This window comes from Leptodactylus fuscus, unplaced genomic scaffold, assembly GCF_031893055.1.
Source record: "Leptodactylus fuscus isolate aLepFus1 unplaced genomic scaffold, aLepFus1.hap2 HAP2_SCAFFOLD_634, whole genome shotgun sequence".
Taxonomy (NCBI): domain Eukaryota; kingdom Metazoa; phylum Chordata; class Amphibia; order Anura; family Leptodactylidae; genus Leptodactylus; species Leptodactylus fuscus.
Genome location: NW_027440667.1, coordinates 4,852 through 72,946, shown reverse-complemented (window position 1 = coordinate 72,946; position 68,095 = coordinate 4,852). Strand labels below are relative to the sequence as shown.

Sequence of the window (68,095 nt, the reverse complement as noted above, 5' to 3'; positions counted from 1 at the left end):
TCCTGTCTTCTCCCCCCATACCCTGAGAAGTCCTCTCCTCACCTTTCCTGTCTTCTCCCCTCATACCCTGAGAAGTCCTCTCCTCACCTTTCATGTCTTCTCCCTCCATACCCTGAGAAGTCCTCTCCTCACCTTTCCTGTCTTCTCCTCCCATACCCTGAGAAGTCCTCTCCTGACCTTTCCTGTCTTCTCCCCCTATACCCTGAGAAGTCCTCTCCTGACCTTTCCTGTCTTCTCCCCTCATACCCTGAGAAGTCCTCTCCTCACCTTTCCTGTCTTCTCCCCCCATACCCTGAGAAGTCCTCTCCTGACCTTTCCTGTCTTCTCCCCCCCCATACCCTGAGAAGTCCTCTCCTCACCTTTCCTGTCTTCTCCCCTCATACCCTGAGAAGTCCTCTCCTGACCTTTCCTGTCTTCTCCCCCATACCCTGAGAAGTCCTCTCCTCACCTTTCCTGTCTTCTCCCCCCATACCCTGAGAAGTCCTCTCCTGACCTTTCCTGTCTTCTCCCCCCATACCCTGAGAAGTCCTCTCCTGACCTTTCCTGTCTTCTCCCCCCATACCCTGAGAAGTCCTCTCCTCACCTTTCCTGTCTTCTCCCCCCATACCCTGAGAAGTCCTCTCCTGACCTTTCCTGTCTTCTCCCCCAATACCCTGAGAAGTCCTCTCCTGACCTTTCCTGTCTTCTCCCCCCATACCCTGAGAAGTCCTCTCCTGACCTTTCCTGTCTTCTCCCCCCATACCCTGAGAAGTCCTCTCCTGACCTTTCCTGTCTTCTCCCCCATACCCTGAGAAGTCCTCTCCTGACCTTTCCTGTCTTCTCCCCCCATACCCTGAGAAGTCCTCTCCTGACCTTTCCTGTCTTCTCCCCCCATACCCTGAGAAGTCCTCTCCGGACCTTTCCTGTCTTCTCCCCCCATACCCTGAGAAGTCCTCTCCTGACCTTTCCTGTCTTCTCCCCCCATACCCTGAGAAGTCCTCTCCTGACCTTTCCTGTCTTCTCCCCTCATACCCTGAGAAGTCCTCTCCTCACCTTTCCTGTCTTCTCCCCTCATACCCTGAGAAGTCCTCTCCTCACCTTTCCTGTCTTCTCCCCCCATACCCTGAGAAGTCCTCTCCTGACCTCTACCCACCTTCCTGTCTTCTCCCCCCCCATACCCTGAGAAGTCCTCTCCTGACCTTTCCTGTCTTCTCCCCCCATACCCTGAGAAGTCCTCTCCTGACCTTTCCTGTTTTCTCCCCCCATACCCTGAGAAGTCCTCTCCTGACCTTTCCTGTCTTCTCCCCCCCATACCCTGAGAAGTCCTCTCCTCACCTTTCCTGTCTTCTCCCCCCATACCCTGAGAAGTCCTCTCCTCACCTTTCCTGTCTTCTCCCCCATACCCTGAGAATTCATCTCCTCACCTTTCCTGTCTTCTCCCCCCATACCCTGAGAAGTCCTCTCCGGACCTTTCCTGTCTTCTCCCCCCATACCCTGAGAAGTCCTCTCCTCACCTTTCCTCTCCCCCCCCCCCATACCCTGAGAAGTCCTCTCCTCACCTTTCCTCTCCCCCCCCATACCCTGAGAAGTCCTCTCCTCACCTTTCCTGTCTTCTCCCCTTCCCCATACCTTGAGAAGTCCTCTCCTGACCTTTCCTGTTTTCTCCCCCCATATCCTGAGAAGTCCTCTCCTGACCTTTCCTGTCTTCTCCCCTCATACCCTGAGAAGTCCTCTCCTGACCTTTCCTGTCTTCTCCCCCCATACCCTGAGAAGTCCTCTCCTGACCTTTCCTGTCTTCTCCCCCCATACCCTGAGAAGTCCTCTCCTGACCTTTCCTGTCTTCTCCCCCCATACCCTGAGAAGTCCTCTCCTCACCTTTCCTGTCTTCTCCCCCCATACCCTGAGAAGTCCTCTCCTCACCTTTCCTGTCTTCTCCCCCCATACCCTGAGAAGTCCTCTCCTGACCTTTCCTGTCTTCTCCCCCATACCCTGAGAAGTCCTCTCCTGACCTTTCCTGTCTTCTCCCCCCATACCCTGAGAAGTCCTCTCCTCACCTTTCCTGTCTTCTCCCCCCATACCCTGAGAAGTCCTCTCCTGACCTTTCCTGTCTTCTCCCCTCATACCCTGAGAAGTCCTCTCCTGACCTTTCCTGTCTTCTCCCCCCATACCCTGAGAAGTCCTCTCCTCACCTTTCCTGTCTTCTCCCCCCATACCCTGAGAAGTCCTCTCCTCACCTTTCCTGTCTTCTCCCCTTCCCCATACCTTGAGAAGTCCTCTCCTGACCTTTCCTGTTTTCTCCCCCCATACCCTGAGAAGTCCTCTCCTCACCTTTCCTGTCTTCTCCCTCCATACCCTGAGAAGTCCTCTCCTCACCTTTCCTGTCTTCTCCCCCCCATACCCTGAGAAGTCCTCTCCTCTCCTTTCCTGTCTTCTCCCCCCATACCCTGAGAAGTCCTCTCCTGACCTTTCCTGTCTTCTCCCCCCATACCCTGAGAAGTCCTCTCCTGACCTTTCCTGTCTTCTCCCCTCATACCCTGAGAAGTCCTCTCCTGACCTTTCCTGTCTTCTCCCCTAATACCCTGAGAAGTCCTCTCCTCACCTTTCCTGTCTTCTCCCCCCATACCCTGAGAAGTCCTCTCCTCACCTTTCCTGTCTTCTCCCCTCATACCCTGAGAAGTCCTCTCCTCACCTTTCCTGTCTTCTCCCCCCATACCCTGAGAAGTCCTCTCCTGACCTTTCCTGTCTTCTCCCCCCATACCCTGAGAAGTCCTCTCCGGACCTTTCCTGTCTTCTCCCCCCATACCCTGAGAAGTCCTCTCTCTCCTGACCTTTCCTGTCTTCTCCCCCCATACCCTGAGAAGTCCTCTCCTGACCTTTCCTGTCTTCTCCCCCCATACCCTGAGAAGTCCTCTCCTGACCTTTCCTGTCTTCTCCCCCCATACCCTGAGAAGTCCTCTCCTCACCTTTCCCTCTTCTCCCCCCATACCCTGAGAAGTCCTCTCCTCACCTTTCCTGTCTTCTCCTCCCATACCCTGAGAAGTCCTCTCCTGACCTTTCCTGTCTTCTCCCCCCATACCCTGAGAAGTCCTCTCCTGACCTTTCCTGTCTTCTCCCCCCATACCCTGAGAAGTCCTCTCCTCACCTTTCCTGTCTTCTCCCCCCATACCCTGAGAAGTCCTCTCCTCACCTTTCCTGTCTTCTCCCCCCATACCCTGAGAAGTCCTCTCCTGACCTTTCCTGTCTTCTCCCCCCATACCCTGAGAAGTCCTCTCCTCACCTTTCCTGTCTTCTCCCCCCATACCCTGAGAAGTCCTCTCCTGACCTTTCCTGTCTTCTCCCCCCATACCCTGAGAATTCCTCTCCTCACCTTTCCTGTCTTCTCCCCCATACCCTGAGAAGTCCTCTCCTCACCTTTCCTGTCTTCTCCCCCCATACCCTGAGAAGTCCTCTCCTGACCTTTCCTGTCTTCTCCCCCCATACCCTGAGAAGTCCTCTCCTCACCTTTCCTGTCTTCTCCCCCCATACCCTGAGAAGTCCTCTCCTCACCTTTCATGTCTTCTCCCTCCATACCCTGAGAAGTCCTCTCCTCACCTTTCCTGTCTTCTCCCCCCATACCCTGAGAAGTCCTCTCCTGACCTTTCCTGTCTTCTCCCCCCATACCCTGAGAAGTCCTCTCCTCACCTTTCCTGTCTTCTCCCCTCATACCCTGAGAAGTCCTCTCCTCACCTTTCCTGTCTTCTCCTCCCATACCCTGAGAAGTCCTCTCCTGACCTTTCCTGTCTTCTCCCCCCATACCCTGAGAAGTCCTCTCCTGACCTTTCCTGTCTTCTCCCCCCATACCCTGAGAAGTCCTCTCCTCACCTTTCCTGTCTTCTCCCCTCATACCCTGAGAAGTCCTCTCCTCACCTTTCCTGTCTTCTCCCCCCATACCCTGAGAAGTCCTCTCCTGACCTTTCCTGTCTTCTCCCCCCATACCCTGAGAAGTCCTCTCCTCACCTTTCCTGTCTTCTCCCCCCATACCCTGAGAAGTCCTCTCCTGACCTTTCCTGTCTTCTCCCCCCATACCCTGAGAATTCATCTCCTCACCTTTCCTGTCTTCTCCCCCATACCCTGAGAAGTCCTCTCCTCACCTTTCCTGTCTTCTCCCCTTCCCCATACCTTGAGAAGTCCTCTCCTGACCTTTCCTGTTTTCTCCCCCCATACCCTGAGAAGTCCTCTCCTCACCTTTCCTGTCTTCTCTCCCCATACCCTGAGAAGTCCTCTCCTCACCTTTCATGTCTTCTCCCTCCATACCCTGAGAAGTCCTCTCCTCACCTTTCCTGTCTTCTCCCCCCATACCCTGAGAAGTCCTCTCCTGACCTTTCCTGTCTTCTCCCCCCATACCCTGAGAAGTCCTCTCCTGACCTTTCCTGTCTTCTCCCCTCATACCCTGAGAAGTCCTCTCCTCACCTTTCCTGTCTTCTCCCCCCATACCCTGAGAAGTCCTCTCCTCACCTTTCCTGTCTTCTCCCCTCATACCCTGAGAAGTCCTCTCCTCACCTTTCATGTCTTCTCCCTCCATACCCTGAGAAGTCCTCTCCTCACCTTTCCTGTCTTCTCCTCCCATACCCTGAGAAGTCCTCTCCTGACCTTTCCTGTCTTCTCCCCCTATACCCTGAGAAGTCCTCTCCTGACCTTTCCTGTCTTCTCCCCTCATACCCTGAGAAGTCCTCTCCTCACCTTTCCTGTCTTCTCCCCCCATACCCTGAGAAGTCCTCTCCTGACCTTTCCTGTCTTCTCCCCCCCCATACCCTGAGAAGTCCTCTCCTCACCTTTCCTGTCTTCTCCCCTCATACCCTGAGAAGTCCTCTCCTGACCTTTCCTGTCTTCTCCCCCATACCCTGAGAAGTCCTCTCCTCACCTTTCCTGTCTTCTCCCCCCATACCCTGAGAAGTCCTCTCCTGACCTTTCCTGTCTTCTCCCCCCATACCCTGAGAAGTCCTCTCCTGACCTTTCCTGTCTTCTCCCCCCATACCCTGAGAAGTCCTCTCCTCACCTTTCCTGTCTTCTCCCCCCATACCCTGAGAAGTCCTCTCCTGACCTTTCCTGTCTTCTCCCCCAATACCCTGAGAAGTCCTCTCCTGACCTTTCCTGTCTTCTCCCCCCATACCCTGAGAAGTCCTCTCCTGACCTTTCCTGTCTTCTCCCCCCATACCCTGAGAAGTCCTCTCCTCACCTTTCCTGTCTTCTCCCCCCATACCCTGAGAAGTCCTCTCCTGACCTTTCCTGTCTTCTCCCCCCATAACCTGAGAAGTCCTCTCCTGACCTTTCCTGTCTTCTCCCCCCATACCCTGAGAAGTCCTCTCCGGACCTTTCCTGTCTTCTCCCCCCATACCCTGAGAAGTCCTCTCCTGACCTTTCCTGTCTTCTCCCCCCATACCCTGAGAAGTCCTCTCCTGACCTTTCCTGTCTTCTCCCCTCATACCCTGAGAAGTCCTCTCCTCACCTTTCCTGTCTTCTCCCCTCATACCCTGAGAAGTCCTCTCCTCACCTTTCCTGTCTTCTCCCCCCATACCCTGAGAAGTCCTCTCCTGACCTTTCCTGTCTTCTCCCCCCCCCATACCCTGAGAAGTCCTCTCCTGACCTTTCCTGTCTTCTCCCCCCATACCCTGAGAAGTCCTCTCCTGACCTTTCCTGTTTTCTCCCCCCATACCCTGAGAAGTCCTCTCCTGACCTTTCCTGTCTTCTCCCCCCCATACCCTGAGAAGTCCTCTCCTCACCTTTCCTGTCTTCTCCCCCCATACCCTGAGAAGTCCTCTCCTCACCTTTCCTGTCTTCTCCCCCATACCCTGAGAATTCATCTCCTCACCTTTCCTGTCTTCTCCCCCCATACCCTGAGAAGTCCTCTCCGGACCTTTCCTGTCTTCTCCCCCCATACCCTGAGAAGTCCTCTCCTCACCTTTCCTCTCCCCCCCCCCCATACCCTGAGAAGTCCTCTCCTCACCTTTCCTCTCCCCCCCCATACCCTGAGAAGTCCTCTCCTCACCTTTCCTGTCTTCTCCCCCTTCCCCATACCTTGAGAAGTCCTCTCCTGACCTTTCCTGTTTTCTCCCCCCATATCCTGAGAAGTCCTCTCCTGACCTTTCCTGTCTTCTCCCCTCATACCCTGAGAAGTCCTCTCCTGACCTTTCCTGTCTTCTCCCCCCATACCCTGAGAAGTCCTCTCCTGACCTTTCCTGTCTTCTCCCCCCATACCCTGAGAAGTCCTCTCCTGACCTTTCCTGTCTTCTCCCCCCATACCCTGAGAAGTCCTCTCCTCACCTTTCCTGTCTTCTCCCCCCATACCCTGAGAAGTCCTCTCCTCACCTTTCCTGTCTTCTCCCCCCATACCCTGAGAAGTCCTCTCCTGACCTTTCCTGTCTTCTCCCCCATACCCTGAGAAGTCCTCTCCTGACCTTTCCTGTCTTCTCCCCCCATACCCTGAGAAGTCCTCTCCTCACCTTTCCTGTCTTCTCCCCCCATACCCTGAGAAGTCCTCTCCTGACCTTTCCTGTCTTCTCCCCTCATACCCTGAGAAGTCCTCTCCTGACCTTTCCTGTCTTCTCCCCCCATACCCTGAGAAGTCCTCTCCTCACCTTTCCTGTCTTCTCCCCCCATACCCTGAGAAGTCCTCTCCTCACCTTTCCTGTCTTCTCCCCTTCCCCATACCTTGAGAAGTCCTCTCCTGACCTTTCCTGTTTTCTCCCCCCATACCCTGAGAAGTCCTCTCCTCACCTTTCCTGTCTTCTCCCTCCATACCCTGAGAAGTCCTCTCCTCACCTTTCCTGTCTTCTCCCCCCCATACCCTGAGAAGTCCTCTCCTCTCCTTTCCTGTCTTCTCCCCCCATACCCTGAGAAGTCCTCTCCTGACCTTTCCTGTCTTCTCCCCCCATACCCTGAGAAGTCCTCTCCTGACCTTTCCTGTCTTCTCCCCTCATACCCTGAGAAGTCCTCTCCTGACCTTTCCTGTCTTCTCCCCTAATACCCTGAGAAGTCCTCTCCTCACCTTTCCTGTCTTCTCCCCCCATACCCTGAGAAGTCCTCTCCTCACCTTTCCTGTCTTCTCCCCTCATACCCTGAGAAGTCCTCTCCTCACCTTTCCTGTCTTCTCCCCCCATACCCTGAGAAGTCCTCTCCTGACCTTTCCTGTCTTCTCCCCCCATACCCTGAGAAGTCCTCTCCGGACCTTTCCTGTCTTCTCCCCCCATACCCTGAGAAGTCCTCTCCTGACCTTTCCTGTCTTCTCCCCCCATACCCTGAGAAGTCCTCTCCTGACCTTTCCTGCCTTCTCCCCCCATACCCTGAGAAGTCCTCTCCGGACCTTTCCTGTCTTCTCCCCCCATACCCTGAGAAGTCCTCTCCTCACCTTTCCTCTCCCCCCCCCCATACCCTGAGAAGTCCTCTCCTCACCTTTCCTGTCTTCTCCTCCCATACCCTGAGAAGTCCTCTCCTGACCTTTCCTGTCTTCTCCCCCCATACCCTGAGAAGTCCTCTCCTGACCTTTCCTGTCTTCTCCCCCCATACCCTGAGAAGTCCTCTCCTCACCTTTCCTGTCTTCTCCCCTCATACCCTGAGAAGTCCTCTCCTCACCTTTCCTGTCTTCTCCCCCCATACCCTGAGAAGTCCTCTCCTGACCTTTCCTGTCTTCTCCCCCCATACCCTGAGAAGTCCTCTCCTCACCTTTCCTGTCTTCTCCCCCCATACCCTGAGAAGTCCTCTCCTGACCTTTCCTGTCTTCTCCCCCCATACCCTGAGAATTCATCTCCTCACCTTTCCTGTCTTCTCCCCCATACCCTGAGAAGTCCTCTCCTCACCTTTCCTGTCTTCTCCCCTTCCCCATACCTTGAGAAGTCCTCTCCTGACCTTTCCTGTTTTCTCCCCCCATACCCTGAGAAGTCCTCTCCTCACCTTTCCTGTCTTCTCTCCCCATACCCTGAGAAGTCCTCTCCTCACCTTTCATGTCTTCTCCCTCCATACCCTGAGAAGTCCTCTCCTCACCTTTCCTGTCTTCTCCCCCCATACCCTGAGAAGTCCTCTCCTGACCTTTCCTGTCTTCTCCCCCCATACCCTGAGAAGTCCTCTCCTGACCTTTCCTGTCTTCTCCCCTCATACCCTGAGAAGTCCTCTCCTGACCTTTCCTGTCTTCTCCCCCATACCCTGAGAAGTCCTCTCCTCACCTTTCCTGTCTTCTCCCCCCATACCCTGAGAAGTCCTCTCCTGACCTTTCCTGTCTTCTCCCCCCATACCCTGAGAAGTCCTCTCCTGACCTTTCCTGTCTTCTCCCCCCATACCCTGAGAAGTCCTCTCCTCACCTTTCCTGTCTTCTCCCCCCATACCCTGAGAAGTCCTCTCCTGACCTTTCCTGTCTTCTCCCCCAATACCCTGAGAAGTCCTCTCCTGACCTTTCCTGTCTTCTCCCCCCATACCCTGAGAAGTCCTCTCCTGACCTTTCCTGTCTTCTCCCCCCATACCCTGAGAAGTCCTCTCCTCACCTTTCCTGTCTTCTCCCCCATACCCTGAGAAGTCCTCTCCTGACCTTTCCTGTCTTCTCCCCCCATAACCTGAGAAGTCCTCTCCTGACCTTTCCTGTCTTCTCCCCCCATACCCTGAGAAGTCCTCTCCGGACCTTTCCTGTCTTCTCCCCCCATACCCTGAGAAGTCCTCTCCTGACCTTTCCTGTCTTCTCCCCCCATACCCTGAGAAGTCCTCTCCTGACCTTTCCTGTCTTCTCCCCTCATACCCTGAGAAGTCCTCTCCTCACCTTTCCTGTCTTCTCCCCTCATACCCTGAGAAGTCCTCTCCTCACCTTTCCTGTCTTCTCCCCCCATACCCTGAGAAGTCCTCTCCTGACCTTTCCTGTCTTCTCCCCCCCCATACCCTGAGAAGTCCTCTCCTGACCTTTCCTGTCTTCTCCCCCCATACCCTGAGAAGTCCTCTCCTGACCTTTCCTGTTTTCTCCCCCCCATACCCTGAGAAGTCCTCTCCTGACCTTTCCTGTCTTCTCCCCCCCATACCCTGAGAAGTCCTCTCCTCACCTTTCCTGTCTTCTCCCCCCATACCCTGAGAAGTCCTCTCCTCACCTTTCCTGTCTTCTCCCCCATACCCTGAGAATTCATCTCCTCACCTTTCCTGTCTTCTCCCCCCATACCCTGAGAAGTCCTCTCCTGACCTTTCCTGTCTTCTCCCCCCATACCCTGAGAAGTCCTCTCCTGACCTTTCCTGTTTTCTCCCCCCATACCCTGAGAAGTCCTCTCCTGACCTTTCCTGTCTTCTCCCCCCCATACCCTGAGAAGTCCTCTCCGGACCTTTCCTGTCTTCTCCCCCCATACCCTGAGAAGTCCTCTCCTCACCTTTCCTCTCCCCCCCCCCCCATACCCTGAGAAGTCCTCTCCTCACCTTTCCTCTCCCCCCCCATACCCTGAGAAGTCCTCTCCTCACCTTTCCTGTCTTCTCCCCTTCCCCATACCTTGAGAAGTCCTCTCCTGACCTTTCCTGTTTTCTCCCCCCATATCCTGAGAAGTCCTCTCCTGACCTTTCCTGTCTTCTCCCCTCATACCCTGAGAAGTCCTCTCCTGACCTTTCCTGTCTTCTCCCCCCATACCCTGAGAAGTCCTCTCCTGACCTTTCCTGTCTTCTCCCCCCATACCCTGAGAAGTCCTCTCCTCACCTTTCCTGTCTTCTCCCCCCATACCCTGAGAAGTCCTCTCCTCACCTTTCCTGTCTTCTCCCCCCCCCCATACCCTGAGAAGTCCTCTCCTCACCTTTCCTGTCTTCTCCCCCCATACCCTGAGAAGTCCTCTCCTCACCTTTCCTGTCTTCTCCCCCCATACCCTGAGAAGTCCTCTCCTGACCTTTCCTGTCTTCTCCCCCATACCCTGAGAAGTCCTCTCCTGACCTTTCCTGTCTTCTCCCCCATACCCTGGAGAAGTCCTCTCCTCACCTTTCCTGTCTTCTCCCCCCATACCCTGAGAAGTCCTCTCCTGACCTTTCCTGTCTTCTCCCCTCATACCCTGAGAAGTCCTCTCCTGACCTTTCCTGTCTTCTCCCCCCATACCCTGAGAAGTCCTCTCCTCACCTTTCCTGTCTTCTCCCCCCCATACCCTGAGAAGTCCTCTCCTCACCTTTCCTGTCTTCTCCCCTTCCCCATACCTTGAGAAGTCCTCTCCTGACCTTTCCTGTTTTCTCCCCCCATACCCTGAGAAGTCCTCTCCTCACCTTTCCTGTCTTCTCCCTCCATACCCTGAGAAGTCCTCTCCTCACCTTTCCTGTCTTCTCCCCCCCATACCCTGAGAAGTCCTCTCCTCTCCTTTCCTGTCTTCTCCCCCCATACCCTGAGAAGTCCTCTCCTGACCTTTCCTGTCTTCTCCCCCCATACCCTGAGAAGTCCTCTCCTGACCTTTCCTGTCTTCTCCCCTCATACCCTGAGAAGTCCTCTCCTGACCTTTCCTGTCTTCTCCCCTAATACCCTGAGAAGTCCTCTCCTCACCTTTCCTGTCTTCTCCCCCCATACCCTGAGAAGTCCTCTCCTCACCTTTCCTGTCTTCTCCCCTCATACCCTGAGAAGTCCTCTCCTCACCTTTCCTGTCTTCTCCCCCCATACCCTGAGAAGTCCTCTCCTGACCTTTCCTGTCTTCTCCCCCCATACCCTGAGAAGTCCTCTCCGGACCTTTCCTGTCTTCTCCCCCCATACCCTGAGAAGTCCTCTCCTCACCTTTCCTGTCTTCTCCCCCCATACCCTGAGAAGTCCTCTCCTGACCTTTCCTGCCTTCTCCCCCCATACCCTGAGAAGTCCTCTCCGGACCTTTCCTGTCTTCTCCCCCCATACCCTGAGAAGTCCTCTCCTCACCTTTCCTCTCCCCCCCCCCCATACCCTGAGAAGTCCTCTCCTCACCTTTCCTCTCCCCCCCCCATACCCTGAGAAGTCCTCTCCTCACCTTTCCTGTCTTCTCCCCTTCCCCATACCTTGAGAAGTCCTCTCCTGACCTTTCCTGTTTTCTCCCCCCATATCCTGAGAAGTCCTCTCCTGACCTTTCCTGTCTTCTCCCCTCATACCCTGAGAAGTCCTCTCCTGACCTTTCCTGTCTTCTCCCCCCATACCCTGAGAAGTCCTCTCCTGACCTTTCCTGTCTTCTCCCCTCATACCCTGAGAAGTCCTCTCCTCACCTTTCCTGTCTTCTCCCCCCATACCCTGAGAAGTCCTCTCCTCACCTTTCCTGTCTTCTCCCCCCCCCATACCCTGAGAAGTCCTCTCCTCACCTTTCCTGTCTTCTCCCCTCATACCCTGAGAAGTCCTCTCCTGACCTTTCCTGTCTTCTCCCCCCATACCCTGAGAAGTCCTCTCCTCACCTTTCCTGTCTTCTCCCCCCATACCCTGAGAAGTCCTCTCCTGACCTTTCCTGTCTTCTCCCCCATACCCTGAGAAGTCCTCTCCTGACCTTTCCTGTCTTCTCCCCCCATACCCTGAGAAGTCCTCTCCTCACCTTTCCTGTCTTCTCCCCCCATACCCTGAGAAGTCCTCTCCTCACCTTTCCTGTCTTCTCCCCCCCATACCCTGAGAAGTCCTCTCCTCTCCTTTCCTGTCTTCTCCCCCCATACCCTGAGTCCTCTCCTGACCTTTCCTGTCTTCTCCCCCCATACCCTGAGAAGTCCTCTCCTGACCTTTCCTGTCTTCTCCCCCCATAACCTGAGAAGTCCTCTCCTGACCTTTCCTGTCTTCTCCCCCAATACCCTGAGAAGTCCTCTCCTGACCTTTCCTGTCTTCTCCCCCCATACCCTGAGAAGTCCTCTCCTGACCTTTCCTGTCTTCTCCCCCCATACCCTGAGAAGTCCTCTCCTCACCTTTCCTGTCTTCTCCCCCCATACCCTGAGAAGTCCTCTCCTGACCTTTCCTGTCTTCTCCCCCCATACCCTGAGAAGTCCTCTCCGGACCTTTCCTGTCTTCTCCCCCCATACCCTGAGAAGTCCTCTCCTGACCTTTCCTGTCTTCTCCCCCCATAACCTGAGAAGTCCTCTCCTGACCTTTCCTGTCTTCTCCCCCCATACCCTGAGAAGTCCTCTCCGGACCTTTCCTGTCTTCTCCCCCCATACCCTGAGAAGTCCTCTCCTCACCTTTCCTTCCCCCCCCCCATACCCTGAGAAGTCCTCTCCTCACCTTTCCTCTCCCCCCCCCATACCCTGAGAAGTCCTCTCCTCACCTTTCCTGTCTTCTCCCCTTCCCCATACCTTGAGAAGTCCTCTCCTGACCTTTCCTGTTTTCTCCCCCCATATCCTGAGAAGTCCTCTCCTGACCTTTCCTGTCTTCTCCCCCCATACCCTGAGAAGTCCTCTCCTCACTTTTCCTGTCTTCTCTCCCCATACCCTGAGAAGTCCTCTCCTCACCTTTCCTCTCCCTCCCCCATACCCTGAGAAGTCCTCTCCTCACCTTTCCTGTCTTCTCCCCTTCCCCATACCTTGAGAAGTCCTCTCCTGACCTTTCCTGTTTTCTCCCCCCATACCCTGAGAAGTCCTCTCCTGACCTTTTCTGTCTTCTCCCCCATACCCTGAGAAGTCCTCTCCTCACCTTTCCTGTCTTCTCCCCCCATACCCTGAGAAGTCCTCTCCTCACTTTTCCTGTCTTCTCTCCCCATACCCTGAGAAGTCCTCTCCTCACCTTTCCTCTCCCTCCCCCATACCCTGAGAAGTCCTCTCCGGACCTTTCCTGTCTTCTCCCCCCATACCCTGAGAAGTCCTCTCCTGACCTTTCCTGTCTTCTCCCCCCATAACCTGAGAAGTCCTCTCCTGACCTTTCCTGTCTTCTCCCCCCATACCCTGAGAAGTCCTCTCCGGACCTTTCCTGTCTTCTCCCCCCATACCCTGAGAAGTCCTCTCCTCACCTTTCCTCCCCCCCCCCCCCCCATACCCTGAGAAGTCCTCTCCTCACCTTTCCTCTCCCCCCCCATACCCTGAGAAGTCCTCTCCTCACCTTTCCTGTCTTCTCCCCTTCCCCATACCTTGAGAAGTCCTCTCCTGACCTTTCCTGTTTTCTCCCCCCATTTCCTGAGAAGTCCTCTCCTGACCTTTCCTGTCTTCTCCCCCCATACCCTGAGAAGTCCTCTCCTCACTTTTCCTGTCTTCTCTCCCCATACCCTGAGAAGTCCTCTCCTCACCTTTCCTCTCCCTCCCCCATACCCTGAGAAGTCCTCTCCTCACCTTTCCTGTCTTCTCCCCTTCCCCATACCTTGAGAAGTCCTCTCCTGACCTTTCCTGTTTTCTCCCCCATACCTGAGAAGTCCTCTCCTGACCTTTTCTGTCTTCTCCCCCATACCCTGAGAAGTCCTCTCCTCACCTTTCCTGTCTTCTCCCCCCAATACCCTGAGAAGTCCTCTCCTCACTTTTCCTGTCTTCTCTCCCCATACCCTGAGAAGTCCTCTCCTCACCTTTCCTCTCCCTCCCCCATACCCTGAGAAGTCCTCTCCTCACCTTTCCTCTCCCTCCCCATACCCTGAGAAGTCCTCTCCTCACCTTTCCTTCCCCCCCCCCCCATTCTCCTCTGTGTCTCTATATTATTAGACCCTTACTCTGTGTGCTCTCTATATTAGGGGACGTGTGCTATGACAGGTTGGGCTGCTTCACAAGCCAAGCCCCATGGTCTGGAACGTTACAAAGGCCAATCAGCCGCTTACCTTGGGCTCCCGAGAAGATTCGCACTCGCTTCCTGCTCTACACCAGGGACAATCTGAACAGTTACCAGGTGCGGTCTTTACATTATTCCCACCCCGGGTCTTGTGTACTGAAGATTTGTATCTGCTTTACTAGGAAATATGGTATTCATGGGGGGTGTAATGCCACCTATCACCTGTAGGGGCGCTGCATGGACAGGACTTGCTGGCAGGGTCTCCCACACATGGGGCAATAGATTACTCTGGGAGGGATCAGATTTACATCTAAATTGTCTAAAAGGTGAATGGCTGTCGATGGCTCCAGTCCTACAGACAGAAGATGATGGAGCTTACCGATATTAGGGGAGGGGGTTGGGGCGACAAAGAATCCTAAGTAACCCATGGTGACATCTTTGTTTCCTGCAGGAGCTCAGCGCTTACAACACCAAGACAATCTCCAGCTCCAATTTCAAAAAACACGAAAAAGTCGCTTTATCATCCATGGATTTATTGACCATGGGGAGAAGAACTGGATGGTGGACATGAGCCAGGTGGGTGCAGAGAGGGGCCACCCACTATTATCAGGGGGAAGGAGGGCGGCACAGTAATATCATCACATGGGGTACAGGGAAACTAGATGAAGGTAACACAGGAGTCACCACTAACAATAGGTAAAAGATATTGGTCCTTGCTCCTCCCTGGACAGATTACAGAGCATGCCCATTACACCCTAACATAGAAGACAATAGATAATGGCCATTGCTCCCCCCCCCTCCCTGCACAGATTACAGAGCATGCCCATTACACTCTAACATAGAAGACAATAGATAATGGTCATTGCTCCTCTCCATACTTGCATAGGTCACAGAGCATTCCCACTACACTCCCCATACAAGACAATAGATATGGGGTCTCAAACTCAATTTGCCCGGGGGCCGCTGGAGGTAGAGTCTGGGTGAGGCTGGGCCGCATCAGGTTTTCCACAAGCTATGTGCGCTGCAGCAAATTTAGCTCCGCCCACTGTTATGTTGACTCCGCCCATTCTCATTCATTTTTCATGTGCCCCCACACAGTATAATCCTCCTACAGTCACCCGTACATTATATGTCCCCACATTATAATGTTCCCTTCCAACCACGCCACAGTATTAAGTCCCTCTCTTGGTGCCCCAGTTTAAAATGGGAGAAACTAGAGGGGACATGAAACTGGAGCAGCTGGAGGGGGACATTAAACAGTGGGGGTAGCTGGACGGTAACAATAAACTGGGGGCAACTAGAGGCGGACAGGTCCTCCTACAGCGACTCCCACGGTTTAATGCCCTCTCCAGTTGTTCCCATTCATCTCCCCCCAGTTTCATCTCCCCCCACTATTTCTCCCCCAGTTTCATATCTCCCTTCATCTGCCCCCATTTTCATGCTCCCCCTCATCTCTGCCCCCATTTTCATGCTCCCCCTCATCTCTGCCCCCAATTTCATGTTCCCTTTCCATATGCGGCCCCAGTTTCATGTCCCCCCTCCATCTCTGCCCCCTTTATAACATTCCCCTTCCATCTCTGCCCTTAGATTACTGAGAGACACACAAACACACACACAAACACACACACACACCACACACACACTCTCCACCCTGCATCTCACATTCCCCTCCCCTCTCAGTACGACATCTCTTCATCTTCCGGCCGGCACACTAAGACATGCCTCTGATGTCACACACAGGTCCTTCAGTTTTAAACTTCAGTAGTACAAGCTTTCCACCGATCACCCATCGCTTTTATTGCTGTTATAAGAGCCGGGGGTTGACCGGAGGAAACACTAAAGGGACATAGTGGGACATGCAGGGAGCTGTGCGGGGGCCGCAGTGGGCCGCGAGTTTGAGACCCGTGCAATAGATGATGTTCCTTAGAAGACAGTAGATGATGGTCCTTAGAAGACACTAGATGATGGTCCTTAGAAGACAGTAGATGATGTTCCTTAGAAGACAGTAGATGATGGTCCTTAGAAGACAGTAGATGATGGTCCTTAGACGACAGTAGATGATGGTCCTTAGAAGACACTAGATGATGGTCCTTAGAAGACAGTAGATGATGTTCCTTAGAAGACAGTAGATGATGGTCCTTAGAAGACAGTAGATGATGGTCCTTAGACGACAGTAGATGATGGTCCTTAGAAGACAGTAGATGATGGTCCTTAGAAGACAGTAGATGATGGTCCTTAGAAGACAGTAGATGATGGTCCTTAGAAGACACTAGATGATGGTCCTTAGAAGACAGTAGATGATGGTCCTTAGAAGACAGTAGATGATGGTCCTTAGAAGACAGTAGATGATGGTCCTTAGAAGACAGTAGATGATGGTCCTTAGAAGACAGTAGATGATGGTCCTTGCTCCTCCTCCTTCCTGCACAATGATTTCGACACATTCACATGTTGAGGAGAAATGAAATGTACAAACATAATTTATAAATCTGAGCTATCATAAGAATGGCTGAGACAAATGCCAAGTGTCAGCGATATTGTTCTGTACAAAGTCGCGTCCTCCCAGTGCCAAGAGTCTGATATCATCCTGACCAGGCCAAGTCCTTGCGATAAGCACTTATATAGTGTCAGTAGTGCCATATATAATATCCGTTACTATGTCAACAGCTAGGAAGCCTATACAGGGGTCACAAGAATCATATATAGGTGAGCAAAACACCCCAGTCAGAGGATCCAAATCACACAAATAGAAATCAAGGAGCCACACATAGGGGAAACCAGAGCCACATATTGGGGAAACAAGAGCCACATATAGAGGTAACAAGAGCCACATAAAGGGGAAACAAGAGCCACATATAGGGAAACAAGAGCCACATATAGAGGAAACAAGAGCCACATATAGGGAAACAAGAGCCACATATAGGGAAACAAGAGCCACATATAGCGGAAACAAGAGCCACATATAGAGGAAACAAGAGCCACATAGAGAGGAAACAAGAGCCACATAGAGAGGAAACAAGAGCCACATATAAGGGAAACAAGAGCCACATATAGAGGAAACAAGAGCCACATAGAGAGGAAACAAGAGCCACATATAGAGGAAACAAGAGCCACATATAGAGGAAACAAGAGCCACATATAGAGGAAACAAGAGCCACATAGAGAGGAAACAAGAGCCACATATAGAGGAAACAAGAGCCACATATAGGGAAACAAGAGCCACATATAGGGAAACAAGAGCCACATATAGGGAAACAAGAGCCACATATAGGGAAACAAGAGCCACATATAGGGAAACAAGAGCCACATATAGCGGAAACAAGAGCCACATATAGAGGAAACAAGAGCCACATAGAGAGGAAACAAGAGCCACATAGAGAGGAAACAAGAGCCACATATAGAGGAAACAAGAGCCACATATAGAGGAAACAAGAGCCACATATAGAGGTAACAAGAGCCACATAAAGGGGAAACAAGAGCCACATATAGGGAAACAAGAGCCACATATAGAGGAAACAAGAGCCACATAGAGAGGAAACAAGAGCCACATAGAGAGGAAACAAGAGCCACATATAGAGGAAACAAGAGCCACATATAGAGGAAACAAGAGCCACATATAGAGGTAACAAGAGCCACATAAAGGGGAAACAAGAGCCACATATAGGGAAACAAGAGCCACATATAGAGGAAACAAGAGCCACATATAGGGAAATAAGAGCCACATATAGGGAAACAAGAGCCACATATAGCGGAAACAAGAGCCACATATAGAGGAAACAAGAGCCACATAGAGAGGAAACAAGAGCCACATAGAGAGGAAACAAGAGCCACATATAAGGGAAACAAGAGCCACATATAGAGGAAACAAGAGCCACATAGAGAGGAAACAAGAGCCACATATAGAGGAAACAAGAGCCACATATAGAGGAAACAAGAGCCACATATAGAGGAAACAAGAGCCACATAGAGAGGAAACAAGAGCCACATATAGAGGAAACAAGAGCCACATATAGGGAAACAAGAGCCACATATAGGGAAACAAGAGCCACATATAGAGGAAACAAGAGCCACATATAGAGGAAACAAGAGCCACATAGAAAGGAAACAAGAGCCACATATAGAGGAAACAAGAGCCACATAGAAAGGAAACAAGAGCCACATAGAGAGGAAACAAGAGCCACATATAAGGGAAACAAGAGCCACATATAGAGGAAACAAGAGCCACATAGAGAGGAAACAAGAGCCACATAGAGAGGAAACAAGAGCCACATATAGAGGAAACAAGAGCCACATATAGAGGAAACAAGAGCCACATATAGAGGAAACAAGAGCCACATATAGAGGAAACAAGAGCCACATATAGAGGAAACAAGAGCCACATATAGAGGAAACAAGAGCCACATATAAGGGAAACAAGAGCCATATATAGGGGAAACAAGAGCCATATATAGAGGAAAAAGAGCCACATATAGGGGAAACAAGAGCCACATATAGAGGAAACAAGAGCCACATATAGAGGAAAAAAGAGCCACATATAGGGGAAACAAGAGCCACATATAGAGGAAACAAGAGCCACATATAGAGGAAAAAAGAGCCACATCTAGGGGAAACAAGAGCCACATATAGAGGAAACAAGAGCCACATATAAGGGAAACAAGAGCCACATATAGAGGAAACAAGAGCCACATATAGAGGAAACAAGAGCCACATATAGAGGTAACAAGAGCCACATAAAGGGGAAACAAGAGCCACATATAGGGAAACAAGAGCCACATATAGAGGAAACAAGAGCCACATATAGGGAATCAAGAGCCACATATAGGGAAACAAGAGCCACATATAGAGGAAACAAGAGCCACATATAGAGGAAACAAGAGCCACATAGAGAGGAAACAAGAGCCACATAGAGAGGAAACAAGAGCCACATATAAGGGAAACAAGAGCCACATATAGAGGAAACAAGAGCCACATATAGAGGAAACAAGAGCCACATATAGAGGAAACAAGAGCCACATAGAGAGGAAACAAGAGCCACATAGAGAGGAAACAAGAGCCACATATAAGGGAAACAAGAGCCACATATAAGGGAAACAAGAGCCACATATAGAGGAAACAAGAGCCACATATAGAGGAAACAAGAGCCACATATAGAGGAAACAAGAGCCACATATAGAGGAAAAAAGAGCCACATATAGGGGAAACAAGAGCCACATATAGAGGAAACAAGAGCCACATATAGAGGAAACAAGAGCCACATATAGAGGAAACAAGAGCCACATATAGGGGAAACAAGAGCCACATATAGAGGAAACAAGAGCCACATATAGAGGAAACAAGAGCCACATATAGAGGAAACAAGAGCCACATATAGAGGAAAAAAGAGCCACATCTAGGGGAAACAAGAGCCACATATAGAGGAAACAAGAGCCATATATAGGGGAAACTAGAGCCAGTATGAGATGTGTAGGCCCCTGAGCTTGGTTAGACATCCCCTATGTGACTGTACGCTCTGCTATTTCCAGACTATGTTACGGGTGGAGGACGTCAACTGTTTCTGCATTGACTGGAGCGGCGGCTCGCGGACTCTGTACACTCAGGCGGCCAATAACATCCGAGTGGTGGGGGCAGAAGTGGCTTATTTCATTAACAAACTCTCGGTGAGGCCACGTCTTATAGGACTATTGTATCTGACCATAAAGACCTTCCTCTCACTAGCGTCTCACCTTCATTCCTCTGACTTACAGGAAGAATTTTACTACCACCCTTCTAACATCCACATCATTGGGCACAGTCTGGGGGCGCATGCCGCAGGTGAAGCTGGAAAGAGACAGCCAGGAATCGGAAGGATAACTGGTCAGTGTGACTGAGTGGTGAGGTCATGGCATGGTGCTCTGGATATCTACAGATAGTGACATCAGAAGACACTGCTTTCTATGTATCTGACACCTCATCAGGTTTTCTTGGACATGCACATGATCTAAGGCTGCTCGTCTGTGTAGTCCTGATAGTCTTCAGGTCCTCTGTGTAGTACTGATAGTCTTCAGGTCCTCTGTGTAGTAGTGATAGTCTTCAGGTCCTCTGTGTAATACTGATAGTCTTCAGGTCCTCTGTGTAGTACTGATAGTCTTCAGGTCCTCTGTGTAGTACTGATAGTCTTCAGGTCCTCTGTGTAGTACTGATAGTCTTCAGGTCCTCTGTGTAGTCCTGATAGTCTTCAGGTCCTCTGTGTAGTCCTGATAGTCTTCAGGTCCTCTGTGTAGTACTGATAGTCTTCAGGTCCTCTGTGTAGTACAGATAGTCTTCAGGTCCTCTGTGTAGTACTGATAGTCTTCAGGTCCTCTGTGTAGTACTGATAGTCTTCAGGTCCTCTGTGTAGTACTGATAGTCTTCAGGTCCTCTGTGTAGTACTGATAGTCTTCAGGTCCTCTGTGTAGTACTGATAGTCTTCAGGTCCTCTGTGTAGTACTGATAGTCTTCAGGTCCTCTGTGTAGTCCTGATAGTCTTCAGGTCCTCTGTGTAGTCCTGATAGTCTTCAGGTCCTCTGTGTAGTACTGATAGTCTTCAGGTCCTCTGTGTAGTCCTGATAGTCTTCAGGTCCTCTGTGTAGTCCTGATAGTCTTCAGGTCCTCTGTGTAGTACTGATAGTCTTCAGGTCCTCTGTGTAATACTGATAGTCTTCAGGTCCTCTGTGTAGTACTGATAGTCTTCAGGTCCTCTGTGTAGTACTGATAGTCTTCAGGTCCTCTGTGTAGTACTGATAGTCTTCAGGTCCTCTGTGTAGTACAGATAGTCTTCAGGTCCTCTGTGTAGTACAGATAGTCTTCAGGTCCTCTGTGTAGTACTGATAGTCTTCAGGTCCTCTGTGTAGTACTGATAGTCTTCAGGTCCTCTGTGTAGTACTGATAGTCTTCAGGTCCTCTGTGTAGTACAGATAGTCTTCAGGTCCTCTGTGTAGTACAGATAGTCTTCAGGTCCTCTGTGTAGTACTGATAGTCTTCAGGTCCTCTGTGTAGTACTGATAGTCTTCAGGTCCTCTGTGTAGTACTGATAGTCTTCAGGTCCTCTGTGTAGTACTGATAGTCTTCAGGTCCTCTGTGTAGTACTGATAGTCTTCAGGTCCTCTGTGTAGTACAGATAGTCTTCAGGTCCTCTGTGTAGTACTGATAGTCTTCAGGTCCTCTGTGTAGTACTGATAGTCTTCAGGTCCTCTGTGTAGTACTGATAGTCTTCAGGTCCTCTGTGTAGTCCTGATAGTCTTCAGGTCCTCTGTGTAGTACTGATAGTCTTCAGGTCCTCTGTGTAGTACTGATAGTCTTCAGGTCCTCTGTGTAGTACAGATAGTCTTCAGGTCCTCTGTGTAGTACTGATAGTCTTCAGGTCCTCTGTGTAGTACTGATAGTCTTCAGGTCCTCTGTGTAGTACAGATAGTCTTCAGGTCCTCTGTGTAGTACTGATAGTCTTCAGGTCCTCTGTGTAGTACTGATAGTCTTCAGGTCCTCTGTGTAGTACTGATAGTCTTCAGGTCCTCTGTGTAGTACTGATAGTCTTCAGGTCCTCTGTGTAGTACTGATAGTCTTCAGGTCCTCTGTGTAGTCCTGATAGTCTTCAGGTCCTCTGTGTAGTCCTGATAGTCTTCAGGTCCTCTGTGTAGTACTGATAGTCTTCAGGTCCTCTGTGTAGTCCTGATAGTCTTCAGGTCCTCTGTGTAGTCCTGATAGTCTTCAGGTCCTCTGTGTAGTACTGATAGTCTTCAGGTCCTCTGTGTAATACTGATAGTCTTCAGGTCCTCTGTGTAGTACTGATAGTCTTCAGGTCCTCTGTGTAGTACTGATAGTCTTCAGGTCCTCTGTGTAGTACTGATAGTCTTCAGGTCCTCTGTGTAGTACAGATAGTCTTCAGGTCCTCTGTGTAGTACAGATAGTCTTCAGGTCCTCTGTGTAATACTGATAGTCTTCAGGTCCTCTGTGTAGTACTGATAGTCTTCAGGTCCTCTGTGTAGTACTGATAGTCTTCAGGTCCTCTGTGTAGTACTGATAGTCTTCAGGTCCTCTGTGTAGTACAGATAGTCTTCAGGTCCTCTGTGTAGTACAGATAGTCTTCAGGTCCTCTGTGTAGTACTGATAGTCTTCAGGTCCTCTGTGTAGTACTGATAGTCTTCAGGTCCTCTGTGTAGTCCTGATAGTCTTCAGGTCCTCTGTGTAGTACTGATAGTCTTCAGGTCCTCTGTGTAGTACTGATAGTCTTCAGGTCCTCTGTGTAGTACAGATAGTCTTCAGGTCCTCTGTGTAGTACTGATAGTCTTCAGGTCCTCTGTGTAGTACTGATAGTCTTCAGGTCCTCTGTGTAGTACTGATAGTCTTCAGGTCCTCTGTGTAGTACTGATAGTCTTCAGGTCCTCTGTGTAGTACTGATAGTCTTCAGGTCCTCTGTGTAGTCCTGATAGTCTTCAGGTCCTCTGTGTAGTCCTGATAGTCTTCAGGTCCTCTGTGTAGTACTGATAGTCTTCAGGTCCTCTGTGTAGTACAGATAGTCTTCAGGTCCTCTGTGTAGTACTGATAGTCTTCAGGTCCTCTGTGTAGTACTGATAGTCTTCAGGTCCTCTGTGTAGTACTGATAGTCTTCAGGTCCTCTGTGTAGTACTGATAGTCTTCAGGTCCTCTGTGTAGTACTGATAGTCTTCAGGTCCTCTGTGTAGTACTGATAGTCTTCAGGTCCTCTGTGTAGTACTGATAGTCTTCAGGTCCTCTGTGTAGTACTGATAGTCTTCAGGTCCTCTGTGTAGTACTGATAGTCTTCAGGTCCTCTGTGTAGTACTGATAGTCTTCAGGTCCTCTGTGTAGTCCTGATAGTCTTCAGGTCCTCTGTGTAGTCCTGATAGTCTTCAGGTCCTCTGTGTAGTCCTGATAGTCTTCAGGTGCTCTCACCTCTGTCCTCCTCATCTTGTGCACAGGACTGGATCCCGCTCAGCCGTACTTTCAGGACACCCCCCCTGAGGTCAGACTGGATCCCTCTGATGCTGTTCTTGTTGACGTCATTCACACCGATACAACGCCAACTATAGCCACCCTAGGTACGGACACTGATGGACATTTGGGGCTTATCGGACATTTTACTTACTGACGGGAGACCGTGTACTGTCCTTTACTTACTGACGGGAGACCGTGTACTGTCCTTTACTTACTGACGGGAGACCGTGTACTGTCCTTTACTTACTGACGGGAGACCGTGTACTGTCCTTTACTTACTGACTGGAGACCGTGTACTGTCCTTTACTTACTGACTGGAGACCGTGTACTGTCCTTTACTTACTGACGGGAGACCGTGTACTGTCCTTTACTTACTGACTGGAGACCGTGTACTGTCCTTTACTTACTGACGGGAGACCGTGTACTGTCCTTTACTTACTGACGGGAGACCGTGTACTGTCCTTTACTTACTGACGGGAGACCGTGTACTGTCCTTTACTTACTGACTGGAGACCGTGTACTGTCCTTTACTTACTGACTGGAGACCGTGTACTGTCCTTTACTTACTGACTGGAGACCGTGTACTGTCCTTTACTTACTGACTGGAGACCGTGTACTGTCCTTTACTTACTGACTGGAGACCGTGTACTGTCCTTTACTTACTGACTGGAGACCGTGTACTGTCCTTTACTTACTGACGGGAGACCGTGTACTGTCCTTTACTTACTGACGGGAGACCGTGTACTGTCCTTTACTTACTGACGGGAGACCGTGTACTGTCCTTTACTTACTGACGGGAGACCGTGTACTGTCCTTTACTTACTGACGGGAGACCGTGTACTGTCCTTTACTTACTGACTGGAGACCGTGTACTGTCCTTTACTTACTGACTGGAGACCGTGTACTGTCCTTTACTTACTGACTGGAGACCGTGTACTGTCCTTTACTTACTGACTGGAGACCGTGTACTGTCCTTTACTTACTGACGGGAGACCGTGTACTGTCCTTTACTTACTGACGGGAGACCGTGTACTGTCCTTTACTTACTGACGGGAGACCGTGTACTGTCCTTTACTTACTGACTGGAGACCGTGTACTGTCCTTTACTTACTGACTGGAGACCGTGTACTGTCCTTTACTTACTGACTGGAGACCGTGTACTGTCCTTTACTTACTGACTGGAGACCGTGTACTGTCCTTTACTTACTGACTGGAGACCGTGTACTGTCCTTTACTTACTGACTGGAGACCGTGTACTGTCCTTTACTTACTGACTGGAGACCGTGTACTGTCCTTTACTTACTGACTGGAGACCGTGTACTGTCCTTTACTTACTGACTGGAGACCGTGTACTGTCCTTTACTTACTGACTGGAGACCGTGTACTGTCCTTTACTTACTGACTGGAGACCGTGTACTGTCCTTTACTTACTGACTGGAGACCGTGTACTGTCCTTTACTTACTGACGGGAGACCGTGTACTGTCCTTTACTTACTGACTGGAGACCGTGTACTGTCCTTTACTTACTGACTGGAGACCGTGTACTGTCCTTTACTTACTGACGGGAGACCGTGTACTGTCCTTTACTTACTGACTGGAGACCGTGTACTGTCCTTTACTTACTGACGGGAGACCGTGTACTGTCCTTTACTTACTGACTGGAGACCGTGTACTGTCCTTTACTTACTGACTGGAGACCGTGTACTGTCCTTTACTTACTGACGGGAGACCGTGTACTGTCCTTTACTTACTGACGGGAGACCGTGTACTGTCCTTTACTTACTGACTGGAGACCGTGTACTGTCCTTTACTTACTGACTGGAGACCGTGTACTGTCCTTTACTTACTGACGGGAGACCGTGTACTGTCCTTTACTTACTGACTGGAGACCGTGTACTGTCCTTTACTTACTGACTGGAGACCGTGTACTGTCCTTTACTTACTGACGGGAGACCGTGTACTGTCCTTTACTTACTGACTGGAGACCGTGTACTGTCCTTTACTTACTGACGGGAGACCGTGTACTGTCCTTTACTTACTGACTGGAGACCGTGTACTGTCCTTTACTTACTGACGGGAGACCGTGTACTGTCCTTTACTTACTGACGGGAGACCGTGTACTGTCCTTTACTTACTGACTGGAGACCGTGTACTGTCCTTTACTTACTGACGGGAGACCGTGTACTGTCCTTTACTTACTGACGGGAGACCGTGTACTGTCCTTTACTTACTGACTGGAGACCGTGTACTGTCCTTTACTTACTGACTGGAGACCGTGTACTGTCCTTTACTTACTGACTGGAGACCGTGTACTGTCCTTTACTTACTGACTGGAGACCGTGTACTGTCCTTTACTTACTGACGGGAGACCGTGTACTGTCCTTTACTTACTGACTGGAGACCGTGTACTGTCCTTTACTTACTGACTGGAGACCGTGTACTGTCCTTTACTTACTGACTGGAGACCGTGTACTGTCCTTTACTTACTGACGGGAGACCGTTGTACTGTCCTTTACTTACTGACTGGAGACCGTGTACTGTCCTTTACTTACTGACGGGAGACCGTGTACTGTCCTTTACTTACTGACTGGAGACCGTGTACTGTCCTTTACTTACTGACGGGAGACCGTGTACTGTCCTTTACTTACTGACTGGAGACCGTGTACTGTCCTTTACTTACTGACTGGAGACCGTGTACTGTCCTTTACTTACTGACGGGAGACCGTGTACTGTCCTTTACTTACTGACGGGAGACCGTTGTACTGTCCTTTACTTACTGACTGGAGACCGTGTACTGTCCTTTACTTACTGACTGGAGACCGTGTACTGTCCTTTACTTACTGACTGGAGACCGTGTACTGTCCTTTACTTACTGACTGGAGACCGTGTACTGTCCTTTACTTACTGACTGGAGACCGTGTACTGTCCTTTACTTACTGACTGGAGACCGTGTACTGTCCTTTACTTACTGACTGGAGACCGTGTACTGTCCTTTACTTACTGACGGGAGACCGTGTACTGTCCTTTACTTACTGACTGGAGACCGTGTACTGTCCTTTACTTACTGACTGGAGACCGTGTACTGTCCTTTACTTACTGACGGGAGACCGTGTACTGTCCTTTACTTACTGACGGGAGACCGTGTACTGTCCTTTACTTACTGACGGGAGACCGTGTACTGTCCTTTACTTACTGACGGGAGACCGTGTACTGTCCTTTACTTACTGACGGGAGACCGTGTACTGTCCTTTACTTACTGACGGGAGACCGTGTACTGTCCTTTACTTACTGACTGGAGACCGTGTACTGTCCTTTACTTACTGACGGGAGACCGTGTACTGTCCTTTACTTACTGACTGGAGACCGTGTACTGTCCTTTACTTACTGACTGGAGACCGTGTACTGTCCTTTACTTACTGACTGGAGACCGTGTACTGTCCTTTACTTACTGACTGGAGACCGTGTACTGTCCTTTACTTACTGACGGGAGACCGTGTACTGTCCTTTACTTACTGACTGGAGACCGTGTACTGTCCTTTACTTACTGACTGGAGACCGTGTACTGTCCTTTACTTACTGACTGGAGACCGTGTACTGTCCTTTACTTACTGACTGGAGACCGTGTACTGTCCTTTACTTACTGACGGGAGACCGTGTACTGTCCTTTACTTACTGACTGGAGACCGTGTACTGTCCTTTACTTACTGACGGGAGACCGTGTACTGTCCTTTACTTACTGACTGGAGACCGTGTACTGTCCTTTACTTACTGACGGGAGACCGTGTACTGTCCTTTACTTACTGACTGGAGACCGTGTACTGTCCTTTACTTACTGACTGGAGACCGTGTACTGTCCTTTACTTACTGACGGGAGACCGTGTACTGTCCTTTACTTACTGACTGGAGACCGTGTACTGTCCTTTACTTACTGACGGGAGACCGTGTACTGTCCTTTACTTACTGACGGGAGACCGTGTACTGTCCTTTACTTACTGACGGGAGACCGTGTACTGTCCTTTACTTACTGACTGGAGACCGTGTACTGTCCTTTACTTACTGACGGGAGACCGTGTACTGTCCTTTACTTACTGACTGGAGACCGTGTACTGTCCTTTACTTACTGACGGGAGACCGTGTACTGTCCTTTACTTACTGACTGGAGACCGTGTACTGTCCTTTACTTACTGACGGGAGACCGTGTACTGTCCTTTACTTACTGACTGGAGACCGTGTACTGTCCTTTACTTACTGACGGGAGACCGTGTACTGTCCTTTACTTACTGACTGGAGACCGTGTACTGTCCTTTACTTACTGACTGGAGACCGTGTACTGTCCTTTACTTACTGACTGGAGACCGTGTACTGTCCTTTACTTACTGACGGGAGACCGTGTACTGTCCTTTACTTACTGACGGGAGACCGTGTACTGTCCTTTACTTACTGACGGGAGACCGTGTACTGTCCTTTACTTACTGACTGGAGACCGTGTACTGTCCTTTACTTACTGACGGGAGACCGTGTACTGTCCTTTACTTACTGACTGGAGACCGTGTACTGTCCTTTACTTACTGACGGGAGACCGTGTACTGTCCTTTACTTACTGACGGGAGACCGTGTACTGTCCTTTACTTACTGACGGGAGACCGTGTACTGTCCTTTACTTACTGACTGGAGACCGTGTACTGTCCTTTACTTACTGACTGGAGACCGTGTACTGTCCTTTACTTACTGACGGGAGACCGTGTACTGTCCTTTACTTACTGACGGGAGACCGTGTACTGTCCTTTACTTACCAGGTACTGGAGGATTTGGGATAAGTCAAACAGTCGGCCATCTGGATTTTTTTCCAAATGGAGGGAAGCAAATGCCGGGATGTAAGAAGAACGAAGTCGTTGGTCATGTGACTGCTGATGACATCACAGCTGGTAATTATAGAGGTCACTATTACTTCATTGTCCCCACTATTACTTCATTGGCAGGATTATTGATAGCACATGTTAAGTGGGGGCCCCTTTATAGACTTTGCACCGGGGCCCAATGAGTTGTAGGATAAATTGTTGAATGTGACAAACGTTGATGACCTAGGATGATATTAATGGTGATTGTAGACAAGAAGAACCTACAATGACATGGAAGACATCAAAAATGTATGTGAGAGGACATGGAGGACATGAGATTGCATGCAGGTACTGGGATGAGATGGAGGATCTGGGATGAGATGGAGGATCTGGGATGAGATGGAGGTTGTTGGGATGAGATGGAGGTTGTTGGGATGACATGTTGAATCTGCTATGACATGGAGGATCTGGGATGACATGGAGGATCTGCTATGACATGGAGGATCTGGAATGACATGTAGGATGTGGATGAGATGGAGGATCTGGGATGACATGGAGGATCTGGGATGACATGGAGAATCTGGGATGACATGGAGGATCTGGGATGACATGGAGAATCTGGGATGACATGGAGGATCTGGGATGAGATGAGGATCTGGGATGAGATGGAGGATCTGGATGAGATGGAGGATCTGGGATGACATGGAGGATCTGGGATGACATGTAGAATCTGGGATGATATGAAGGTTGTTGTGATGAGATGGAGGATCTGGGATGACATGAAAGTTGTTGGGATGACATGGAGAATCTGCTATGACATGGAGGATCTGGGATGACATGCAGAATCTGCTATGACATGGAGGATCTGGGATGACATGGAGAATCTGGGATGACATGGAGGATCTGGAATGACATGTAGGATGTGGATGACATGGAGGATCTGGGATGACATGGAGAATCTGGGATGACATGGAGGATCTGGGATGAGATGTAGGATGTGGATGACATGGAGAATCTGGGATGACATGGAGAATCTGGGATGACATGGAGGATCTGGGATGAGATGAGGATCTGGGATGAGATGGAGGATCTGGGATGAGATGGAGGATCTGGGATGACATGGAGGATCTGGGATGACATGTAGGATCTGGGATGACATGGAGGATCTGGGATGAGATGAGGATCTGGGATGAGATGGAGGATCTGGGATGACATGGAGGATCTGGGATGACATGTAGGATCTGGGATGACATGTAGGATCTGGGATGACATGTAGGATCTGGGATGACATGTAGGATCTGGGATGACATGGAGAATCTGGGATGACATGGAGGATCTGGGATGAGATGAGGATCTGGGATGAGATGGAGGATCTGGGATGACATGGAGGATCTGGGATGACATGTAGGATCTGGGATGACATGTAGGATCTGGGATGACATGGAGGATCTGGGATGACATGTAGGATCTGGGATGACATGTAGGATCTGGGATGATATGGAGGTTGTTGTGATGAGATGGAGGATCTGGGATGAGATGGAGGATCTGGGATGACATGAAGGTTGTTGGGATGACATGGAGAATCTGGGATGAGATGGAGGATCTGGGATGACATGAAGGTTGTTGGGATGACATGGAGAATCTGCTATGACATGGAGGATCTGGGATGACATGCAGAATCTGCTATGCCATGGAGGATCTGGGATGAGATGGAGGTTGTTGGGATGACATGCAGAATCAGCTCTGACATGGAGGATCTGGGCTGGCGTGGAGTCTTCTACCTGGATACTATCTGCAGATACTTCCTAGAGGTCTTTTCTACCTTTGTATATTAATAAATATTTTCATCTGTTTCTTAGAAGTCAATGATTTGGTGGCCTGCAACCATCTGAGGAGCTACCAGTATTACACGCAGAGTATGCTGACCCCGGATGGCTTCATTGGATTCCCGAGCTCTTCATACGACGACTTCCTTGGAGTAAATTACAGAGAATTCAAAGATGTTACAATTATTATCCAGGGGGGTCCTGGTGTAGTACAGAGTATACAGGGGGGTCCTGGTGTAGTACAGAGTATACAGGGGGGTCCTGGTGTAGTACAGAGTATACAGGGGGGTCCTGGTGTAGTACAGAGTATACAGGGGGGTCCTGGTGTAGTACAGAGTATACAGGGGGGTCCTGGTGTAGTACAGAGTATACAGGGGGGTCCTGGTGTAGTACAGAGTATACAGGGGGGTCCTGGTGTAGTACAGAGTATACAGGGGGGTCCTGGTGTAGTACAGAGTATACAGGGGGGTCCTGGTGTAGTACAGAGTATACAGGGGGGTCCTGGTGTAGTACAGAGTATACAGGGGGGTCCTGGTGTAGTACAGAGTATACAGGGGGGTCCTGGTGTAGTACAGAGTATACAGGGGGGTCTGGTGTAGTACAGAGTATACAGGGGGGTCCTGGTGTAGTACAGAGTATACAGGGGGGTCCTGGTGTAGTACAGAGTATACAGGGGGGTCCTGGTGTAGTACAGAGTATACAGGGGGGTCCTGGTGTAGTACAGAGTATACAGGGGGGTCCTGGTGTAGTACAGAGTATACAGGGGGGTCCTGGTGTAGTACAGAGTATACAGGGGGGTCCTGGTGTAGTACAGAGTATACAGAAGGGTCCTGGTGTAGTACAGAGTATACAGGGGGGTCCTGGTGTGGTACAGAGTATACAGGGGGGTCCTGGTGTAGTACAGAGTATACAGGGGGGTCTGGTGTAGTACAGAGTATACAGGGGGGTCCTGGTGTAGTACAGAGTATACAGGGGGGTCCTGGTGTAGTACAGAGTATACAGGGGGGTCCTGGTGTAGTACAGAGTATACAGGGGGGTCCTGGTGTAGTACAGAGTATACAGGGGGGTCCTGGTGTAGTACAGAGTATACAGGGGGGTCCTGGTGTAGTACAGAGTATACAGGGGGGTCCTGGTGTAGTACAGAGTATACAGGGGGGTCCTGGTGTAGTACAGAGTATACAGGGGGGTCCTGGTGTAGTACAGAGTATACAGGGGGGGTCCTGGTGTAGTACAGAGTATACAGGGGGGTCCTGGTGTAGTACAGAGTATACAGGGGGGTCTGGTGTAGTACAGAGTATACAGGGGGGTCTGGTGTAGTACAGAGTATACAGGGGGGTCCTGGTGTAGTACAGAGTATACAGAAGGGTCCTGGTGTAGTACAGAGTATACAGGGGGGTCTGGTGTAGTACAGAGTATACAGGGGGGTCCTGGTGTAGTACAGAGTATACAGAAGGGTCCTGGTGTAGTACAGAGTATACAGGGGGGTCCTGGTGTAGTACAGAGTATACAGGGGGGTCCTGGTGTAGTACAGAGTATACAGGGGGGCCCTGGTGTAGTACAGAGTATACAGGGGGGTCCTGGTGTAGTACAGAGTATACAGGGGGGTCCTGGTGTAGTACAGAGTATACAGGGGGGTCCTGGTGTAGTACAGAGTATACAGGGGGGTCTGGTGTAGTACAGAGTATACAGGGGGGTCTGGTGTAGTACAGAGTATACAGGGGGCTGGTGTAGTACAGAGTATACAGGGGGGTCCTGGTGTAGTACAGAGTATACAGGGGGGGTCCTGGTGTAGTACAGAGTATACAGGGGGGTCCTGGTGTAGTACAGAGTATACAGGGGGGTCCTGGTGTAGTACAGAGTATACAGGGGGTCCTGGTGTAGTACAGAGTATACAGGGGGGTCCTGGTGTAGTACAGAGTATACAGGGGGGTCCTGGTGTAGTACAGAGTATACAGGGGGGTCCTGGTGTAGTACAGAGTATACAGGGGGGGGGGGTAGTACAGAGTATACAGGGGGGTCCTGGTGTAGTACAGAGTATACAGGGGGGTCCTGGTGTAGTACAGAGTATACAGGGTGGTCCTGGTGTAGTACAGAGTATACAGGGGGGTCCTGGTGTAGTACAGAGTATACAGGGGGGTCCTGGTGTAGTACAGAGTATACAGGGGGGTCCTGGTGTAGTACAGAGTATACAGGGGGGCCCTGGTGTAGTACAGAGTATACAGGGGGGTCCTGGTGTAGTACAGAGTATACAGGGGGGTCCTGGTGTAGTACAGAGTATACAGGGGGGTCCTGGTGTAGTACAGAGTATACAGGGGGGTCTGGTGTAGTACAGAGTATACAGGGGGGTCTGGTGTAGTACAGAGTATACAGGGGGCTGGTGTAGTACAGAGTATACAGGGGGGTCCTGGTGTAGTACAGAGTATACAGGGGGGTCCTGGTGTAGTACAGAGTATACAGGGGGGTCCTGGTGTAGTACAGAGTATACAGGGGGGTCCTGGTGTAGTACAGAGTATACAGGGGGTCCTGGTGTAGTACAGAGTATACAGGGGGGTCCTGGTGTAGTACAGAGTATACAGGGGGGTCCTGGTGTAGTACAGAGTATACAGGGGGGTCCTGGTGTAGTACAGAGTATACAGGGGGGGGGGGTAGTACAGAGTATACAGGGGGGTCCTGGTGTAGTACAGAGTATACAGGGGGGTCCTGGTGTAGTACAGAGTATACAGGGGGGTCCTGGTGTAGTACAGAGTATACAGGGGGGTCCTGGTGTAGTACAGAGTATACAGGGGGGTCCTGGTGTAGTACAGAGTATACAGGGGGGTCCTGGTGTAGTACAGAGTATACAGGGGGGTCCTGGTGTAGTACAGAGTATACAGGGGGGTCCTGGTGTAGTACAGAATATACAGGGGGGTCCTGGTGTAGTACAGAGTATACAGGGGGGTCTGGTGTAGTACAGAGTATACAGGGGGGTCCTGGTGTAGTACAGAGTATACAGGGGGGTCCTGGTGTAGTACAGAGTATACAGAAGGGTCCTGGTGTAGTACAGAGTATACAGGGGGGTCCTGGTGTAGTACGGAGTATACAGGGGGGTCCTGGTGTAGTACAGAGTATACAGGGGGGTCCTGGTGTAGTACAGAGTATACAGGGGGGTCCTGGTGTAGTACAGAGTATACAGGGGGGGGGGTAGTACAGAGTATACAGGGGGGTCCTGGTGTAGTACAGAGTATACAGGGGGGTCCTGGTGTAGTACAGAGTATACAGGGGGGTCCTGGTGTAGTACAGAGTATACAGGGGGGTCCTGGTGTAGTACAGAGTATACAGGGGGGTCCTGGTGTAGTACAGAGTATACAGGGGGGTCCTGGTGTAGTACAGAGTATACAGGGGGGTCCTGGTGTAGTACAGAGTATACAGGGGGGTCTGGTGTAGTACAGAGTATACAGGGGGGTCCTGGTGTAGTACAGAGTATACAGGGGGGTCCTGGTGTAGTACAGAGTATACAGGGGGGGGGTAGTACAGAGAATACAGGGGGGTCTGGTGTAGTACAGAGTATACAGGGGGGTCCTGGTGTAGTACAGAGTATACAGGGGGGTCCTGGTGTAGTACAGAGTATACAGGGGGGTCCTGGTGTAGTACAGAGTATACAGGGGGGTCTGGTGTAGTACAGAGTATACAGGGGGGTCTGGTGTAGTACAGAGTATACAGGGGGGTCCTGGTGTAGTACAGAGTATACAGGGTGGTCCTGGTGTAGTACAGAGTATACAGGGGGGTCCTGGTGTAGTACAGAGTATACAGGGGGGTCCTGGTGTAGTACAGAGTATACAGGGGGGTCCTGGTGTAGTACAGAGTATACAGGGGGGTCCTGGTGTAGTACAGAGTATACAGGGGGGTCCTGGTGTAGTACAGAGTATACAGGGGGGTCCTGGTGTAGTACAGAGTATACAGGGGGGTCCTGGTGTAGTACAGAGTATACAGGGGGGTCCTGGTGTAGTACAGAGTATACAGGGGGGTCCTGGTGTAGTACAGAGTATACAGGGGGGTTTGGTGTAGAACAGAGTATACAGGGGGGTCCTGGTGTAGTACAGAGTATACAGGGGGGGGGTAGTACAGAGTATACAGGGGGGTCCTGGTGTAGTACAGAGTATACAGGGGGGTCCTGGTGTAGTACAGAGTATACAGGGGGGGGGGTAGTACAGAGTATACAGGGGGGTCCTGGTGTAGTACAGAGTATACAGGGGGGTCCTGGTGTAGTACAGAGTATACAGGGGGGTCCTGGTGTAGTACAGAGTATACAGGGGGGTCCTAGTGTAGTACAGAGGATACAGGGGGGTCCTGGTGTAGTACAGAGTATACAGGGGGGTCCTGGTGTAGTACAGAGTATACAGGGGGACCTGATGTAGTACAGAGTATACAGGGGGGTCCTGGTGTAGTACAGAGTATACAGGGGGGTCCTGGTGTAGTACAGAGTATACAGGGGGGGGGTAGTACAGAGTATACAGGGGGGTCCTGGTGTAGTACAGAGTATACAAGGGGGGTCCTGGTGTAGTACAGAGTATACAGGGGGGTCCTGGTGTAGTACAGAGTATACAGGGGGTCCTGGTGTAGTACAGAGTATACAGGGGGACCTGGTGTAGTACAGAGTATACAGGGGGGGGGGGTAGTACAGAGTATACAGGGGGGTCCTGGTGTAGTACAGAGTATACAGGGGGGTCCTGGTGTAGTACAGAGTATACAGGGGGGGTCCTGGTGTAGTACAGAGTATACAGGGGGAGGGGGTAGTACAGAGTATACAGGGGGGTCCTGGTGTAGTACAGAGTATACAGGGGGGTCCTGGTGTAGTACAGAGTATACAGGGGGGGGGTAGTACAGAGTATACAGGGGGGTCCTGGTGTAGTACAGAGTATACAGGGGGGTCCTGGTGTAGTACAGAGTATACAGGGGGGTCTGGTGTAGTACAGAGTATACAGGGGGGTCCTGGTGTAGTACAGAGTATACAGGGGGGGGGGGGGGTAGTACAGAGTATACAGGGGGGTCCTGGTGTAGTACAGAGTATACAGGGGGGTCCTGGTGTAGTACAGAGTATACAGGGGGGTCCTGGTGTAGTACAGAGTATACAGGGGGGTCCTGGTGTAGTACAGAGTATACAGGGGGGTCCTGGTGTAGTACAGAGTATACAGGGGGGTCCTGGTGTAGTACAGAGTATACAGGGGGGTCCTGGTGTAGTACAGAGTATACAGGGGGGTCCTGGTGTAGTACAGAGTATACGGGGGGGGGGGTGTAGTACAGAGTATACAGGGGGGTCCTGGTGTAGTACAGAGTATACAGGGGGGTCTGGTGTAGTACAGAGTATACAGGGGGGTCCTGGTGTAGTACAGAGTATACAGGGGGGTCCTGGTGTAGTACAGAGTATACAGGGGGTCCTGTGTAGTACAGAGTATACAGGGGGGTCCTGGTGTAGTACAGAGTATACAGGGGGGTCCTGGTGTAGTACAGAGTATACGGGGGGGGGGTGTAGTACAGAGTATACAGGGGGGTCCTGGTGTAGTACAGAGTATACAGGGGGGTCTGGTGTAGTACAGAGTATACAGGGGGGTCCTGGTGTAGTACAGAGTATACAGGGGGAGGGGGTAGTACAGAGTATACAGGGGGGTCCTGGTGTAGTACAGAGTATACAGGGGGGTCCTGGTGTAGTACAGAGTATACGGGGGGGGGGGTGTAGTACAGAGTATACAGGGGGGTCCTGGTGTAGTACAGAGTATACAGGGGGGTCTGGTGTAGTACAGAGTATACAGGGGGGTCCTGGTGTAGTACAGAGTATACAGGGGGAGGGGGTAGTACAGAGTATACAGGGGGGTCCTGGTGTAGTACAGAGTATACAGGGGGGTCCTGGTGTAGTACAGAGTATACGGGGGGGGGGGTGTAGTACAGAGTATACAGGGGGGTCCTGGTGTAGTACAGAGTATACAGGGGGGTCCTGGTGTAGTACAGAGTATACAGGGGGGTCCTGGTGTAGTACAGAGTATACAGGGGGAGGGGGTAGTACAGAGTATACAGGGGGGTCCTGGTTTAGTACAGAGTATACGGGGGGGGGGGGTGTAGTACAGAGTATACAGGGGGGTCCTGGTGTAGTACAGAGTATACAGGGGGGTCCTGGTGTAGTACAGAGTATACAGGGGGGTCTGGTGTAGTACAGAGTATACAGGGGAGTCCTGGTGTAGTACAGAGTATACAGGGGGGTCCTGGTGTAGTACAGAGTATACAGGGGGGTCCTGGTGTAGTACAGAGTATACAGGGGGGTCCTGGTGTAGTACAGAGTATACAGGGGGGTCCTGGTGTAGTACAGAGTATACAGGGGGGTCCTGGTGTAGTACAGAGTATACAGGGGGGTCCTGGTGTAGTACAGAGTATACAGGGGGGTCCTGGTGTAGTACAGAGTATACAGGGGGGTCTGGTGTAGTACAGAGTATACGGGGGGTCCTGGTGTAGTACAGAGTATACAGGGGGGTCCTGGTGTAGTACAGAGTATACAGGGGGGGTCCTGGTGTAGTACAGAGTATACAGGGGGGTCCTGGTGTAGTACAGAGTATACAGGGGGGTCCTGGTGTAGTACAGAGTATACAGGGGGGTCCTGGTGTAGTACAGAGTATACAGGGGGGTCCTGGTGTAGTACAGAGTATACAGGGGGGGGTAGTACAGAGTATACAGGGTGGTCCTGGTGTAGTACAGAGTATACAGGGGGGTCCTGGTGTAGTACAGAGTATACAGAAGGGTCCTGGTGTAGTACAGAGTATACAGGGGGGTCCTGGTGTGGTACAGAGTATACAGGGGGGTCCTGGTGTAGTACAGAGTATACGGGGGGTCCTGGTGTAGTACAGAGTATACAGGGGGGTCCTGGTGTAGTACAGAGTATACAGGGGGGTCCTGGTGTAGTACAGAGTATACAGGGGGAGGGGGGTAGTACAGAGTATACAGGGGGGTCCTGGTGTAGTACAGAGTATACAGGGGAGGGGGTAGTACAGAGTATACAGGGGGGTCCTGGTGTAGTACAGAGTATACAGGGGGGTCCTGGTGTAGTACAGAGTATACAGGGGGGTCCTGGTGTAGTACAGAGTATACAGGGGGGGTCTGGTGTAGTACAGAGTATACAGGGGGGGGGGTGTAGTACAGAGTATACAGGGGGGTCCTGGTGTAGTACAGAGTATACAGGGGGGTCCTGGTGTAGTACAGAGTATACAGGGGGGTCTGGTGTAGTACAGAGTATACAGGGGGGTCCTGGTGTAGTACAGAGTATACAGGGGGGTCCTGGTGTAGTACAGAGTATACAGGGGGGTCCTGGTGTAGTACAGAGTATACAGGGGGGTCCTGGTGTAGTACAGAGTATACAGGGGGGTCCTGGTGTAGTACAGAGTATACAGGGGGGTCCTGGTGTAGTACAGAGTATACAGGGGGGTCTGGTGTAGTACAGAGTATACAGGGGGGTCTTGGTGTAGTACAGAGTATACAGAGGGGTCCTGGTGTAGTACAGAGTATACAGAAGGGTCCTGGTGTAGTACAGAGTATACAGGGGGGTCTTGGTGTAGTACAGAGTATACAGAGGGGTCCTGGTGTAGTACAGAGTATACAGAAGGGTCCTGGTGTAGTACAGAGTATACAGGGGGGTCCTGGTGTAGTACAGAGTATACAGGGGGGTCCTGGTGTAGTACAGAGTATACAGGGGGGTCCTGGTGTAGTACAGAGTATACAGGGGGGTCCTGGTGTAGTACAGAGTATACAGGGGGGTCCTGGTGTAGTACAGAGTATACAGGGGGGTCCTAGTGTAGTACAGAGTATACAGGGGGCTGGTGTAGTACAGAGTATACAGGGGGGTCCTGGTGTAGTACAGAGTATACAGGGGGGTCCTGGTGTAGTACAGAGTATACAGGGGGGTCCTGGTGTAGTACAGAGTATACAGGGGGGTCCTGGTGTAGTACAGAGTATACAGGGGGGTCCTGGTGTAGTACAGAGTATACAGGGGGGTCCTGGTGTAGTACAGAGTATACAGGGGGGTCCTGGTGTAGTACAGAGTATACAGGGGGGTCCTGGTGTAGTACAGAGTATACAGAAGGGTCCTGGTGTAGTACAGAGTATACAGGGGGACCTGGTGTAGTACAGAGTATACAGGGGGGGGGGGGTAGTACAGAGTATACAGGGGGGTCCTGGTGTAGTACAGAGTATACAGGGGGGTCCTGGTGTAGTACAGAGTATACAGGGGGGTCCTGGTGTAGTACAGAGTATACAGGGGGGTCCTGGTGTAGTACAGAGTATACAGGGGGGTCCTGGTGTAGTACAGAGTATACAGGGGGGTCCTGGTGTAGTACAGAGTATACAGGGGGGTCCTGGTGTAGTACAGAGTATACAGGGGGTCCTGGTGTAGTACAGAGTATACAGGGTGGTCCTGGTGTAGTACAGAGTATACAGGGGGGTCCTGGTGTAGTACAGAGTATACAGGGGAGTCCTGGTGTAGTACAGAGTATACAGGGGGGTCCTGGTGTAGTACAGAGTATACAGGGGGGTCCTGGTGTAGTACAGAGTATACAGGGTGGTCCTGGTGTAGTACAGAGTATACAGGGGGGTCCTGGTGTAGTACAGAGTATACAGGGGGGTCCTGGTGTAGTACAGAGTATACAGGGGGGTCCTGGTGTAGTACAGAGTATACAGGGGGGTCCTGGTGTAGTACAGAGTACACAGGGGGGTCCTGGTGTAGTACAGAGTATACAGGGGGGTCCTGGTGTAGTACAGAGTATACAGGGGGGTTCTGGTGTAGTACAGAGTATACAGGGGGGTCCTGGTGTAGTACAGAGTATACAGGGGGGTCCTGGTGTAGTACAGAGTATTCAGGGGGGGGGGTGTAGTACAGAGTATACATTAATGAGATGTGTCTCTTATATACACTGCACTTACTGGCAATGTCTTGGCTTTCTCAGGGTTCGGGCTTCCCGTGTCCCCGTACCGGCTGCCCCTTGATGGGTCACTACGCTGATAAATACGGAGGAGTCACATCCGGCACTCAGACATTTTATCTAAACACGGGAGACAAGAAAAACTTTTCTCGTAAGTTATTTTACAATTATTTGTGAATATCCGGCAGGTTTGGCTGCAGAGTCTGAATATTCTTATCCAATAAAACTGGAGGAGGCAGCAACATAAGGGGATCTGCATGTATATGGTGTGATCTGCCCTCTGACATTCAGTGACGGCTCCAGACCCCCCATAACATTGTCATCTACAGATCCCCCATAACAGTGTCATCTACAGATCCCCCATAACAGTGTCATCTACAGATCCCCCATAACAGTGTCATCTACAGATCCCCCATAACAGTGTCATCTACAGATCCCCCATAACAGTGTCATCTACAGATTCCCCATAACAGTGTCATCTATAGATCCCCCATAACAGTGTCATCTACAGATCTCCCATAACAGCGCCATCTACAGTCATAACAGCGCCATCTACAGACCCCCCATAACAGCGCCATCTACAGACCCCCCATGACAGTGTCATCTACAGACCCCCCATAACAGTGTCATCTACAGACCCCCCATAACAGCGCCATCTACAGACCCCCCATAACAGCGCCATCTACAGACCCCCCATAACAGTGTCATCTACAGACCCCCCATAACAGCACCATCTACAGATCCCCCATAACAGCGTCACCTAAAGATCCCCCATAACAGCGTCATCTACAGATCCCCCATAACAGTGTCATCTACAGACCCCCCATAACAGCGCCATCTACAGATCCCCATAACAGCGTCACCTAAAGATCCCCCATAACAGCGTCACCTACAGATCCCCCATAACAGTGTCATCTACAGATCCCCATAACAGTATCATCTACAGATCCCCCATAACAGCGTCATCTACAGATCCCCCATAACAGCGTCATCTACAGATCCCCCATAACAGCGTCATCTACAGATCCCCCATAACAGTGTCATCTACAGACCCCCCATAACAGCGCCATCTACAGACCCCCCATAACAGTGTCATCTACAGATCCCCCATAACAGTGTCATCTACAGATCCCCCATAACAGCGTCATCTACAGATCCCCCATAACAGTGTCACCTACAGACCCCCCATAACAGTGTCATCTACAGATCCCCCATAACAGTGTCATCTACAGACCCCCCATAACAGCATCATCTACAGATCCCCCATAACAGTGTCATCTACAGATCCCCCATAACAGTGTCACCTACAGACCCCCCATAACAGTGTCATCTACAGATCCCCCATAACAGTGTCACCTACAGATACCCCCCCATAACAGTCTCATCTACAGATACCCCCCCATAACAGTCTCATCTACAGACCCCCATAACAGTGTCATCTACAGACCCCCCATAACAGTGTCATCTACAGACCCCCCCATAACAGCGCCATCTACAGACCCCCCATAACAGTGTCATCTACAGACCCCCCATAACAGCGCCATCTACAGACCCCCCATAACAGTGTCATCTACAGACCCCCCATAACAGCGCCATCTACAGATCCCCCATAACAGCGTCACCTAAAGATCCCCCATAACAGCGTCATCTACAGATCCCCCATAACAGTGTCATCTACAGACCCCCCATAACAGTATCATCTACAGATCCCCCCATAACAGTGTCATCTACAGATACCCCCCCATAACAGTCTCATCTACAGACCCCCCATAACAGTGTCATCTACAGACCCCCCATAACAGCTCCATCTACAGACCCCCCATAACAGTGTCATCTACAGACCCCCCATAACAGCGCCATCTACAGATCCCCCATAACAGCGTCACCTAAAGATCCCCCATAACAGCGTCATCTACAGACCCCCCATAACAGCGTCATCTACAGATCCCTCATAACAGCGCCATCTACAGATCCCCCATAACAGCGTCACCTACAGATCCCCCATAACAGTATCATCTACAGACCCCCCATAACAGTATCATCTACAGATCCCCCATAACAGTGTCACCTACAGATCCCCCATAACATTGTCATCTACAGATCCCCCATAACAGTGTCATCTACAGATCCCCCATAACAGTGTCATCTACAGATCCCCCATAACAGTGTCATCTACAGATCCCCCATAACAGTGTCATCTACAGATCCCCCATAACAGTGTCATCTACAGATTCCCCATAACAGTGTCATCTATAGATCCCCCATAACAGTGTCATCTACAGATCTCCCATAACAGCGCCATCTACAGACCCCCCATAACAGCGCCATCTACAGACCCCCCATAACAGCGCCATCTACAGACCCCCCATGACAGTGTCATCTACAGACCCCCCATAACAGTGTCATCTACAGACCCCCCATAACAGCGCCATCTACAGACCCCCCATAACAGCGCCATCTACAGACCCCCCATAACAGTGTCATCTACAGACCCCCCATAACAGCACCATCTACAGATCCCCCATAACAGCGTCACCTAAAGATCCCCCATAACAGCGTCATCTACAGATCCCCCATAACAGTGTCATCTACAGACCCCCCATAACAGCGCCATCTACAGATCCCCATAACAGCGTCACCTAAAGATCCCCCATAACAGCGTCACCTACAGATCCCCCATAACAGTGTCATCTACAGATCCCCATAACAGTATCATCTACAGATCCCCCATAACAGCGTCATCTACAGATCCCCCATAACAGCGTCATCTACAGATCCCCCATAACAGCGTCATCTACAGATCCCCCATAACAGTGTCATCTACAGACCCCCCATAACAGCGCCATCTACAGACCCCCCATAACAGTGTCATCTACAGATCCCCCATAACAGTGTCATCTACAGATCCCCCATAACAGCGTCATCTACAGATCCCCCATAACAGTGTCACCTACAGACCCCCCATAACAGTGTCATCTACAGATCCCCCATAACAGTGTCATCTACAGACCCCCCATAACAGCATCATCTACAGATCCCCCATAACAGTGTCATCTACAGATCCCCCATAACAGTGTCACCTACAGACCCCCCATAACAGTGTCATCTACAGATCCCCCATAACAGTGTCACCTACAGATACCCCCCCATAACAGTCTCATCTACAGATACCCCCCCATAACAGTCTCATCTACAGACCCCCATAACAGTGTCATCTACAGACCCCCCATAACAGTGTCATCTACAGACCCCCCCATAACAGCGCCATCTACAGACCCCCCATAACAGTGTCATCTACAGACCCCCCATAACAGCGCCATCTACAGACCCCCCCATAACAGTGTCATCTACAGACCCCCCATAACAGCGCCATCTACAGATCCCCCATAACAGCGTCACCTAAAGATCCCCCATAACAGCGTCATCTACAGATCCCCCATAACAGTGTCATCTACAGACCCCCCATAACAGTATCATCTACAGATCCCCCCATAACAGTGTCATCTACAGATACCCCCCCATAACAGTCTCATCTACAGACCCCCCATAACAGTGTCATCTACAGACCCCCCATAACAGCTCCATCTACAGACCCCCCATAACAGTGTCATCTACAGACCCCCCATAACAGCGCCATCTACAGATCCCCCATAACAGCGTCACCTAAAGATCCCCCATAACAGCGTCATCTACAGACCCCCCATAACAGCGTCATCTACAGATCCCTCATAACAGCGCCATCTACAGATCCCCCATAACAGCGTCACCTACAGATCCCCCATAACAGTATCATCTACAGACCCCCCATAACAGTGTCATCTACAGACCCCCCCATAACAGTGTCATCTACAGATCCCCTATAACAGTGTCATCTACAGATCCCCCATAACAGTGTCATCTACAGATCCCCCCATAACAGCGTCATCTACAGATCCCCCATAACAGCGCCATCTACAGATCCCCCATAACAGCGTCATCTACAGATCCCCCATAACAGCGTCATCTACAGACCCCCCATAACAGCGTCATCTACAGATCCCCCATAAAAGTGTCATCTACATACCCCCCATAACAGCATCATCTACAGATCCCCCATAACAGTGTCACCAACAGACCCCCCATAACAGTCTCATCTACAGATCCCCCATAACAGTATCATCTACAGATCCCCCCATAACAGTGTCACCTACAGATACCCCCCATAACAGTCTCATCTACAGACCCCCCATAACAGTGTCATCTACAGACCCCCCATAAGTGTCATCTACAGACCCCCCATAACAGCGCCATCTACAGACCCCCCATAACAGTGTCATCTACAGACCCCCCATAACAGCGCCATCTACAGACCCCCATAACAGTGTCATCTACAGACCCCCCATAACAGCGCCATCTACAGATCCCCCATAACAGCGTCATCTACAGACCCCCCATAACAGTATCATCTACAGATCCCCCATAACAGTGTCATCTACAGATACCCCCCCATAACAGTCTCATCTACAGACCCCCCATAACAGTGTCATCTACAGACCCCCCATAACAGCTCCATCTACAGACCCCCCATAACAGTGTCATCTACAGACCCCCCATAACAGCGCCATCTACAGATCCCCCATAACAGCGTCACCTAAAGATCCCCCATAACAGCGTCATCTACAGATCCCCCATAACAATGTCATCTACAGATCCCCCATAACAGTGTCATCTACAGACCCCCCATAACAGCGTCATCTACAGACCCCCCATAACAGCGCCATCTACATATCCCCCATAACAGCGTCATCTACAGATCCCCCATAACAGTGTCATCTACAGACCCCCCATAACAGCGTCATCTACAGACCCCCCATAACAGCGTCATCTACAGACCCCCCATAACAGCATCATCTACAGATCCCCCATAACAGTGTCATCTACAGATCCCCTATAACAGCGTCATCTACAGATCCCCCATAACAGCGTCATCTACAGATCCCCCATAACAGCGTCATCTACAGATCTCCCATAACAGTGTCACCTACAGATCCCCCATAACAGTCTCATCTACAGATCCCCCATAACAGTATCATCTACAGATCCCCCCATAACAGTGTCACCTACAGATACCCCCCCATAACAGTCTCATCTACAGACCCCCCATAACAGTGTCATCTACAGACCCCCCATAACAGCGCCATCTACAGACCCCCCATAACAGTGTCATCTACAGACCCCCCATAACAGCGCCATCTACAGACCCCCCATAACAGTGTCATCTACAGACCCCCCATAACAGCGCCATCTACAGATCCCCCATAACAGCGTCACCTAAAGATCCCCCATAACAGCGTCATCTACAGATCCCCCATAACAGTGTCATCTACAGACCCCCCATAACAGCGTCATCTACAGATCCCCCATAACAGCGCCATCTATAGATCCCCCATAACAGCGTCACCTACAGATCCTCCATAACAGTGTCATCTACAGACCCCCCATAACAGTGTCATCTACAGATCCCCCATAACAGTATCATCTACAGATCCCCCATAACAGTGTCATCTACAGACCCCCCCATAACAGTGTCATCTACAGATCCCCCATAACAGTGTCATCTACAGATCCCCCATAACAGTGTCATCTACAGATCCTCCATAACAGTCTCATCTACAGACCCCCCATAACAGTGTCACCTACAGATCCCCCATAACAGTGTCATCTACAGATCCCCCATAACAGCGTCATCTACAGATCCCCCATAACAGTGTCACCTACAGATACCCCCCCATAACAGTGTCATCTACAGACCCCCCATAACAGCGCCATCTACAGACCCCCCATAACAGTGTCATCTACAGACCCCCCATAACAGCGCCATCTACAGACCCCCATAACAGTGTCATCTACAGACCCCCATAACAGCGCCATCTACAGATCCCCCATAACAGCGTCATCTACAGACCCCCCATAACAGTATCATCTACAGATCCCCCATAACAGTGTCATCTACAGATACCCCCCCATAACAGTCTCATCTACAGACCCCCCATAACAGTGTCATCTACAGACCCCCCATAACAGCTCCATCTACAGACCCCCCATAACAGTGTCATCTACAGACCCCCCATAACAGCGCCATCTACAGATCCCCCATAACAGCGTCACCTAAAGATCCCCCATAACAGCGTCATCTACAGATCCCCCATAACAATGTCATCTACAGATCCCCCATAACAGTGTCATCTACAGACCCCCCATAACAGCGTCATCTACAGACCCCCCATAACAGAGCCATCTACAGATCCCCCATAACAGCGTCACCTAAAGATCCCCCATAACAGCGTCATCTACAGATCCCCCATAACAATGTCATCTACAGATCCCCCATAACAGTGTCATCTATAGATCCCCCATAACAGTGTCATCTACAGATCCCCCATAGCAGTGTCACCTACAGATCCCCCATAACAGTATCATCTACAGATCCCCCATAACAGTGCCATCTACAGATCCCCCATAACAGTGTCATCTACAGACCCCCCATAACAGTCTCATCTACAGACCCCCCATAACAGTGTCACCTACAGATCCCCCATAACAGCGTCATCTACAGACCCCCCATAACAGTGTCACCTACAGATCCCCCATAACAGTGTCATCTACAGATCCCCCATAACAGTGCCATCTACAGATCCCCCATAACAGCGTCACCTACAGATCCTCCATAACAGTGTCATCTACAGACCCCCCATAACAGTGTCATCTACAGATCCCCCATAACAGTGCCATCTACAGATCCCCCATAACAGCGTCACCTACAGATCCTCCATAACAGTGTCATCTACAGACCCCCCATAACAGTGTCATCTACAGATCCCCCATAACAGTATCATCTACAGATCCCCCATAACAGTATCATCTACAGATCCCCCATAACAGTGTCATCTACAGACCCCCCATAACAGTATCATCTACAGACCCCCCATAACAGTGTCATCTACAGATCCCCCATAACAGTGTCATCTACAGATCCCCCCATAACAGTGTCATCTACAGATCCCCCATAACAGTGTCATCTACAGATCCCCCATAACAGTGTCATCTACAGATCCCCCATAACAGCGCCACCTACAGATCCCCATAACAGCGTCATCTACAGATCCCCCATAAGTGTCATCTACAGATCCCCCATAACAGTGTCACCTACAGATCCCCCATAACAGTGTCATCTACAGATCCCCCATAACAGCGTCATCTACAGATCCCCCATAACAGTGTCATCTACAGATCCCTCATAACAGTGTCATCTACAGATCCCCCATAACAGTGTCATCTATCATCTTTCATCTTAATTTTGAGCATTTATTTCTGCAGGCTGGAGATACAATGTGTCAGTCCACACTGCAGGCAGCTCCAGTGTGCTGGGATATTTTGCTGTGTCTGTACAAGGATCTAATAGGAAGACCACTGAATACACAATGCACAGGTATGTAATAATTACACAGCCCAAATCACTCCAAGGTTGGGGGGACCATCATCTGATGGGTGTAATGTGGTGGGTATGCTCTGTATAGGAGGAGTATGGTGGACATGCTCTGTATAGCAGGAGTATGGTGGACATGCTCTGTATAGGAGGAGTATGGTGGGCATGCTCTGTATAGGAGGAGTATGGTGGATATGCTCTGTATAGGAGGAGTATGGTGGACATGCTCTGTATAGGAGGAGTATGGTGGGCATGCTCTGTATAGGAGGAGTATGGTGGGCATGCTCTGTATAGGAGGAGTATGGTGGGCATGCTCTGTATAGGAGGAGTATGGTGGACATGCTCTGTACAGGAGGAGTATGGTGGACATGCTCTGTATAGGAGGAGTATGGTGGACATGCTCTGTACAGGAGGAGTATGGTGGACATGCTCTGTATAGGAGGGGTATGGTGGACATGCTCTGTATAGGAGGAGTATGGTGGACATGCTCTTTATAAGTGGAGTATGGTGGGCATACTCTGTATAGGAGGAATATGGTGGACATGGTCTGTACAGGAGGAGTATGGTGGACATGCTCTGTATAGGAGGAGTATGGTGGATATGCCCTGTATAGGAGGAGTATGGTGGGTATGCTCTGTATAGGAGGAGTATGGTGGACATGCTCTGTATAGGAGGAGTATGGTGGATATGCTCTGTATAGGAGGGGTATGGTGGACATGCTCTGTATAGCAGGAGTATGGTGGACATGCTCTGTATAGGAGGAGTATGGTGGATATGCTCTGTATAGGAGGGGTATGGTGGACATGCTCTGTACAGGAGGAGTATGGTGGACATGCTCTGTATAGGAGGAGTATGGTGGACATGCTCTGTATAGGAGGGGTATGGTGGACATGCTCTGTATAGGAGGAGTATGGTGGACATGCTCTGTATAGCAGGAGTATGGTGGGCATGCTCTTTATAAGTGGAGTATGGCGGGCATACTCTGTATAGGAGGATTATGGTGGGCATGCTCTGTATAGGAGGAGTATGGTGGACATGCTCTGTATAGGAGGAATATGGTGGACATGCTCTGTACAGGAGGAGTATGGTGGACATGCTCTGTACAGGAGGAGTATGGTGGACATGCTCTGTATAGGAGGAGTATGGTGGGCATGCTCTGTATAGGAGGAGTATGGTGGGCATGCTCTGTATAGGAGGAGTATGGTGGGCATGCTCTGTATAGGAGGAGTATGGTGGACATGCTCTGTATAGGAGGAGTATGGTGGGCATGCTCTGTATAGGAGGAGTATGGTGGACATGCTCTGTATAGGAGGAGTATGGTGGGCATGCTCTGTATAGGAGGAGTATGGTGGATATGCTCTGTATAGGAGGAGTATGGTGGACATGCTCTGTATAGGAGGAGTATGGTGGACATGCTCTCTATAGGAGGAGTATGGTGGACATGCTCTGTACAGGAGGAGTATGGTGGACATGCTCTGTATAGCAGGAGTATGGTGGATATGCTCTGTATAGGAGGAGTATGGTGGACATGCTCTGTATAGCAGGAGTATGGTGGACATGCTCTGTATAGCAGGAGTATGGTGGATATGCTCTGTATAGCAGGAGTATGGTGGATATGCTCTGTATAGGAGGAGTATGGTGGACATGCTCTGTATAGCAGGAGTATGGTGGATATGCTCTGTATAGGAGGAGTATGGTGGACATGCTCTGTATAGCAGGAGTATGGTGGATATGCTCTGTATAGGAGGAGTATGGTGGACATGCTCTGTATAGCAGGAGTATGGTGGACATGCTCTGTATAGCAGGAGTATGGTGGACATGCTCTGTATAGCAGGAGTATGGTGGACATGCTCTGTATAGGAGGAGTATGGTGGACATGCTCTGTATAGCAGGAGTATGGTGGATATGCTCTGTATAGGAGGAGTATGGTGGACATGCTCTGTATAGCAGGAGTATGGTGGACATGCTCTGTATAGCAGGAGTATGGTGGACATGCTCTGTATAGCAGGAGTATGGTGGATATGCTCTGTATAGGAGGAGTATGGTGGACATGCTCTGTATAGCAGGAGTATGGTGGATATGCTCTGTATAGGAGGAGTATGGTGGACATGCTCTGTATAGGAGGAATATGGTGGATATGCTCTGTATAGGAGGAATATGGTGGGCATGCTCTGTATAGGAGGAGTATGGTGGATATGCTCTGTATAGGAGGAGTATGGTGGACATGCTCTGTATAGGAGGAGTATGGTGGACATGCTCTGTATAGGAGGAGTATGGTGGGCATGCTCTGTATAGGAGGAGTATGGTGGGCATGCTCTGTATAGGAGGAGTATGGTGGGCATGCTCTGTATAGGAGGAGTATGGTGGACATGCTCTGTATAGGAGGAGTATGGTGGGCATGCTCTGTATAGGAGGAGTATGGTGGACATGCTCTGTATAGGAGGAGTATGGTGGGCATGCTCTGTATAGGAGGAGTATGGTGGATATGCTCTGTATAGGAGGAGTATGGTGGATATGCTCTGTATAGGAGGAGTATGGTGGACATGCTCTGTATAGCAGGAGTATGGTGGATATGCTCTGTATAGGAGGAGTATGGTGGATATGCTCTGTATAGGAGGAGTATGGTGGGCATGCTCTGTATAGGAGGAGTATGGTGGATATGATCTGTACAGGAGGAGTATGGTGGACATGCTCTGTATAGGAGGAATATGGTGGACATGCTCTGTACAGGAGGAGTATGGTGGACATGCTCTGTATAGGAGGAGTATGGTGGACATGCTCTCTATAGGAGGAGTATGGTGGACATGCTCTGTACAGGAGGAGTATGGTGGACATGCTCTGTATAGGAGGAGTATGGTGGACATGCTCTGTATAGGAGGAGTATGGTGGACATGCTCTCTATAGGAGGAGTATGGTGGACATGCTCTGTACAGGAGGAGTATGGTGGACATGCTCTGTATAGCAGGAGTATGGTGGATATGCTCTGTATAGGAGGAGTATGGTGGACATGCTCTGTATAGCAGGAGTATGGTGGACATGCTCTGTATAGCAGGAGTATGGTGGATATGCTCTGTATAGCAGGAGTATGGTGGATATGCTCTGTATAGCAGGAGTATGGTGGATATGCTCTGTATAGGAGGAGTATGGTGGACATGCTCTGTATAGGAGGAGTATGGTGGACATGCTCTGTATAGGAGGAGTATGGTGGATATGCTCTGTATAGGAGGAGTATGGTGGATATGCTCTGTATAGGAGGAGTATGGTGGACATGCTCTGTATAGCAGGAGTATGGTGGACATGCTCTGTATAGCAGGAGTATGGTGGATATGCTCTGTATAGCAGGAGTATGGTGGACATGCTCTGTATAGCAGGAGTATGGTGGATATGCTCTGTATAGCAGGAGTATGGTGGATATGCTCTGTATAGGAGGAGTATGGTGGACATGCTCTGTATAGCAGGAGTATGGTGGATATGCTCTGTATAGGAGGAGTATGGTGGACATGCTCTGTATAGCAGGAGTATGGTGGATATGCTCTGTATAGGAGGAGTATGGTGGACATGCTCTGTATAGCAGGCGTATGGTGGACATGCTCTGTATAGCAGGAGTATGGTGGACATGCTCTGTATAGCAGGAGTATGGTGGATATGCTCTGTATAGGAGGAGTATGGTGGACATGCTCTGTATAGCAGGAGTATGGTGGATATGCTCTGTATAGGAGGAGTATGGTGGACATGCTCTGTATAGCAGGAGTATGGTGGATATGCTCTGTATAGCAGGAGTATGGTGGATATGCCCTGTATAGGAGGAGTATGGTGGACATGCTCTGTATAGGAGGAGTATGGTGGACATGCTCTGTATAGCAGGAGTATGGTGGACATGCTCTGTATAGGAGGAGTATGGTGGGCATGCTCTGTATAGGAGGAGTATGGTGGATATGCCCTGTATAGCAGGAGTATGGTGGATATGCTCTGTATAGGAGGAGTATGGTGGGCATGCTCTGTATAGCAGGAGTATGGTGGACATGCTCTGTATAGGAGGAGTATGGTGGACATGCTCTCTATAGGAGGAGTATGGTGGACATGCTCTGTATAGGAGGAGTATGGTGGACATGCTCTGTACAGGAGGAATATGGTGGACATGCTCTGTATAGGAGGAATATGGTGGACATGCTCTGTATAGGAGGAGTATGGTGGGCATGCTCTGTATAGGAGGAGTATGGTGGACATGCTCTGTATAGGAGGAGTATGGTGGACATGCTCTGTACAGGAGGAATATGGTGGACATGCTCTGTATAGGAGGAATATGGTGGACATGCTCTGTATAGGAGGAGTATGGTGGGCATGCTCTGTATAGGAAGAGTATGGTGGACATGCTCTGTATAGGAGGAGTATGGTGGACATGCTCTGTATAGGAGGAGTATGGTGGGCATGCTCTGTATAGGAGGAGTATGGTGGATATGCTCTGTATAGGAGGAGTATGGTGGACATGCTCTGTATAGGAGGAGTATGGTGGACATGCTCTGTATAGGAGGAGTATGGTGGACATGCTCTGTATAGGAGGAGTATGGTGGGCATGCTCTGTATAGGAGGAGTATGGTGGACATGCTCTGTATAGGAGGAGTATGGTGGGCATGCTCTGTATAGGAGGAGTATGGTGGACATGCTCTGTATAGGAGGAATATGGTGGGCATGCTCTGTATAGGAGGGGTATGGTGGGCATGCTCTGTATAGGAGGAGTATGGTGGATATGATCTGTATAGGAGGAGTATGGTGGGCATGCTCTGTATAGGAGGAGTATGGTGGGCATGCTCTGTATAGGAGTATGGTGGGCATGCTCTGTATAGGAGGAGTATGGTGGGCATGCTCTGTATAGGAGGAGTATGGTGGATATGATCTGTATAGGAGGAGTATGGTGGGCATGCTCTGTATAGGAGGAGTATGGTGGATATGCTCTGTATATTAGGAATATGGTGGACATGCTCTGTATAGGAGGAGTATGGTGGGCATGCTCTGTATAGGAGGAGTATGGTGGGCATGCTCTGTATAGGAGGAGTATGGTGGGCATGCTCTGTATAGGAGGAGTATGGTGGATATGATCTGTATAGGAGGAGTATGGTGGGCATGCTCTGTATAGGAGGAGTATGGTGGATATGCTCTGTATAGGAGGAATATGGTGGACATGCTCTGTATAGGAGGAGTATGGTGGATATGCTCTGTATAGGAGGAGTATGGTGGGCATGCTCTGTATAGGAGGAGTATGGTGGGCATGCTCTGTATAGGAGGAATATGGTGGACATGCTCTGTATAGGAGGAGTATGGTGGACATGCTCTGTATAGGAGGAGTATGGTGGGCATGCTCTGTATAGGAGGAGTATGGTGGATATGCTCTGTATAGGAGGAGTATGGTGGGCATGCTCTGTATAGGAGGAGTATGGTGGATATGCTCTGTATAGGAGGAGTATGGTGGACATGCTCTGTATAGGAGGAGTATGGTGGACATGCTCTGTATAGGAGGAATATGGTGGATATGCTCTGTATAGGAGGAATATGGTGGACATGCTCTGTATAGGAGGAGTATGGTGGGCATGCTCTGTATAGGAGGAGTATGGTGGGCATGCTCTGTATAGGAGGAGTATGGTGGATATGATCTGTATAGGAGGAGTATGGTGGATATGATCTGTATAGGAGGAGTATGGTGGGCATGCTCTGTATAGGAGGAGTATGGTGGATATGATCTGTATAGGAGGAGTATGGTGGGCATGCTCTGTATAGGAGGAGTATGGTGGATATGCTCTGTATAGGAGGAGTATGGTGGACATGCTCTGTATAGGAGGAGTATGGTGGACATGCTCTGTATAGGAGGAATATGGTGGATATGCTCTGTATAGGAGGAATATGGTGGACATGCTCTGTATAGGAGGAGTATGGTGGGCATGCTCTGTATAGGAGGAGTATGGTGGGCATGCTCTGTATAGGAGGAGTATGGTGGGCATGCTCTGTATAGGAGGAGTATGGTGGATATGATCTGTATAGGAGGAGTATGGTGGATATGATCTGTATAGGAGGAGTATGGTGGGCATGCTCTGTATAGGAGGAGTATGGTGGATATGATCTGTATAGGAGGAGTATGGTGGGCATGCTCTGTATAGGAGGAGTATGGTGGATATGATCTGTATAGGAGGAGTATGGTGGACATGCTCTGTACAGGAGGAATATGGTGGACATGCTCTGTATAGGAGGAGTATGGTGGGCATGCTCTGTATAGGAAGAGTATGGTGGACATGCTCTGTATAGGAGGAGTATGGTGGACATGCTCTGTATAGGAGGAGTATGGTGGGCATGCTCTGTATAGGAGGAGTATGGTGGATATGCTCTGTATAGGAGGAGTATGGTGGACATGCTCTGTATAGGAGGAGTATGGTGGACATGCTCTGTATAGGAGGAGTATGGTGGACATGCTCTGTATAGGAGGAGTATGGTGGGCATGCTCTGTATAGGAGGAGTATGGTGGACATGCTCTGTATAGGAGGAGTATGGTGGGCATGCTCTGTATAGGAGGAGTATGGTGGACATGCTCTGTATAGGAGGAATATGGTGGGCATGCTCTGTATAGGAGGGGTATGGTGGGCATGCTCTGTATAGGAGGAGTATGGTGGATATGATCTGTATAGGAGGAGTATGGTGGGCATGCTCTGTATAGGAGGAGTATGGTGGGCATGCTCTGTATAGGAGTATGGTGGGCATGCTCTGTATAGGAGGAGTATGGTGGGCATGCTCTGTATAGGAGGAGTATGGTGGATATGATCTGTATAGGAGGAGTATGGTGGGCATGCTCTGTATAGGAGGAGTATGGTGGGCATGCTCTGTATAGGAGGAGTATGGTGGACATGCTCTGTATAGGAGGGGTATGGTGGACATGCTCTGTATAGGAGGAGTATGGTGGACATGCTCTGTATAGGAGGAGTATGGTGGACATGCTCTGTATAGGAGGGGTATGGTGGACATGCTCTGTATAGGAGGAGTATGGTGGACATGCTCTGTATAGCAGGAGTATGGTGGGCATGCTCTTTATAAGTGGAGTATGGCGGGCATACTCTGTATAGGAGGAGTATGGTGGATATGATCTGTATAGGAGGAGTATGGTGGGCATGCTCTGTATAGGAGGAGTATGGTGGGCATGCTCTGTATAGGAGGAGTATGGTGGATATGATCTGTATAGGAGGAGTATGGTGGGCATGCTCTGTATAGGAGGAGTATGGTGGATATGCTCTGTATAGGAGGAATATGGTGGACATGCTCTGTATAGGAGGAGTATGGTGGATATGCTCTGTATAGGAGGAGTATGGTGGGCATGCTCTGTATAGGAGGAGTATGGTGGGCATGCTCTGTATAGGAGGAATATGGTGGACATGCTCTGTATAGGAGGAGTATGGTGGACATGCTCTGTATAGGAGGAGTATGGTGGGCATGCTCTGTATAGGAGGAGTATGGTGGATATGCTCTGTATAGGAGGAGTATGGTGGGCATGCTCTGTATAGGAGGAGTATGGTGGATATGCTCTGTATAGGAGGAGTATGGTGGACATGCTCTGTATAGGAGGAGTATGGTGGACATGCTCTGTATAGGAGGAATATGGTGGATATGCTCTGTATAGGAGGAATATGGTGGACATGCTCTGTATAGGAGGAGTATGGTGGGCATGCTCTGTATAGGAGGAGTATGGTGGGCATGCTCTGTATAGGAGGAGTATGGTGGATATGATCTGTATAGGAGGAGTATGGTGGATATGATCTGTATAGGAGGAGTATGGTGGGCATGCTCTGTATAGGAGGAGTATGGTGGATATGATCTGTATAGGAGGAGTATGGTGGGCATGCTCTGTATAGGAGGAGTATGGTGGATATGATCTGTATAGGAGGAGTATGGTGGGCATGCTCTGTATAGGAGGAGTATGGTGGATATGCATTCCCCCTCTGCTGATATAATATATGCGTCACATTAACCCTTCCTGTCCTTCTGTATCCTTTGCAGTGGAATCATTAATCCGGACACGACATACACGGATTTCATAGATGCCGAGGTTCATGTTGGATCCGTCTCCACCGTAACGTTCATCTGGCGCAGTGACTTACCCAATATCTTCTACCGCACGCTGGGTGCCTCGACTGTGACGCTACAATACGGGAAAGACGGAGCAGTGTAAGTGCACGAGGATTAACCCTCTTATATGGGAACTGTCTGAGACCTCAAGAGCCAAGGAAATCTACTGAGGATATGACAGTATTATCAAAGAACTGAATACAGCACTATGTGGCGGTATTATATGGCGTGCAGGTCTCAGTAATAATACTGTATTAGCACCATGTGGCGGTATTATATGGCGTGCAGGTCTCAGTAATATGTGGCAGTATTATATGGCTTGCAGGTATCAGTAATAATACTGTATTAGCACTATGTGGCAGTATTATATGGCTTGCAGGTATCAGTAATAATACTGTATTAGCACCATGTGGCGGTATTATATGGTGTGCAGGTATCAGTAATAATACTGTATTAGCACTATGTGGCGGTATTATATGGTGTGCAGGTATCAGTAATAATACTGTATTAGCACCATGTGGCGGTATTATATGGTGTGCAGGTATCAGTAATAATACTGTATTAGCACCATGTGGCTGTATTATATGGCTTGCAGGTATCAATAATAATACTGTATTAGCACCATGTGGCAGTATTATATGGTGTGCAGGTATCAGTAATAATACTGTATTAGCACCATGTGGCGGTATTATATGGTGTGCAGGTATCAGTAATAATACTGTATTAGCACCATGTGGCGGTATTATATGGCTTGCAGGTATCAGTAATACAGTATGTGGCAGTATTATATGGTGTGTAGGTATCAGTAATAATACTGTATTAGCACCATGTGGCGGTATTATATGGTGTGCAGGTATCAGTAATAATACTGTATTAGCACCATGTGGCGGTATTATATGGTGTGCAGGTATCAGTAATAATACTGTATTAGCACCATGTGGCGGTATTATATGGCTTGCAGGTATCAATAATAATACTGTATTAGCACCATGTGGCGGTATTATATGGCTTGCAGGTATCAGTAATACAGTATGTGGCAGTATTATATGGTGTGCAGGTATCAGTAATAATACTGTATTAGCACCATGTGGCGGTATTATATGGTGTGCAGGTATCAGTAATAATACTGTATTAGCACCATGTGGCGGTATTATATGGTGTGCAGGTATCAGTAATAATACTGTATTAGCACCATGTGGCGGTATTATATGGCTTGCAGGTATCAATAATAATACTGTATTAGCACCATGTGGCGGTATTATATGGCTTGCAGGTATCAGTAATACAGTATGTGGCAGTATTATATGGTGTGCAGGTATCAGTAATAATACTGTATTAGCACCATGTGGCGGTATTATATGGTGTGCAGGTATCAGTAATACAGTATGTGGCAGTATTATATGGTGTGCAGGTATCAGTAATAATACTGTATTAGCACCATGTGGCGGTATTATATGGCTTGCAGGTATCAGTAATACAGTATGTGGCAGTATTATATGGTGTGCAGGTATCAATAATAATACTGTATTAGCACCATGTGGCGGTATTATATGGCTTGCAGGTATCAGTAATACAGTATGTGGCAGTATTATATGGTGTGTAGGTATCAGTAATAATACTGTATTAGCACCATGTGGCAGTATTATATGGTGTGCAGGTATCAGTAATAATACTGTATTAGCACCATGTGGCGGTATTATATGGCTTGCAGGTATCAGTAATACAGTATGTGGCAGTATTATATGGTGTGCAGGTATCAATAATAATACTGTATTAGCACCATGTGGCGGTATTATATGGTGTGCAGGTATCAATAATAATACTGTATTAGCACCATGTGGCGGTATTATATGGTGTGCAGGTATCAATAATAATACTGTATTAGCACCATGTGGCGGTATTATATGGTGTGCAGGTATCAGTAATAATACTGTATTAGCACCATGTGGCGGTATTATATGGCTTGCAGGTATCAGTAATATGTGGCAGTATTATGTGGGCTCTATATAATATATCCACATGTTGTGCCTGCCCCTGAATAGAATACATCTATATACATTTGCAGGGTTTTCCCGGGGCCCCCATGTGCTGTAGATTTGCTTTCTGGCAGTCTGTCCTCTTTCCACCATTGTCGGCTCCGGTGTCGGCGGCTTCACAACACTTCCACCAATCACTTGTGTCCTCTCCTTACAGGAGCTCATTCTGTGACAATCGGACTGTGCCGGACGGCGTCCTCCAGATCCTCCGCCCCTGCGCGGCTCCTCTGGACCTGTGATAAATCCGGCTCTGCTACATCTCATACATGGGAAGGTCGGTCTGTAAGATCTGCCCTATGTCACACTGATACTGATACTCTGTCACAAGATGTCTACTGTCTGCGCCCCCCAGTGCTTGGATTGTGAACTGCAACTGTATTGAATAACGAAATCTGTGGCAGCTGAGGGGGCGTCTGTATACTGGCCTGCTTACTGCGCCCCATTCACCTCCGCCATCTTGGATACAGCTGAACCTGGTGGTCTGTAAATATAGATTACAGGTGACAGCAATGATACGGGTGACATTCACCAGGAAACCTTCAGCACTGACAATACAAGTAACTGGATATCACCGGAGACAGGAGGAAGCAGCAGGATTGTGTCTGCAGCTCTGGATGTGACTAGAGTAGGAGTCCTAATAAATAAAACTCTGACTGCAGCTCTGGATGTGACTGGAGTATAAGACATATCATCATTCTGGATCAATATTCTGCTTTATATCCAGAAACCGTAGGTGACATGTGTGACTGTATAACCACGTACATGTGTGACTGTATGACCACGTACATGTCTGACTGTATGACCCGTGTACATGTGTGACTCTACAACCATGTACATGTGTGACTGTATAACCATGTACATGTCTGACTGTATAACCACATACATGTCTGACTGTCTAACCACATACATGTCTGACTGTATAACCATGTACATGTGTGACTGTATAACCATGTACATGTGTGACTGTATAACCACGTACATGTGTGACTGTATGACCATGTACATGGGTGACTGTATGACCACCTACATGTCTGACCATGTACATGTGTGACTGTATGACCACCTACATGTCTGACCATGTACATGTGTGACTGTATGACCACCTACATGTCTGACCATGTACATGTGTGACTGTATGACCACCTACATGTCTGACTGTATGACCCGTGTACATGTGTGACTCTACAACCATGTACATGTGTGACTGTATAACCATGTACATGTGTGACTGTATAACCGCCTACATGTGTGACTGTATAACCATGTACATGTGTGACTGTATGACCACGTACATGTGTGACTGTATGACCATGTACATGGGTGACTGTATGACCACCTACATGTCTGACCATGTACATGTGTGACTGTATGACCACCTACATGTCTGACCATGTACATGTGTGACTGTATGACCACCTACATGTCTGACTGTATGACCACGTACATGTGTGACTGTATGACCACGTACATGTCTGACTGTATGACCCGTGTACATGTGTGACTCTACAACCATGTACATGTGTGACTGTATAACCATGTACATGTGTGACTGTATAACCACATACATGTCTGACTGTATAACCATGTACATGTGTGACTGTATAACCACGTACATGTGTGACTGTATGACCGCCTACATGTGTGACTGTATGACCACGTACATGTGTGACTGTATAACCGCCTACATGTGTGACTGTATAACCATGTACATGTGTGACTGTATGACCACGTACATGTGTGACTGTATGACCACGTACATGTGTGACTGTATGACCACCTACATGTGTGACTGTATGACCCGTGTACATGAGGCCTGTCAATGTGTGAGACGCTGATGTCACGGATGAGGAGACGGGGGGCGCCCAGGAGCGGTGAGGACCTCTGGGCTCAGAAGAGATGGCACAGCTTGTAATGAACCCGACTGGTTAGGGAGGGCTCTGTAACCCGTGTCCTGAGGGGCCCAAAGCAAATCCAGGGTGGCCATAATATAACCTCAGGTGTTTGGAGTCGTGTGCACGCTGACCCAATGGATGGAATTGTCTGAAAATGTGTATGTGTGCTAATCAAGGCATGGGGAAACGGACGGCATGAAAAAAAAATGTAATACCAAAACTCCCCACCAGGGGATAATGTGGCGCTGTACAGTGAGCGTGCGGCGCAAAACCCGTCTGTGGATACTTTGAGATGTCCCATTTGGACCACTGACTAGCATGACTGTTCAGTGTGGCCGCCATCATGCATGGTGAGCATGGTCATCCTATGCAGAACATGCTGGACGCTTGCGTGTAACGTCTCTGGTGAGATGCTGCACACTTCCAACGTGATGCGATCTTTGAGGTCAGGCAGGGTTTCGACCTCCCCCTGATAAACGCGCTCCTTCAAGTGTCCCCACAACCAGAAATCACAAGGAGTGAGATCCGGAGAGCGCGGTGGCCACGCTGTAGGGAATGAGCGGCTCACAATCCTGTCATCAGGAAAATGTGCAGGAAGAGCGTTCTTCACAGGATTTGGATTTGCCGCCCGTCTCCCCATGCCGTGATTAGCACACACATTTTCAGACAATTCCGTCCATTAGGTCAGCCTGCACACGACTGCAAACACCTGAGGTTATATCATGGCCACCCTGTACTTACACCTGTGTGTCATGTGAAAACTTCACCGTCACAGATCAAGACAATAAATCCCAGGACACCCGGACTCCTGGCTTATTGAGGTGATGGCTCATTGGGTAAGTGCTCTGGCTGTATCTGTAGGACTCTTCAGGCTGCAGGTTTGATCCCTGGGCCGTATAGAACATTCTAGGACTCTCTTCTTTTCCTTTATAGACGTTGTACCCCTTTCTAACATCATTACATACGACAAACGATCTGTATATGTTGTGCTGCGGTGGTGGCTCATTGGGTAAGTTGTTTGTATATATCTGGAGGACTCCTCATGATGCAGGTTTGATCCCTGGGCTGTATAGAACATTCTATGTGTCTCTTTTCCTTTATAGACGCTGCCCCCTTTCTAACATCATATATGACGAACGACCTGTGTATGTTGTACTGAGGTGATGGCTCAATGGGTATGTGCTCTGGCTGTATCTGAAGAGTTCCTCGGGCTCCAGGTTCAATCCCAAGGGTGTTGGCTCCAGGTTGGCCTAGGACAGGTCCCTGCATGGTAAACCTGTGTGTGCAGAGGATGCTGGACAGGTCTGAGAAGGTATTGGTGAAGTTGGAAAGTGCAATATAAACAGGGGGGTAAACCCCCATGAAAAAGTGGGTTAAGTGCCATATCTGGTGTCTCTCTATTTGGTAAGACCCCCTGCTGGTCCTCTGGGCTGATCCTCCTCCTTAGGGGTCTCTTCTGGGATCCTCCTGCTTGCTGTGACGCTCATCTTCTTCTCCATCCATCTGCTGCTCTGGGACTTGAACCAGGATCTGTCTGTAGCTGCTCCATCATCACTGACATCATCATCATCATCGCTGGCACCTTTACCTTCTGCTCCACCTCAGCACATGAAAGCTGTAGGATCTTATGTGTAATATAACATGCAAAATGTCCGTCTGACTTAGTCTGAGAAGGCTGATAACAGGGAGCAATAGATGACGTGGCTGATACCAGATAGTAATAGATTATTCCCCTTCCTACATAGTTACGGTTTGGGTTATTCTGTCCGCCTCCCCCTGACGTGGCTGATACCAGATAGTAATAGAGGATGTTCGGTCTCTGACAGTCGGCCTGGCCTGTAGGAGTGTTAGAGGGAGCAATAGATTGTAATCACCCGGAGATATTAGGTGTCACAGCTCAGACTTTCCCTCCACTATATGGGTCACCCGACAACTCTTCCCCCTCCGTTACCAGTAATAGATCAGCCGTCAGCGGACAACAAATCCCAGCAGCTCAGTAATATTATAATAGTGCTGACTTTTAGAATAACAACTTGCTGCCCTGGGGATAGAACCAGGATCCATCTCTGTAGCTGCTCCATCGCCTGCACCGGCGCCTTTACCTTCTGCTCCACCTCTGCACATGAGAACTTCCCCGGCTATCATTATTATAACATATAAAACAATATATAGGGGATGGAGAAATCAGAATCTGATCTGAAACAAAACTAATAGGGGGAAAGTAACAAGTAATAGAGTATATATCCCAGGACTCAGCATGTATGGCGATGGCTCACTTGGTAAGTGCTCTGGCAGTATTTGGAGGACTCTTCCAGTTGCAGGTTCAATCCCTGGGCTGCACAGAACATTCTAGGACTCTCTTTTCCTTTACAGACGCTGCACCCCTCCCCTCTCCTCCCCCTTGGGCCTTCCGGTGGTCTTAGACTTATTACATCTTCATTTGTTCCTCCAGTTCTTTATACAGTAGATCCCTCGTTAATGGGGTCCTGGATCCTGGTGATCGTCCCCTCCGCTGCCACCATTTTTTCTTGGGGCAGACGTTGTACCAGTTTCTAACATCATATATGACAAACGACCTGTGTATGTTGTGCTGAGGTGATGGCTCAATGGGTATGTGCTCTGGCTGTATCTGAAGAGCTCCTCAGGCTGCAGGTTCAATCCCAAGGGTGTTGGCTCCAGGTTCAATGGTAAATGAAGGCTCCAGGTTCAGTGGTAAATGAAGGCTCCAGGTTGGCCTAGGATAGGTCCCTGCATGGTAAACCTGTGTGTGCAGAGGATGCTGGACAGGTCTGAGAAGGTATTGGTGAAGTTGGAAAGTGCAATATAAACAGGGGGGCAATCCCCTGAAAAAAAAAAAAAAAAAAAAAAATTGGTTAAGTGCCATATCTGGAGTCTCTCTATTTGGTAAGACCCCCTGCTGGTCCTCTGGGCTGATCCTCCTTAGGGGTCTCTTCTGGGATCCTACTGCTTGCTGTGACGCTCATCTTCTTCTCCATCCATCTGCTGCTCTGGGACTTGAACTGGGATCTGTCTGTAGCTGCTTCATCATCACCGACACCATCATCATCGCTGGCACCTTTACCTTCTGCTCCACCTCAGCACATGAAAGCTGTAGGATCTTATGTGTAATATAACATGCAAAATGTCCGTCTGACTTAGTCTGAGAAGGCTGATAAAAGAAAGCAATAGATGACATGGCTGATACCAGATAGTAATAGATTATTCCCCTTCCTACATAGTTACGGTTTGGGTTATTCTGTCCGCCTCCCCCTGACGTGGCTGATACCAGATAGTAATAGATGACATTCCGTCTCTGACAGTCGGCCTGGCCTGTAGGAGTGTTAGAGGGAGCAATAGATTGTAATCACCCGGAGATATTAGGTGTTTCAGGTTTCCTACATAGATCGCAGTGCAGACTTTCCCTCCACTATATGGGTCACCTAAAACTCTTCCCCCTCCGTTACCAGTAATAGATCAGCCGTCAGCGGACAACAAATCCCAGCAGCTCAGTAATATTATAATAGTGCTGACTTTTAGAATAACAACTTGCTGCCCTGGGGATAGAACCAGGATCTGTCTCGGTATCGGCTCCATCGCCTGCAATGGCGCCTTTACCTTCTGCTCCACCTCTGCACATGAGAACTTCCCCGGCTATCATTATTATAACATATAAAACAATATATAGGGGATGGAGAAATCAGAATCTGATCTGAAACAAAACTAATAGGGGAAAAGTAACAAGTAATAGAATATATATCCCAGGACTCAGCATGTATGGCGATGGCTCACTTGGTAAGTGCTCTGGCAGTATTTGGAGGACTCTTCCAGTTGCAGGTTCAATCCCTGGGCTGCACAGAACATTCTAGGACTCTCTTTTCCTTTACAGACGCTGCACCCCTCCCCCTTGGGTCTTCCGATGGTCTCAGACTTATTACATCTTCATTTGTTCCTCCAGTTCTATATACAGTAGATCCCTCGTTAATGGGGTCCTGGATCCTGGTGATCGTCCCCTCCGCTGCCACCATTTTTTCTTGGGGCAGACGTTGTACCAGTTTCTAACATCATATACGATGAACGACCTGTGGATTTTGTGCTGAGGTGATGGCTCAATGGGTATGTGCTCTGGCTGTATCTGAAGAGTTCCTCAGTCTGCAGGTTCAATCCCAAGGGTGTTGGCTCCAGGTTCAATGGTAAATGAAGGCTCCAGGTTGGCCTTGGACAGGTCCCTGCATGGTAAACCTGTGTGTGCAGAGGATGCTGGACAGGTCTGAGAAGGTATTGGTGAAGTTGGAAAGTGCAAGTTAAAACAGGGGGTGATCCCCTTGAAAAAGAGGTTAAGTGCCATATCTGGAGTCTCTCTATTTGGTAAGACCCCCTGCTGGTCCTCTGGGCTGATCCTCCTCCTTAGGGGTCTCCTCTGAGATCCTCCTGCTTGCAGTGACGCTCATCTTCTTCTCCATCCATCTGCTGCTCTGGGACTTGAACCAGGATCTGTCTGTAGCTGCTCCATCATCACTGACACCATCATCATCACTGGCACCTTTACCTTCTGCTCCACCTCAGCACATGAAAGCTGTAGGATCTTATGTGTAATATAACATGCAAAATGACCGTCTGACTTAGTCTGAGAAGGCTGATAACAGGGAGCAATAGATGACGTGGCTGATACCAGATAGTAATAGATTATTCCCCTTCCTACATAGCCGGGGCTCGGGGTTATTCCATCTGCCTGACATGGCTGATAACAGGGAGCAATAGATTGTAATCACCCGGAGATATTAGGTGTCACAGCTCAGACTTTCCCTCCACTATATGGGTCACCTAAAACTCTTCCCCCTCCGTTACCAGTAATAGATCGGCCGTCAGCGGACAACAAATCCCAGCAGCTCAGTAATATTATAATAGAGATGACTGTTACTCTATAATTCCCAATCTGCTGCCCCAGGGATCGAACCAGGATCTGTCTGTAGCTGCTCCATCACCTGCACTGGCGCCTTTACCTTCTGCTCCACCTCGGCACATGATTACTTATCCGGCTATCGTTATTATAACCTATAAAACTGAAAGTGATTCCTTATGGACAATATACCCACCAATCCCAACTCCTACCCCCACCCCAAACACCTGCAGAGAGAGAGCAGAAATAACAGAAAAGAATCTGAAACAAAACTAATAGGGGAAAGTAACAAGTAATAGAGTATATATCCCAGGACACTGCACTGATGGCGGTGATGGCTCACTGTATACGTGCTCTGCTTGTTTCTGGAGGATTCTTCAGGTTGCAGGTCTGATCCCTGGGGCATACAGAATAAGACTCTCTTTTCCTTTATGGACGCTGCACCCCTCCCCCTATATACAGTAGATCCCTCGTTAATGGGGTCCTGGATCCTGGTGATCGCTCCCTCCGCTGCCACTATTTTTTTCTTGGGGCAGACGTTGTACCAGTTTCTAACATCATATACGATGAACGACCTGAGGATGTTGTGCTGAGGTGATGGCTCAATGGATACGTGCTCTGGCTGTATCTGAAGAGCTCCTCAGGTTGCCCAAATCTGACATCTCTATATTCGGCAAGACCCCCCTACCGGTCCACTGCTCTGATCCTCCTCCTTAGGGGTCTCTTCTGGGATCCTCCTGCTTGCTGTGACGCTCATCTTCTTCTCCATCCATCTGCTGCTCTGGGACTTGAACCGGGATCTGTCTGTAGCTGCTCCATCATCACTGACACCCTCATCATCATCATCACTGGCACCTTTACCTTCTGCTCCACCTCAGCACATGAAAGCTGTAGGATCTTATGTGTAATATAACATGCAAAATGTCCGTCTGACTTAGTCTGAGAAAGCTGATAACAGGGAGCAATAGATGACGTGGCTGATACCAGATAGTAATAGATTATTCCCCTTCCTACATAGCCGGGGCTCGGGGTTATTCCGTCGCCTCCCTCGGCCTGACAATAGATTGTAATCACCCGGAGATATTAGGTGTTTCAGGTTTCCTACATAGATCGCAGTGCAGACTTTCCCTCCACTATATGGGTCACCTAAAACTCTTCCCCCTCCGTTACCAGTAATAGATCGGCCGTCAGCGGACAACAAATCCCAGCAGCTCAGTAATATTATTACAGTGATATCTTTTATTTAGCCCCCACCCTGCTGTCCTTGGGATTGAACCAGGATCCGTCTGTAGCTGCTCCGTCACCTGCACCAGCACCGTTACCCACTGCTCCACCTCAGGACATGAAACCTTCCCCGGCTATCTTTATTATAACATATAAAAGGGGGTTCAGTGCCTTCAGCGGACAACAAATCCCAGCAGCTCAGTAATATTATAATAGGGACAACTTTTACTCTCTAGTCCCTGACCTGCTGCCCCAGGGATCGAACCGGGATCTGTCCGTAGCTGCTCCATCACCTGCTGCTGAGCCTTTACCTTCTGCTCCACCTCAGGATGTGAAACACTATCCCGATATCAGTAATATAACATACGAGAGGATTACAGAAGGTCCAGCAACTTGCTACACCCCCCTGTATGCCCAGCGATCTGCTCCACCCCCCTGTATGCCTGCACGCCCAGGTCACCCTCTTTCTCACACACAGCCTGCACGCCCATGTACCCCTCTTGCTCACACACAGCCTGCACCCCCAGGTCACCCTCTTTCTCACACACAGCCTGCACCCCCATTCCCCCTTCTTGCTCACACACAGCCTGCACCCCCAGGTCACCCTCTTGCTCACACACAGCCTGCACCCCCAGGTCACCCTTTTTCTCACGCACAGCCTGCACGCCCATGTCACCCTTTTTCTCACACACAGCCTGCACGCCCATGTCACCCTTTTTCTCACACACAGCCTGCACGCCCATGTCACCCTTTTTCTCACACACAGCCTGCACGCCCATGTCACCCTTTTTCTCACACACAGCCTGCACGCCCATGTACCCCTCTTGCTCACACACAGCCTGCACGCCCATGTACCCCTCTTGCTCACACACAGCCTGCACGCCCATGTACCCCTCTTGCTCACACACAGCCTGCACGCCCATGCACCCCTCTTTCTCACACACAGCCTGCACGCCCATGTACCCCTCTTTCTCACACACAGCCTGCACCCCCATGTACCCCTCTTTCTCACACACAGCCTGCACCCCCATGTACCCCTCTTTCTCACACACAGCCTGCACCCCCATGTACCCCTCTTTCTCACACACAGCCTGCACCCCCATGTACCCCTCTTGCTCACACACAGCCTGCACGCCCATGTACCCCTCTTGCTCACACACAGCCTGCACGCCCATGTACCCCTCTTGCTCACACACAGCCTGCACGCCCATGTACCCCTCTTTCTCACACACAGCCTGCACGCCCATGTACCCCTCTTTCTCACACACAGCCTGCACGCCCATGTACCCCTCTTTCTCACACACAGCCTGCACGCCCATGTACCCCTCTTGCTCACACACAGCCTGCACCCCCAGGTCACCCTCTTTCTCACACACAGCCTGCACGCCCATGTACCCCTCTTGCTCACACACAGCCTGCACGCCCATGTACCCCTCTTTCTCACACACAGCCTGCACCCCCATGTACCCCTCTTTCTCACACACAGCCTGCACCCCCATGTACCCCTCTTTCTCACACACAGCCTGCACCCCCATGTACCCCTCTTTCTCACACACAGCCTGCACCCCCATGTACCCCTCTTTCTCACACACAGCCTGCACCCCCATGTACCCCTCTTTCTCACACACAGCCTGCACCCCCATGTACCCCTCTTTCTCACACACAGCCTGCACCCCCATGTACCCCTCTTTCTCACACACAGCCTGCACCCCCATGTACCCCTCTTTCTCACACACAGCCTGCACCCCCATGTACCCCTCTTTCTCACACACAGCCTGCACCCCCATGTACCCCTCTTTCTCACACACAGCCTGCACCCCCATGTACCCCTCTTGCTCACACACAGCCTGCACCCCCATGTACCCCTCTTGCTCACACACAGCCTGCACGCCCATGTACCCCTCTTTCTCACACACAGCCTGCACGCCCATGTACCCCTCTTTCTCACACACAGCCTGCACGCCCATGTACCCCTCTTTCTCACACACAGCCTGCACGCCCATGTACCCCTCTTTCTCACACACAGCCTGCACGCCCATGTACCCCTCTTTCTCACACACAGCCTGCACGCCCATGTACCCCTCTTGCTCACACACAGCCTGCACCCCCAGGTCACCCTCTTTCTCACACACAGCCTGCACCCCCATGTACCCCTCTTTCTCACACACAGCCTGCACGCCCATGTACCCCTCTTGCTCACACACAGCCTGCACCCCCAGGTCACCCTTTTTCTCACACACAGCCTGCACGCCCATGTACCCCTCTTTCTCACACACAGCCTGCACGCCCATGTACCCCTCTTTCTCACACACAGCCTGCACGCCCATGTACCCCTCTTTCTCACACACAGCCTGCACCCCCATGTACCCCTCTTTCTCACACACAGCCTGCACCCCCATGTACCCCTCTTTCTCACACACAGCCTGCACCCCCATGTACCCCTCTTGCTCACACACAGCCTGCACCCCCATGTACCCCTCTTGCTCACACACAGCCTGCACACCCATGTACCCCTCTTCCTCACAGCCTATAACCCATTCCCCCCATTGTACACTGACCTGACAATCCGGGTAGCTCCGCCCACAAAAGACACTGAGTCTATGTTAGTAGATTAAAGGACCTTTGATGACGTCATGTCTCAGGTCCTTAGTTAGCGCCAAGCAGCTAGAGAAGGCGCTCAAGACTGTGGAGCAGGTTATTTAGAAGGAATACAGTGAGGTTTATCCCCCAGCCGTCAGTGGCAGTTAATGGGTTAAGGTTATACCAAATGTTAAGGGGTGAGTGATTTTGGTTGGTGTGGTTAATATTTCAGGTTCTTTCTCAGGGACTCCTCCCCTCCCCCTCCCAATTAAGAAATGGTTCGTGCCAAAGGTGTTTTAAGGTGCTTACCTGTTCTCCCTCTTTCCAGCCCTCTCCAGTGTGTCTTCCTGCCCTCCCTCCCCTTTTATGTGTTATCTTTTGTGGTTACATTTGCTTTGTATTGAATTGTTCGATAAGTCACAGCTGGCGGTTTTGTAGGAGTTAGTGAGGGTGATGGCGGAAGTGTCCGCAGAGGGCACCCTGCGGCTGGCACATGGCGTCACCCTGTGCAGTAGGACGTCACCACGTAGGCGTGGCTTTGACGTCAGTTTTTGATAAATTAATTAAGCGTTATGGTAAATTTAAATAATTAAATTAAATAATAAATAAAGCTGTGTCCGACCCCGTCCACTTGAGTGTGAGATGCTGTCCGTGTCTTTATTCCAAAGGATGGGAGATCCGTAGGTTAATGGTTGTTAGTCTACACAGTCTTCAATCTACTAGTATAGATGCCGCCACAGGGCCTGGGGACAACGGGCAGGAGATAGAAGTCTGTCCGGGCCCTGGACAGCAGGGGCCCCTGCTTGGGTGCAGTAGTAAAGGCAGCAATTGCTAGCTTTACTACTGATAAAAGATGGACTGTGGAGGAGGCAGCTCCTCTCCATCCTCAGGCAGCCCCCGGCGCTGCAGTAAATAGGGCTCGGTATGTGCTGAAGTTACACCAGCAGGTAACGGCCTATTTTAAAAAAATAAATAATCTGCAGCAGTAGCGGCTGTCACCGGGCCCCCTAGTGCCCCCTAGTGTCCCGGGTCCTGTGGCAGCTGCCTGCGCTGCTACCACGGTAGTTACACCCCTGCCTCTGGGGCGTTCGCATTCCCAATACGAGGTGAGGACATTGTCCAGGGCAGTGCTGCGGTATATACCCTGGCCTGACCCGCAGGGGCAGCTCTAGAGAAGTCCTGTGGGGGGCGCTGTTTGCAGGCACCCCTGTGTTGTGTTACCTTACCTGGTATGACTGCAGTGAAGGAGATGAGAAGGAAGATGGCGGCGATCATCTGGGAAGAGATACATATACAGATATACATAGGGGGTCACATATATGTCTGGCCGGACTGAACCATTACATTACCAGGGGAGGAGGCGTACTCACAGTGATCAGAGATGTGCACTCCTATCTGGCAGAGGTCTCTGGAAAGATGAGAAGAAAGATATTAGTACATGGAAATCCAAACTACATGGTGAAAAGTATGTACCCCCCTTCCCTCCCGAATACACCAAGGCATCACCAGCTGTTACATATATACACTATACACTTCAGGGGGGTCTTTACTGACCACCAGATGGAGAATGGAGACACCACAGTCCATGTCAGCCCCAAAGTCCCATCTTGTGTGGTCACCTCTTCATAGCTGAGCTGATGTCTCCACCGCCCCTAAAAGTGACATCCTCCTCCTCAGGACCCCTACAGGTGACATCCTCCCCCTCCTCAGGACCCCTACAGGTGACATCCT

The 68,095-nt window shown here is 50.0% G+C and overlaps 1 protein-coding gene across 3 annotated transcripts; it reads left to right on the top strand.

Annotated features, from left to right (window-relative positions):
• The first annotated feature begins 13,578 nt into the window (after window positions 1-13,578).
• Window positions 13,579-56,397, top strand: LOC142188687 (pancreatic lipase-related protein 2-like). 3 transcript variants are annotated; one of them, XM_075261926.1, is made up of 11 exons: window positions 13,579-13,726; window positions 14,061-14,185; window positions 19,129-19,263; window positions 19,351-19,459; window positions 22,558-22,677; window positions 27,370-27,498; window positions 29,271-29,389; window positions 38,195-38,321; window positions 45,527-45,638; window positions 53,667-53,834; window positions 55,929-56,397. In XM_075261926.1, exons 1-11 carry the CDS (start codon window positions 13,621-13,623, stop codon window positions 56,008-56,010), a joined length of 1,332 nt encoding a protein of 443 aa, XP_075118027.1. In that variant the 5' UTR covers window positions 13,579-13,620; the 3' UTR covers window positions 56,011-56,397. The 3 variants fall into 3 exon arrangements, with proteins under 3 accessions (XP_075118027.1, XP_075118026.1, XP_075118029.1); XM_075261925.1 differs by having other exon boundaries at window positions 27,370-27,510; XM_075261928.1 differs by lacking the exon at window positions 19,129-19,263 and having other exon boundaries at window positions 27,370-27,510.
• Window positions 56,398-68,095: the final 11,698 nt, after the last annotated feature.

Coding starts and splice junctions, on each gene's coding strand:
- LOC142188687 (XM_075261925.1), top strand. CDS start 13,621: ATGGTCTGGAACGTTACAAAGGCCAATCAGCCGCTTACCTTGGGCTCC. Junction 14,186..19,128: donor GGATGGTGGACATGAGCCAG/GTGGGTGCAGAG, acceptor TGCTATTTCCAG/ACTATGTTACGGGTGGAGGA. Junction 53,835..55,928: donor TACGGGAAAGACGGAGCAGT/GTAAGTGCACGA, acceptor CTCTCCTTACAG/GAGCTCATTCTGTGACAATC.